Consider the following 72089-nt stretch of genomic DNA (forward strand, 5'->3'; position numbering starts at 1 on the left):
GGGACATACAGACGTTATTTTATAGGATAACTGTTGACATGTTGTTAAAGTTTGACGTAAATTTGTAGCAGCATGATTACTGTAAGTATTGTGGTAGATTGACTTTGATTATCAGTTTTTGATGACTAATGGAATTATTTTGTTATTTCCAAACCTGAAAAGAAAATGACACCAACCTCAATGTCTCACAACTAAATGATACGATGTAGAACAATTTGCAATAATTATGCAATGAGTACATTACCATATTAATGCTATCTACACTTACCAGCAACTGTTGCATAGTTCTCAGATTCTGTTGATGTCTTGCTGTCTTCAGTGACGGTGGGACCTTCAGAGAAATCACAGTGGACATGCTGTCCATTGGAAAATCAATTAATGGAACAGCGGGATTCAACAAGGATAAGAAAGGAAGTTGAACATGTTTAAACAGTGCTATACATGGGAGAAAACATACGTTTACATTGCCAACGCAAGTGTCAAAGCATAATAAAAACAATTTAAGAAAGTATACAGTTGGAGGGGGTACAAATACGCTTCTCTTGTCTCTGAATACAATGTGTGAGCTGTAGTAAGGCAGTAGATTGCTGCTGGCCCTAGTGGCACATAGTGGAAAATCCCAGAATTGATGATTGACTTGCGTGATTTGTGGGACAGGCCAAATGAATTATGCCGATCTTAGTAGAAACTAACTGTACTTTGGCATGCAAAGATCTAGTAACTGGGACCACAGGGCCTATGTGACCACCCCCTAAAGGTGGCCTATCCAGTGACCCAATCCAACTTGGGAGACCCCCGTCAGCCTAACACACAGCCATGCACCACATGGAGGTTTTGGAACAAGCAGTACCAGAGGCCGAGTCTCCTCGCTAATCCTACCCACCTATGAGCACTCATCCTGGGCATAGGAAAGACCAAAAAAAGCAGATCTACAAACACACCACGTGTGGCTCATAATATGGTCGCATATGAATTCATGTATTAAGTAACTGTGGAATAACATTCTTAACCAATGATAAATTATTTTGGTTAAATCATAGTTACTTTAACATTAATTGATGATGAAGACTGCTCTTTCATCCTCCTTTCCATTGCTTCCATTTCTTCTTTATGTTTTCTTTTCAGGTCCTCCATCTCTCTCTTCATGGCATTGTCCTTCTCCTTTAAAAACGTATCCGTTTGTTTTTCAATGTCTGTTTCAGCCTCCTGGAACATCTCTGCATTGTAGCACCCCACTCCATTCTCCTTCACCATCTTCTGAACCTTCACCAATAGATCACTGACTTGTTTACGGTTGTCTTTTTCACAGTTGTTGAAGACGTGGTACCTTCCTCCATAGTCAGCAATCAGCTCTTTAAATGAATCATCACTCTTTTCGATGTAGTCCTCAATGGACTGTTCATCGTGCTCTAATGAGTCTCCTCTTGTGAAAAGAATGATTGTGTAATTCTTGGAATTTATTCCAAAGGCTTTCTGGATCAGCTTCAATGAAACTTTATCCTCTGATGTGAGTCGGCCGATTCGTACCACCAACAGGAACACATGAGGCCCCGGGGCCAACATACTGATGCATTTTGACATCTCCTCATAAACCTCTTCCTGGATGATACTTGTATTTAACAAACCAGCAGGTGTGTCGACTACAATAACAGGACGGCCATCAACCTCACCATATGTAGTTGTATTCAACGCATGTTCAGGAGTAGAGACCTCCCTCTGCTCAACCTCTGCTCAACTTGATAAGGCAATCACCTTACCAAGTTCAGCCGTGCTGCTTATCTCTCAGCCAATCTCCGCTGCCACCAAAGTATAAATACACCTGCGTCTGCAGCACCTACCTGTTTGTGTTTCACTGCTAGTTGTTCCAATCCTTCCAGATAGAACTTATCAGTAGTCATTCAAAACAACGCGCGTCTCCACCGTGAGTCTTCGCATCATATCAGCTAAACTCCCTGTGCAGACCCGTCTAAAGCATTTAGCCAGTTCAGCATTTAAAAAAGAAAAAGAAAAAGAAAACTTAATCCAAGCGTTCACAGCAGGTAAGCAGGTAAGCCAGGTAGCGTAGCATAGTTTGTGTTTAGGTTTCGGGCCGCCGTCCGTCATGGACGAGCTGCAAATCAACGCGTCTGACGAGGAGCTCTTCTCCGAGTACTCCCACGTCTCCGACAGCGGCCGCTCCAGCCGCTCCGTCCACCGCAGCACGGCAAACCAACGCTCGCTTCCCCCGGCCCAGCAGCGCCGAGAAGAGCAGGACAGCGGACCCGATCCTCCTCTCAGCCAGACACCCACCACCTCTCGCCACGGAGCCTCTCGCCACGGAGCCTCTCGCCACGGAGCCTCTCGCCTCTCGCCACAGAGCCTCTCGCCTCTCGCCTCTAGCCACGGAGCCTCTCGCCTCGAGCCTCCTGCAACCGGTGGCCGTCCGCAGAGGCAAGCCCCGCCCACCTCCCTGCCTCTGCAATCAATTCACGATTGGACGGTCATCGGCTTGCAGGGGGTTCTCACGGCGAGGGGCGTCCCATTTCAATAAAATTGCCGCAAAAACGAATTGTTCGCAGCCTACCTGGCCTACCTCCACACACAGCGCACTGCGCCCCCCTCCCCCGCAGCAGGATCGACCCCGCCCACTCGGGGCGCTCGCTCCAGCTCCGCTGCCCGCACTTCATCCTCAGCCACTTCTCCCGCTGCTCCCTACCCTCCCTCCCAACGTAAGGTGAGCGCTCGGCCCTCCTCCTCCCCCCCCCCCCCCTCCCTCACCCTCACGCCGGCCGACGCAAGCCTCCTACGTTCCTCCAGCTCACAGGCAGGTACCGGCCACTGCGGCCAGTGCCTCGCCTTCTCCCCACCACCCTCCCTCCTCCCTTCCCCCGCCTTCCTCCCCCGCAGGGCTCACGCCTCGCAGGCAAGTGTTTCTCCGCACCTCGCCATTCTCCCCCGCACGGCGGCCATTGCGGCGCATTTCGCCATCTCCCCACCTCCCTCCCTCCTCTCCCTCACCAGCACGCCGGCGGGTGGTGCAGCAGCACACCCCGCCCACCTCCAACCCCCCCCCTCCCTCCCATTCCCGCTCCCCCGCACGGCGGCCATCGCGGCGCATTTCGCCATCTCCCCACCTCCCTCCCTCCTCTCCCTCACCAGCACGCCGGCGGGTGGTGCAGCAGCACACCCCGCCCACCTCCAACCCCCCCCCTCCCTCCCATTCCCACCCCCGCTCCGCCGGAAGGCAGCAGCCTCGGCGCACCGCGCCCTCTCCCCACGCCTCCGTTCAACCAGTCCCAACTTCACCCCCAGCGCAGCATCGGCGCCCGGCACTCAGCCACACACCGGCCGTCTCCCGTGCTCCTCCCCACGCCGCACGGCGTCTCGCACCCCAGCCACTCCAGTCTCCTCCCCCCGCTAGACGCCCCCGGACAGCACGCCTCCAGGCTCAGCCAGCCCCCCCGCCAGTCGTTCAGGCGGCACCTCCCCTGCCGCTCTACGACCTTTTCGTTCAGGCGGCACTTCCCCTTCCCCAAGCCCCGCCCCTCGCTCAGGCGGCACTTCCCCCGCCTCAAGCCCTGCCCCTCGCTCAGGCGGCACCTCCCCCGCCTCAAGCCCTGCCCCTCGCTCAGGGCGCACTGCCGCCCACCTACTCCCTCCCGCTTCCACTGCTGCAGCCGGCACCGTCCACTCAGGCCTCGCCATTACCTGACCCAGCTCAGCTGTTTTCTTTTCTATCATCGATGTACGCCCAGGTCTCCCACGCACCTCCCAACCCCAGTTCAGCTCCATTCTCAGGAGCCCTCTTGCCCACAGCATTCAACCCGTTCCCGGTACCAGCCCCATCACACACCCTCGCCACTGCTACTCCAGCCGCAGCTCCTCAACAGGACGCAAACCGGCCCTCCCTAGTCCCCGCTGCCCTCCGCCAACAGATCATCTCCGGTACGTACGTTGATCTGGCCCAATTACTCCAACCCTCCATCACTGACCCGCTACGGAACCGAGAGTTCACCACCCCTTTCGGCTTCCTAGCGCAGCTACGGCAGTCCCTCCCTACCCGGTCCCGGGACCTCAGCCCCGTTGAGTTTGCTTACGCCTTCTCCCTTTACAGAGACGTCCTGTGCTCCGCCTACCCTGACCGCCGGACCGAAATGGACCGGTACCTTACCAACGTACTGGAGCTGGCCATTCGGTTCGGCGGTATAGGTTTTTATAACTACCACATATTATTTTCCACGCTAGCATCAGCCCGCCTGCAGCAATTCAACCAATGCACATACTGGGGAACTCAGGATCAGGAACTCTATTGCAGAGTGTTCGCAACCAGGGTTGCGCTGGCCTGCGACATTTGCGGAGCACCATCCCACCCGGCCGAAGCGTGCTCCACAGCCGTCGAGAAGCCCCGCCCCAAATCCTTCCCTTCCACTACCACCAACGCATCTCAGTCGCAACCCCGAATGCGTTCCGCAGGCCCTCCGCCCCCCCTCATTCCCAGGCCCGCCCCCTCCGCAGCCGTCACTAACCCCGCCCGGAACTCCGGCGGGACTGACAAATTGGGGAGGCCTATCCTCCTCCAGGGAGGCCGACCGTGTGCAACAATTTTAATAATCGTGGTTGCCACTCATCGTCCTGCCGGTACCTCCACATCTGCTCCTTCTGTGGAGGCGCCCATACACGCAACGCCTGCCCTCACAACCCAACAGCATGACTAAGCCACTTCCTTAGCACTCCCGTCAACATCCCAGCCCTTGCCACCGCACTCCGCAACCACCCCGACCGGCCCTTCGTCACCTTCATCGTCAACGGCTTCACCTATGGCTTTCACCCCGGGTTAGTAGTCACCCCCACCACTTCCCACACCTGTCATAACCTCCAGTCCGCCACCCAAGACCCCCAAGCGGTCGACACATTACTGGCCAAGGAGGTCGAGGAGAGGTTCATGATGGGGCCCTTCGACGAGCCTCCCTTCCCCGTTTACCGTATCAACCCGATCGGGGTGGCGACCCGAAAATACTCGGGGAAGAAGCGCCTCATCATGGACCTCTCCTCCCCCCACAACACCCCGGTCCCCAGTATCAACAGTCTCATTCCCAGCCAAGACTATTCCATGCATTATTCCTCCGTCAACCACGCCATCAGTTTCATTCACCTTGCCGGCCACGGGGCCCTCCTATCTAAGGCAGACATTACCAACGCCTTCAAGAAATTTCGTCGTCTCGCCCCGGACGCCGACCTCTACCCAACTCCGGTCCCTCAGTTTTCCACGACTGTCTTCACCTAAACCCCCAGCTCCAACACCTCATCACCCAGGCCCGTCATCACATCATTAACAGCTTCGCACCCAGGACCCTATCCAGCTACCTCACGGCGTGGAACGCCTTCAAGCGGTTCCACACCCTCACCGGCACCCCGTTTCCGTCATCAGACGTCACCATCATCGCCGCTTTCCTCACCTACAGCCACACTCAACTACACCTCCGCACCTCAACCCTCCACGTCTACCTCAGTGGAGTCCGGTTCTTCTTCCGGCTGATGGACGGAACGCAGAGCCCGGACACTTCGCACCCCCACATCACCATGCTGCTCCGCGGCCTCCAGCGCAGCGAAGTCCGGACTCCACCCAGACGCCACCCTCTAACCTCCGACCTACTACTCCACTGCCTCCGCACACTCCGTGCCGGCTACCTCACGCCCCTGGTCTCCTTAACCCTGGAATGCATGTTCCTGTTGGCGTTCTTCGGCTTCCTGCGGTGCTCCGAGATGACGTCCTCCTCCTCCCGGTACGACCCGTCACACCACGCCAGCATAGCAGACATCGCCTTCCACTCCAGCGAATCCCTCACCTTCACACTGAAGCGCAGCAAATCCGACCAGGGGCACGCATCCATCATCCATCTCTTTAAGCTGGACTCGCCCCTCAGCCCTTACGAGCCCATCCTCCGCTACATCGCCACCAGACGATCCCTCAACGCCACTCCTCATGACCCTCTATTCATCACCGAGACCGGTTCCATCGTCACCCGCTTCTGGTTCCACCATCACCTCCGCCAAATCCTCGCCCTCTCCGGCCTTCCACCGCAGCTCTACTCCGGCCACTCCTTTCGAATCGGCGCCGCCTCCACCGCATCCAGACACGGCCTGTCAGACCACCTCGTCCGCATCCTTGGCCGATGGTCCTCAGAAGCCTACCACTCCTACATAAGGACGAACGTCCACGACCTACGCAACGCCCATCTCCACCTAGGCCGACCGTAACCGACGCTGGTTTCCTAGCCTGTCCGCCCCGGAAGGGGGTCCCCTCCTTCGCGATCCTTCCCGAGGTTTCTTCCTCCTCCATCCTCCCCGGAGGGAGTTTTTCCTCGCCCGACCGAGGGTCCAAGGACAGGAGGAATCACACGACAGTCGCCGCCTAGACGCCACCGGCTCTCCGGGTCCCGGCCGAGGTACGCCCCACTGCCCAGCATCCCGTCCACGGACCGGCCGAAGCCCCGGGCCAGGATGGACCGGACTCGGCCTTTCCCCGGAGGTTACATGGTACATTCCATAGTCTCTTCCAGATTTCGGAGCTGAACCCGAAACCAGGGGGTTCTGCCACCGAACCGCCAATGCACGACGGACGCCATACTCCTCCGCCTTCCGGCCTTGCCAGGATGGACCGGACTCGGCCTTCGCCCGGAGGTTACATGGTACATGCCATAGTTTCTTCCAGATTTCGGAGCCGAACCCGAAACCAGGGAGTTCTACCACTGAACCACCAATGCACGACGGATGCCATCCTCCTCCGCCTTCCGGCTTTGCCACTTCCAAGCCAGCCTTTTGGGGGCAGTGTCGGAGCGAAGGCGACAGACCGCTCCCGAGCAGACAGACTGCTCCCGAGCAGAGCAACGCGGCGGTCGCCTGGCTCCCGAGACTATACCCCCACCCTGAGTCTCGCCCCACCTTGGGCTCCCCAGCTATACACATATATTTCATTGTACTGTGTTCAATAAATGCTGTTTAACCTGAGCAGAAGGTGTGGTCTCTTACTAGTGAAATGTAGTTGTATTCAACGCATGTTCAGGAGTAGAGACCTCCCTCTGCTCAACCTCTGCTCAACTTGATAAGGCAATCACCTTACCAAGTTCAGCCGTGCTGCTTATCTCTCAGCCAATCTCCGCTGCCATCACCAAAGTATAAATACACCTGCGTCTGCAGCACCTACCTGTTTGTGTTTCACTGCTAGTTGTTCCAATCCCCTCCTCCTCCCCAACCACCTCCTTTCTCACCATTTTGCCCTTCTAACGTTATTTCTTCTCCTTCCTCCAGGAGCCCCAGGGCGGGGCAGTGTCGGAGCGAAGGCGACAGACCGCTCCCGAGCAGACAGACTGCTCCCGAGCAGAGCAACGCGGCGGTCGCCTGGCTCCCGAGACTATACCCCCACCCTGAGTCTCGCCCCACCTTGGGCTCCCCAGCTATACACATATATTTCATTGTACTGTGTTCAATAAATGCTGTTTAACCTGAGCAGAAGGTGTGGTCTCTTACTAGTGAAGTGCCTTTTGGCAACACTTGGTGACAGACCTTTGACTGGATTTGGATAGAAATCTATCCTGACCAAGAATAGTGTTTCCTAAGGAACTTTTTCCTTCGCCTGTCTTCCCTACCAGCACCATCCTGAGGCAATATCTGCTCTGATTGTCACCATCACCTGAAATATCAAGATGTATTGAATTAGAATTGTAATCTTTAATTAGTAAAACAAAACAAAAAAGGTTATTCCCCAACAGAACAACCCTCAGCTCAGACATTGAAATGAAAACACTCCATTAGAACATTATTACAGGTTTAAACTAAATAATTATTCTTAATATATTATGAAGCCTTAATGTAGCAATGTTCCCTGTAGGAATAATGATTGTGTATGTGTGTGTGTGGGGGGGTCTAGTTCAGGTATGCAGTTAGATCAGGAAAGGTGGTTGGTGGGGGAAAAAAAAGCCAGCGAGTGAAAGCAAGGAAGCAGGAGACACTATTATTAGTGTGTTGCCAAGTCTACTTATTTACCGCATCGTTTTTCCCCAGAGGTTTGGGGAGGACTGTGATTCTCATTGAGTGACAGAGCCCCTGGCTCAAGTATGTGTGTAATGTTATAATAAATAACTATAACATAAATTATTATAGACTTACATAGTTAGTAATTATAATGATATACGCATCTAATATTTTTTTATTAGGAATATATGGCCATATTATTGGGCTTATTTTTGGCTTGTTTTTCGAGGTGAGATTTGGCTTATTTCTCTCGCAACATTTGGTTTGTTTTTGGCTTGTTTTTCTCATGAACGTTGGCAACTCTGATGTTACACAGTGTTTGAAGAGACACAGCCTAGACAGACAGAACAGTCTCTTTGTTTTTGTTTTTCAGCATCCTCCCAACCCAGTTCTAGTCTGTATTAAAAGGGCAAATGTTAAAATCATTGTTTCCTCCTTTTATTTCATAAGTTAGTTGGTCAGTTTTGAGGACCTGCAAACGCTACAATACAGTATATCTCAAGGACAAGCTGTGGCTTTTAACAGGATGGTTGGAAGTGTGTAACAATGTTTGGAGTTTTGACAGAAAAATGTGCTCCTCGGAGCACAGGTCTCCGGCCGGCCAGGTACCTTATTGTGCGCCAGCAAAGTTTGGAATCCAGTTATAGGCAGAAATGGGCTTGGTTTATTTGGGGAGTTGCGTAATGATCAAAGAAATCCAAAGGAAACCTTTTTTGATTGTATGACCCACGGTTCAAGAGTTATATCAAAGTTTCATGGCAATCAGATAGAATTTGCGGCTTGAAAGCCAATCTTACCAAATCAGGATGGAATATGAAAATGGGACAGATCCGTCTTGATCACATGACTATAAAAATAATGTGTACCGATTTGTGTGATGTTTGGACAACGCTGTCTCACAAAAAAAAAATTTGAGCAAACGTCCGTGCCTTGAAGGGGGGGCAAAAAAGTTTCAACATGACAATTCTGTGCCTATCGTGGCATAACTCAGCACTGAGTCGGCTCAAAGCGGACAACACTCGGCCCGGCGACTTGCTCGCTTTAGCTCGCTCGGCGGTGCCTCCCGTCGCTCAAGTTCACTTGAGACGGCGCACCTACGACAATTTAACTGTTTTTTAAAACCGTTTTTTTTTACGGATCGTCAAAAATGCTGAAAACTGGAGTTCCGCGTTGCTAAATACGGAAGTCCCGAAAAGTCAACATGTGCCTTATTCCCCCCTTCAAGTCACATGTTGACGTTTGGTCACTAAGTCACAATATGCCTTTTGGGGAGTGAGACAGTGTTTATTTGGACAAAATCTGTAGAAGTAATATCAAAAACATAAAAAAGTTCATGTGCATTGACTGTTTGAATGTTCCGTATAATCAACACAGTCTTCTGACTGTGTTCTTATACAAACTAATCTGAAGGAATCTTGCAATTTCAGCCCCCTGCCATTGTCTTGTTTTTGGGTCATTTAGGACCACAGGATTTCATGATTTCAATTTGAGACAACATAAGATGTGATGTTATGATTATTATGAGTATAGCTTTACAAGCTCACAACTATGTTTTGTGAGATCAAGTGCTCAACTGTATCAGATTACATTATTAATGGGCTGATTGGTAACCTCAAATATCCCTGTACTGTAGATGTTGCAAGCATGTCAAATCTTTACAAATAAAACATCAAAACAGTGCTGATTCAGTTCAGTTTTACTCACTGTGAGGAGGCAAGACCATGCTCCAGGAACTGTACAAAAAGCGGTGCGTGGTCAAAGCCAAGCGCATCATCAAGGACAAGCACCACCCAAGTCATAGACTGTTCAACCCCCTACAACGACCGCGACCGGGCAAGGGGCTCTACCGCAGTATCAAGAGTTCCACCACCAGATTTTGGTGTAGTTTCAATCCAGCCGCTGTCAGAATGCTGAATGGGGCATAAGCCTGGATGAGTTCAGCAGCCTGACAGCAGGCGGCGCAGACTTTTCTGGCTCTTCCTGAACACACCTGTGGATTATACCAGGGACAATGACTTGGACTTTAGCCCCCCCCCCTCGGACACACCTGTGGACTACACCAGGTACAAATGACTTTTTGTTGCACTCCCTCATGGAGCTACATGCGGATTATACTAGGGTCAGTCCACTCTAGGTGGACACGCACTGACCTTTTGCACCTTAATCCCTTGTATAACGCACTGACTTTTTTTGGGTCTTTTTATTGTGCTCCTTAAGCACCTTAACGTCCTTTGTCTATCATGCACAGTATAAGTATAACATGCACAGTACAATACATTGCTGCTATGCTCAGGCACCTTAGTTTAGTTTTTTTAGTTTTTATTTATTATCTCAGGTAATTTGTAAATATGTAGATAACTTGTCTGGCCTTCTGTTGCTCTCTTGTTTTTGATCTCCTTCCCACCTGCCCCCCACCCTCTTCTTCTCCCCCCCCCCTCTTCTTTCTATGGAAACTAACGTTGCGATGGGAACGATGTACAAAAAAGAATTTCACCCACTTTTTTACCTTGTAAACCTGTGATGTGACAATAAAACTGATTCTGATTCTGATTCTGATTCTGCTGCTGGTGCTGGACCGTTTCATGGGTTTCACAGCAGCCTGGCCCTCTGCAACAATATAGAAATAAGAAAAATACAGTTCAATCAATATTCAAAATCAGATCCCATGTAATGACCTTTGCCCTGCATTTTTCACATCTGCCTTTTAGAGCGCCACCAGGAGGCTGACTTTTGTAAAACAAATGTTTTCTTCTTGCTCCTTCAGATTCTGTCCAAAAAACACGCAAATCGGTACACAGTAAGTATCTCTATAGTCATGTGATCAAGATGGATGTGTCCGATATTTCATATTCCATCCTACTTGCCTAACATTGGCTTACAAAGTTTGCAGGACAGGTCCGTTTTGAACAAAATTCCTCAAATCATGAACGCAGTGTGCGATTTCCATGAAAATGTGTACGCACATTCACACTAGGCCGAGGAAGAAATGCCCCCCTTTTCACATTGGCCTGTTATAGCGCCACCAGCAGGTCTAATTTAGCAAACCACATGTAACAAAATCCTGAATGCAGTGTCTGATTGCTGTGAAAAGCCTAAGAAGAAATGGAACCCTTTTCACATTGGCCACCAGGAGGCCATAATAACCTACCTGACCTGGCGGAGACTTGTGTTCCGAGGAGCACTTTTTCTAGTTTGTGTTGTTTCTCATAAGCGTACATCTGTTGTCCGTCAACACAGCCAGGCTCTCTCCCCACCCACACCCCCGCCCTCTTGCCTTCAACTCCCTAGGAAAACGCTGTTCGCTGTTCAAACTGCTGCTTAGGACTGGTCCATCGCGTTTAGGAGTTCTCCTAACGCTATGGGCCAAAGCTTTTTATCTACCACGATCAATGACTAAAGCCTATGTACTGGGGGTCCCTGATTGATCTCTCTCTCAGCTAAGGTCCTTGACCTGAAAAACGTGAATGAGCAGCACGAAGCAGCTTGACTGAAGCCGGTTGGAAGCCAGTTCCGCGCAGTGCGCACTGTACGTTACTTTGCGGGAGGGGAAAGGGAGAGTGTTGAGAGTGTCAATTCCTTGATCAAATATGGTTTTATTCAAAAGAAATCAAAGGCTACAGCTTATGGAGCCAATGTCGGTATATAGTGTCCAAACGGCTCAGAAAGAGTTTTCATCGCAACATAATTCCATTGCTCAGGATATACATAATATGTCAATCAAATATGGTTTTATTGAAAGGCAATCAAAGGCTAGATCGAGCTTAGAAAGCAAACATCGAGTAATGTCCAGGCGCCTCAGTGCGGCTGCAGAGCTCAACTCTTAGCAACAAAGTTTATTGTCTCCGCCAGGCCGAAAGGCATGGCGAGAGAGTATGTTTTACCCCCTGTCCGTCCGTCCGTGTGTGTGTGTGTGTGTGTGTGTCCTGTCCGTGTGTTACCAGCTAATCTCCGGCACCGTTGGCCCGGTCGCTGCCAAACTGTGCACACACACTCCCTGGATGCCAAATCAGAACCTCTGCCTCAAATTTTTCACATGTGCCTGTTATAGCGCCACCTGGAGGCCGATTTGTGCAAAACCCATTTTTTTATATTACTCCTACAGATTTAATCCAAACATCATGCAAATCGGTACACAGTATCTCTATAGTCACGTGATCAACCCGTATCTGTCCGATTTCCCATATTCCATCCTCATTGGCTAAGGTTGGCTTCCAAAATTTGCAGGATTGGTCCGCTTTGAACAAAATGCCTCAAATCATGAACGCAGCTTGCGATTTCCGTGAAATTTCACAAACACATTCCCACTACGCCGAGGAACAAATGGCACTTGACATTTTTCAAATCAGCCTCATGGTGGCGCTATAAAAGGCTGATTTGTGTTTTTAACTATAACTGCACCGATCTGCATGAAACTTTTCACGCACACTCCCTAGAGGCCAAGGAAAAACATCTTTTCTGCATTTTTCACATTTGCCTTTTATAGCGCCACCAGGAGGCCCACTTATGTAAAACACATTTTTGGATATTAAGCCTTCAGATTTTATCCACATTTCACACAAATCGGTACACATGGGCCCTCATTTATCAACGCGGTGCAGCCCAAATAATGGGCGTAGGGCGAGATCACCGCACCTTTCGGCATTTATCAATATATCCTGACGTCGGCTTCATCCTACCATACGCTGAGATCTCACGTCTGGTCGAGACCAGTTGTTGACGTTGGCTGCGCCCGTTTATTCCATTCTAGACCTGCGGAGCAGCATTGTCTGACTGTCTGACAGGCATCTGGACACATAATCCACTCCTAAATGTATATCTACACACTAATAATTAATCCCTGTGAAAATATAACATTTTATAAAGTAATTTAAACAAACTGCTTTAACAGTCATTCAGTTGCATTGGCTATTTTAAAATAGCAGATCTGCAAGCTCAAAAACGGGTCGCATCGCGACACGTTGTGAGCTTGTAGATCTGCTATTTTCAAAATATACGAGCGCTTTTGCGTCGGGACTCGGGAGTCCCGCGGTCGGGACTGCCGACGATCTTTTCATGGACAGTGAGGTGTACAAACTTACAGTAGCTTGTCCTATGTTATGGAGTTATGTCATAGAGACTTTTGAAGACTACAACCTGACTGGGTTAAGGATATAAACCCGACGCTCCAATCTCTTATTAACGGGACGGACCGAAACCACTGCCGTCTCACGGGGAATATCCTACATGACTGCTTGTGCACTGCTCGGTATGGGTTAAATAAATTAATATACAAACGTATTCCATTCATGGCGATGTGATTGGTATCATAATATGTCATTCATGTAGGCTACAAGCCTACGTGACAAAGATTGTACCGCTACGGTAGGGATTACAATACATGAAAAACACAGCTGGGCGGGCGTGTGTGTGTGTGTGTGTGTGTGTGTGTGTGAGAGAGAGAGAGAGAGAGAGAGAGAGACAGGGGGGCATGTGCGTGTGCGTGTGTGGCGAGGCAGGCGGGGGAAACTCTTTCTCATTGGCTTTTGATGTCTTTGGTCGTATTCTGGTCCTTCTTCATGTCGTAAAATCGGGGCGTTTTGAGAATATTTAAGGGCGTGTTATTTAAATGACGCTAGGTTTCAGCCGTGACATTTATCAAGCCTGGGACCAAATGTAGGCTCGGATCAGCTGTGTAGGATTCGTTGATAAATGTGACTTCGACGTTGGTGTACGGCCGAATATATGGAAAAATATAAGCCGGTTTATAAGCTGCGTTGATAAATGAGGGCCATGATCTCTATAGTCATGTGATCAAGATGGAACTGTTTGATTTTTCATATTTCATCTTGATTGGCTAATATTGACATCTAAAGTTTGCCAAACAAAATGCCAAAAATCATGAACGCAGCGTCCGATTGAGGTGACACTTTGCACGCACATTCGCACTATGTTGAAGAACAAATGCCACCCTTTAACATTGCCCTATTATAGCGCCACCGGGAGGCCGATTTTTTCAACACTTTTCTTTTTTGTATTACTCCTACAAATGTTGTCCAATCATCATGCAAATCGGTACCCATTATCTCTATAGTCAAGTGATCAAGATGGTTCTGTCCGATTTTTCATATTCCATCCTGATTGGCGAATTCCGAACATTGTTGGCCCACAATAACCTACCTGACCTGGCGGAGACCTGTGCTCCGAGGAGCACTTTTTCTAGTTTTCATATAGGCCTATAAGCCTATCCTATAATACATTGCAGATAAGTCCCGTCTTCCGTCATCATTCACTCATTCACTCATTCACTTCCGTTATCATTGTTTCCCTTCCATTAACACAACCACAACATATCACATGTCACTAACCACACACGCCACAACGTGCGCGATTAATTGACAGGTGGCGTAGGCTACTTTTCATTGCTCATCACACATTTGCCTCCTCGGAACATAATTAATTGCGACCAGCACAAACTGACAACATTACGCGTACACCATTTTGTTCCCTTTAGCGTGAGCACCGACCACCGCCGAGTGAAACCAACACGACGAAGCCGCCATTGAAATCTCCCCACAACAACAACACACGCGACCACTTCACTTCAACCCGCGCCGTTGCTTTCACTTTAGTCATGTCTCTATCACACCACACTCACGGTAATATGTCCGTCATTCACGTGTCATGTACATCCCAAAGATTATCAACAACGCTAGAGTATTCACGGAGAAACAACGTTGCGCGGAAATAAGCAATCCGGTCTGTGAATTTTCCTCCATTTGCCTCCATTCCTCCTCGCTCAAAGTCACTTACAAGTCGCTTACAATTAATGGACACGGCAACATTGTCCACTCTCTCAATACAAACTGATGCTCACTCGACCATGCTCCCTCCACACAGAGAGAGAGAGAGAGAGAGAGAGAGAGAGAGAGAGACAGAGAGACCGCTATTGCTATGAATGTGTACATTATACTAATGTATAATAGGGGGGCTACAATATCTACTTTGTAGATTTTGATTATTATTTCAACACATATACTGTATTAACCACTTCAGCCCTATATACTTTTCAGCCATTTGAAAATAGCAGATCTACAAGCCCACAATGCGTCGCAATATATTACTGTCGAGTTGCCTGCGCCTCTCTCTCAATACAAACAGATGGTCACTCGAACTACATGCTCTCTGTGCTTCTGCAGTGCATTGAGGCCTCACTACATGACTTCCCCCCTTCATTACACTACATTTAGGGCTCGACAGAGCACATTTCTTTACATTTAGGTTAGACTTTTTGGATATACAGCAGGGCTTCTCTCTTCGCCTCTGCAAACCCTGTTTGGGGGGGGTTAGGGCCGCGTTTATATATCTTCTAGATATATATGTTATATATTATTATACATATATATATATATATATATATATATATATATATATATATATATATATATATATATATATATATACATATATATATATATATATATATATATTTATATATCAATTACATATTAAAATCATTATGGCAATAAAATGTTATATATCATAATATTCTACCTTATAACATCTATCGATCTTATAATGTCATATGCTGTATTATAGTACATAATAACACATACTTCACATATAAATTATATCTACAATACAAACACACATACTATTATGACATATCAATACATACATATTTATATCTATTTCTACGTATCTATAATATACACCTGAGCCATAAATGAGCCAGTATTCACAACGCCTCTTTGAAAGGAACAGAACCCCACGATCCGCCTCCCTTCAAAGAGACATAAACCCCATCTCTACTGGCCACTCTGTGCTGCAGCGACACGGACACAGAGAGAGGGACACGGAGGGACCAACAAACACAAAGCCCCGCGCAGCGGATGGGTTCGAGGGGCGCTTTGCGCCCCGAGAATCTAGTATATTACATTTCAATAATACAAGTAAATAGAAAAACAACATTTCTGGATCTAATTAGTCTATTTTTGTAATAGAGAGGAATGGTCACAGCTGGTCAGGTTTCATGAATAGACAATATTTTGGACCAATTAAATAAATAAATATATGCAGTAGACCACATTTCCCAAGCCCACCTCAGGGGCTGCCGGACTAATAGGCCAGTCAGTCACAGGCCTGTATTGTTGGTCAACTACTCACTGATATTATATGAGGGAATATAGTTGGGACAAATGTGTATTTGGTGTATAGGCCAGTATATACACACACATATTTGCTATATACACACACATATATCCAGATCCACATTCCGTCACACCACTTGGTTAAGGATTTGAATATGCTAATTTCATACACCTTCCCTGACCTGCATAATGGATGTATCAACAAACACAATCTTCTCAAAGGCACTGTATACACTCCGCTGAACAACGATATCCAGGAAATCAACAACAGGTGCATGGCTGAGTTCCTTGGAGAAGACAGAGTGTACTTTTCAGCTGACTCAATTAAGGAGGAGAACCACAAGAACTCTGTGCCTAAATCCTAAATTCACTGACACCCTCTGGAGTCCATGACCATAATCTAAAGCTAAAAATAGGAGCCCCAGTCATGCTGCTTAGAAACCTGTAAGCAGGTCCCGAACGCACTCTCAGAAACGGCACCAGAATGGTGGTGGTGCAGATGATGGACAAAGTCATTGGCCCTCATTTATCAACGGAGCGTATAAACCGGCTTATATTTTTCCATATATTCGGCCGTACACCAACGTCGAAGTCACATTTATCAACGAATCCTACACAGCCAATCCTGCTGTATATATATATATATATATATATATATATATATATATATATATATATATATATATATATATCTCAGAACATTATTTATATCTTACTATTATAATTGAAATGACCTCCAAAAGTTTGTCCGGGGTTGCTCATTACAGGATCACTCGATTTGCCTCAAAACTTGCCACAGACTGTTGATCAGTGCTCTGGCTAATACTTAGGCTTCTTTCCTCGCCTTCAACGTACTTACATATTGTACAATTAATATAAACTACATTTTAACAATTTAGCCAGAGCATCTTTCCTTCTTTTTGGCCGCAGCAACGTTCCTTCTCATGTCACCATGATCAGTCATAACCATATAAGGACTTTCCGATGCAGCTACCACTGCCAAATATGGACTATGAATACTGTGTGTCATCATGGCATCAGGCCCTAATAAATCAGTCGTCATATATGGCCATACACGTTACACAACGACTCCACTACACTACACAGTACAGAGGAGAGAACACTACAGGTATTATTCAGGAATTTACTAATGGGAAGTAGGCTAGCCAACTACAAGGACATGCCACAATCAAGACCGCTAACTCAGCAAGAAAAGCTAACACAAGTTTTCAGATCTGAACAATTCAACAAAACAGAGCAGGAACAAATTGTACAGTTGCTTAGTCCTCAACTAAATGTGGAACAAATGGAACTCTGTGAAGCTGTCTATCAGGCAGTCCATGCACCAAAGGAGGACCCTATTACGAGACAGTTAATTCTGAATTCACCTGCAGGACATGGAAAAACCTTTACTTTTAAGGTAATTGCAGCTACGATTAGAGCAAAGAATGGCATTGTGCTATGTCGGCAGCACAGGCTTAGCTGCTCAAAACCTTGAGGGTGGTAGTACAGCACATTCAAGATTTAAGATACCCATCTTTGAAGACTCAAAGTCTGTGATATCAAAGCCCAGTGCTAAACTAATCAAAGAGAGCAACTTAATCATCTGGGACGAGATCTTCAGCGTTAACCGCTTTAATGTTGAGTGTGTGGAAAGAACACTGAGAGACCTGATGCAGTCAGAACAGCCTTGTGGCAAAACTATCCTACTGAGTGGGGACCCTAGGCAGACACTCCCTGTTATCAAGAGAGCAAGCAGGGCCCAAATAGTTAGAGCTTGCATCCAAATGTCACCACTCTATCCTGACATGAAGGACCACAGGCATCAACACAAGGACAGATATAGCTGAGAAGGACTTCTCTAACTATCTCCTTGAATTAGGGGAAGACAAACTCACACCAGATCCACATTCCGTCACACCACTTGGTTAAGGATTTGAATATGCTAATTGCATACACCTTCCCTGACCTGCAGAATGGATGTATCAACAAACACAATCTTCTCAAAGGCACTGTATACACTCCGCTGAACAACGATATCCAGGAAATCAACAACAGGTGCATGGCTGAGTTCCTTGGAGAAGACAGAGTGTACTTTTCAGCTGACTCAATTAAGGAGGAGAACCACAAGAACTCTGTGCCTATGGAATTCCTAAATTCACTGACACCCTCTGGAGTCCCTGACCATAATCTAAAGCTAAAAATAGGAGCCCCAGTCATGCTGCTTAGAAACCTGTAAGCAGGTCCCGAACGCACTCTTAGAAACGGCACCAGAATGGTGGTGGTGCAGATGATGGACAAAGTCAATGGCCCTCATTTATCAACCGGCTTATATTTTTCCATATATTCGGCCGTACACCAACGTCGAAGTCACATTTATCAACGAATCCTACACAGCCAATCCTGGCGTACATCAGGTCGGAGCTTTGATAAATCTCACGTCTGAAAACGAGCGTCATTTAAATAACACGCCCTTAAATATTCTCAAAACGCCCCGATTTTACGACATGAAGAAGAACCAGAATACGACCAAAGACATCAAAAGCCAATAAGAAAGAGTTTCCCCCGATCGCCTCGCCTCGCTGCCTGTCAAGTCCACAGTCTATGGTCAAGACACACACACACACACACACACACACACACACACACACACGCACACGCACACGCCTCTCTCTCTCTCTCTCACTCACTCACTCACTCACACACACACACACACACACACACACACACACACGCCCAACTGTGTCTTTCATGTAATCCGTAGCTGTACAATCTTTGTCACGTAGGCTTGTAGCCTACATGAATGACATATTATGATACCAATCACATCGCCATGAATGGAATACGTTTGTATATTAATTTATTTAACCCATACCGAGCAGTGCACAAGCAGTCATGTAGGACTATTGATCGAGAGATCAGTGCTCTGGCTAATACTTAGGCTTCTTTCCCCGCCTTCAATGTAGCCTACTTACAATATGGTACGGTTAATATAAAACTACATTTTAACCACAGCAGCTTTCCTTCTTTGTGGCCGCAGCCTCTTTTTGGCCGTGGCCGCTAGGACCCCACCCTACTGCGCATCTTCATATTATTTTGCATATTATTGTATATTATTGTTTTGTCTTTAAATGTCTCAATGAATTGAATACACAGGACGTCAATGGAACCTAGAAAAAGTGCTCCTTGGAGCATACAGTAGGTCTCCGCCAGGTCAGGTAAGTTGTTATGGGCCAGCAATGTTCGGAATTCGGCAATCAGGATGGAATATGAAAAATTGAAGCGAAGGACGTGCTTCTGTTGTTGTTGTGGCGCTTGGTTTTATGCTTTATCCAACATGACAGCCATGTAAACAAACAACCAATGTAATGTACAACTAAACGTTGCTCAAGAATGTTTTTGAAAACATTTGAAGTGAGAAATAGACGATGCAATGACCGAAAAGTGATTCTATTTGATCCACTGCACTTTCTTGTTCATCTTCGCCTCGGAAAACAAATGAGAAAATGAAAAAAAAAGTTGCCCCAAAACACAGTCGCCCTCCATTGTATATACTGCCAATTTGCCTGTAATACCGGCGGATTTGCCCCGGGGCGACTGTGTTTTTCATTTTGTCATTTGTTTTCCGAGGCAAACTTGTCCGCCCAGCCCAATACTCATGGAATACGTTCATTGCCGTAAGCAAGGAAATACTTCGTTTTGTTGTTACTTTTGGGTACATTTATTTATGTATTGATTAAGTAGCCGTGTAATAAGCAGGAAAATGGTGGTTAATCGCCCTGAAGAGCTTTAAGTTGCAATAATGACTACGTCCGCATGCATTATCCCTTGCATACTTTTGCGAGCGAAGACCGCTGATTTCAATGGCCGCCGCTTCGTGTTGTTTCGGCTGTGGCCGTCAGCGTTCGGTTGTGCTGACGGTAAACGGTGCGAAGGTGTTTCCCCGTCCGGTGTGGTCGTAATGTGGTGAGTAGAATTAATTATGTTGCGAGGTGGAAAATGTGTAGTGAGCAATGAGAAGCACCCTACGCCACCCGTAAATTCAGCGCGCACGTTGTGGCTGGTGTTGTGGTGACATTATGTAGTTGTTGTGTTTAGTCGAAATCAATGCTGTGGGTATGGCGTCAGCGGCGAGAGGTCCAAATGCATGGAGTGGGTGTGGCGTCAGCGGCGGAAGTAGCTTTCTCCATTATATAGAGGATTGTAATTGTCTTTGTCCGTTATTGTCTCCGCCAGGCCGAAGGCATGGCGAGAGAGTATGTTTTACCCCCCGTCCGTCCGTCCGTCCGTCCGTCCATCCGTCCGTGTGTGTTTGTGTGTGTGTGTGTGTCCGTCTGTCCGCAGCTAATCTCTGGCACCGTTGGCTTGATCGCAGCAAAACTGTGCAAACACACTCCCTGGATGCCAATTCAGAACCTCTAACCCAACATTTTCACATGGGCCTGTTATAGCGCCACCAGGAGGCCGATTTGTGCAAAACCCATTTTTTATATTACTCCTACAGATTGTGTCCAAACGTCATACAAATCGGTACACAGTGGCCCTCATTTATCAACGCGGTGCAGCCCAAATAATGGGCGTATGGCGAGATCACCGCACCTTTCGGCATTTATCAATATATCCTGACATGGGCTTCATCCTACCATACGCTGAGATCTCACGTCTGGTCGAGACCAGTTGTTGACTTTGGCTGCGCCCGTTTATTCCATCTAGACCTGCGGAGCAGCATTGTCTGACTGTCTGACAGGCATCTGGACACATAATCCACTCCTAAATGTATATCTACACTAATAAATAATCCCTGTGAAAATATAACATTTTATAAAGTAATTTAAACAAACTGCTTTAACAGTCATTCAGTTGCATTGGCTATTTTAAAATAGCAGATCTGCAAGCTCAAAAACGGGTCGCATCGCGACGTGTTGTGAGCTTGTAGATCTGCTATTTTCAAAATATACAGCGCTTCTGCGAGCGCATTTTCAGGACTCCCGACGATCTTTTCATGGACAGTGAGGTGTACAAACTTACAGTAGCTTGTCCTATGTTATGGAGTTATGTCATAGAGAGTTTTGAAGACTACAACCTGGCTGGGTTAAGGATATAAACCCGACGCTCCAATCTCTTATTAACGTGGCGGGACAGAATCACTGCCGCCCGTCCGAGTCTCACGGGGAATATCCTACATGACTGCTTGTGTCATAGACGCCGGAGGCTGGGTCACACGGTCCTCTGTGTCCCCCCACTTTTCAGCTATCGACTTCTTTTTTTTAATATATATATATATATTTTTTTTTTAAAACGGCGCTATAGCAGTAGCTCCGCAGCCTCCGCCCACCCCACCGTTCCTATTAGTCCATGAGCCAGAGCCCCAAAATTGAGCAATGATTATCGAAAGAGTGGGCAAAACCAAACCTATATTACATTGTTCATAGGGTCAATACGAGTAAATAAATATATGATAACCTTTCCACAGGAGCAGCTTTTTCATAGTTATCACACATTTTGTTATTTTCCCCATACGTACATGACAGGTGAAAAAATTACAACATTTAAAAAAGAGTTATCATAATGAAACTTCCTGAGTTTATTACTTGCATGAAGACAATGATTTATCGTATTACAAGTTTTCTGAAATAGTATATTTAAATATGCAAATTAGGCATTTAGTCCATGAGCCAGAGCCCCAAAATTGAGCCAGATATTGAATATTCCCTCGTTAAAAACCTGACTCCAACATCTTAACAAAATGAAATAAGAATGTTCACTCTGGCTTTGTCCAATGTTCCAATGTTGATTCTGGAAAGTTATACAAATTCGGGCATATTTTCGTAATGCCTAATTTGCATATTATTAATTTGCGTTTGTATATTAATTTATTTAACCCATACCGAGTCGGTATGGGTTAAATAAATTAATATACAAACGTATTCCATTCATGGCGATGTGATTGGTATCATAATATGTCATTCATGTAGGCTACAAGCCTACGTGACAAAGATTGTACCGCTACGGATTACATGAAAGACACAGTTGGGCGTGTGTTTGTGTGTGAGAGAGAGAGAGAGAGAGAGAGAGAGAGGCGTGTGCGTGTGCGTGTGCGTGTGTGTGACTTGACAGGCAGCGAGGCGAGGCGAGCCGGCGTTTGCGGCAAAACTCTTTCTTTTCGGTTCTTCATGTCGTAAAATCGGGGTGTTTCCAGAATATTTAAGGGCGTGTTATTTAAATGACGCTCGTTTTCAGACGTGAGATTTATCAAAGCTCCGACCTGATGTACGCCAGGGTTGGCTGTGTAGGATTCGTTGATAAATGTGACTTCGACGTTGGTGTACGGCCGTCGGCCGAATATATGGAAAAATATAAGCCGGTTTATACGCTCCGTTGATAAATGAGGGCCAGTATCTCTATAGACATGTGATCAACCCGGATCTGTTCGATTTCCCAGATTCCATCCGCGTTGGCTAAGGTTGGCCTCCAAAGTTTGCAGGATTGGTCCGTTTTGAACAAAATGCCTCAAATCATGAACGCAGCTTGCAATTTCCGTGAAATTTCACACGCACATTCACATTAGGCCGAGGAAGAAATGCCACTTAAAATGTTTCAAATCTGCCTCATGGTGGCGCTATAACAGGCCGATTCGTGTTTTTACCTATAACTGCACGGATCTGTGTAAAACTTTGTTTGCACACTCTCTAGAGGCCAAGGAAAAACCTTTGCCCTGCATTTTTCACATTTGTAAAATACATTTTTTGATATTAAGCCTTCAGATTTTATCCAAATTTCATGCAAATCGGTACACATGATCTCTATAGTCATGTGATCAAGACGGGATCTCTTTGATTCCTCATATTCCATCCTGATTGGCTAAGATTGACATCTAAACTTTGCAGGAGTGGTGCGTTTTGAACAAAATGCGCAAATCATGAACCCAGCGTCCGATTGCGGTGAAACTTTGCACACACATTCGCACTTCGTTGAGGAACAAATGCCACCCTTTTAACATTGCCCTATTTTAGCGCCACCAGGAGGCAGATTTTTGCAAAACTTTTCTTTTTTATATTACTCCGACACATTTTGTCCAAACATCATGCAAATTGGTACACATTATCTCTGTCAGAATCAGAATCAGAATCAGAATCAGTTTTATTGTCACATCACAGGTTTACAAGGTAAAAAAGTGGGTGAAATTCTTTTTTGTACATCGTTCCCATCGCAACGTTAGTTTCCATAGAAAGAAGAGGGGGGGGGGGAGAAGAAGAGGGTGGTGGGCAGGTGGGAAGGAGATCAAAAACAAGAGAGCAACAGAAGGCCAGACAAGTTATCTACATATTTACAAATTACCTGAGATAATAAAAAATCAAAAAAACTAAACTAAGGTGCCTGAGCATAGCAGCAATGTATTGTATACTGTGCATGTTATACTTATACTGTGCATGATAGACAAAGGACGTTAAGGTGCTTAGAGGAAAAGGAGCACAATAAAAAGACCCAAAAAAGTCAGTGCGTTATACAAGGGATTAAGGTGCAAAAGGTCAGTGCGTGTCCACCTAGAGTGGACTGACCCTAGTATAATCCGCATGTAGCTCCATGAGGGAGTGCAACAAAAGTCATTTGTACCTGGTGTAGTCCCCAGGTGTGTCCGAGGGGGGGGCTAAAGTCCAAGTAATTGTCCCTGGTATAATCCACAGGTGTGTTCAGGAAGAGCCAGAAAAGTCTGCGCCGCCTGCTGTCAGGCTGCTGAACTCATCCAGGCTTATGCCCCATTCAGCATTCTGACAGCAGTTGGATTGAAACTACACCAAAATCTGGTGGTGGAACTCTTGATACTGCGGTAGAGCCCCTTGCCCGGTCGCGGTCGTTGTAGGGGGTTGAACAGTCTGTGACTTGGGTGGTGCTTGTCCTTGATGATGCGCTTGGCTTTGACCACGCACCGCTTTTTGTACAGTTCCTGGAGCGCTGGGAGCTCGATTCCCATTATCCGCTCTGCCGATCGCACTACTCGTTGTAGGCTGACCTTTTCTCGGGCAGTGCAGTTCCCGTACCAGGCCGTGACACAGCCTGTTAGGATGCCTTCAACAGAACTGTTGTAGTACAGCCTGAGGATGCGACGTCCTACTCCGAGCTTCTTCAGGCGGCGGAGCCAGTACAGTCGCTGCTGAGCCTTTTTCCTCACGTGTGTGGAGTGCGTCTCCCATTTGAGGTCCTCCTCGATGTGTACTCCGAGGAACTTGAACTCGCTGACCCTTTCCACTGCAGCACCGTCGATGAGGATGGGCGCATGGTCTCTCCGCGGCCTCCTGAAGTCCACGATCAGTTCTTTGGTCTTGTCGACGTTAAGAGAGAGGTTGTTCTCACGACACCAGTGTGCCAGTGATTTGATCTCCTCTCTGTAGTCAGACTCGTCGTTGTTGACGATTCGGCCTATCACTGTCGTGTCGTCCGCGTACTTTATGATGGTGTTGGAGACGTGTGTGGCTATGCAGTCATACGTGTACAGGGAGTAGAGGAGAGGGCTCAGCACGCATCCCTGGGGTGCTCCGGTGTTGAGGGTCAGGGGGTCGGATGTGATGCTGCCCATTCTCACCACCTGATGTCGGTTGGACAAGAAGTCCTGTATCCAGTCGCACATGCTTGGGTGTAGCCCTAGGTGTCTGAGCTTTTTGTCAAGTATTGCTGGGACAATGGTGTTGAATGCTGAGCTGTAGTCCACGAACAGCATACGTACATATTTGTCCTTCAGCAGCTTGTTGTCCATGTGCGAGAGGACGGTGTGGAGAGCCATGGCAATAGCGTCGTCTCTGTAGTCAAGTGATCAAGATGGTTCCATCCTGATTGGCGAATTCCGCACATTGCTGGCCCACAACAACCTACCTGACCTGGCGGAGACCTGTGCTCCGAGGAGCACTTTTTCTAGTTACTTACTTACTCATTATGAGTTGCTACAATGATAAAACCTGCCTACTGATAATGTCACTGGTAGGCAGGTTTCTGGACCACAGCCCCTCCTCTGAGTGAGCAGACGGAAATGATGCCATCTTATAGTTATGTTCTACCATTTAACATAGCTTTCTGCACACACACACACACACACACACACACACACACACACACACACACACACACACACACACACACACACACACACACACACACACACACACACACACACATCAACGGAGCGTATAAACCGGCTTATATTTTTCCATATATTCGGCCGTACACCAGTCGAAGTCACATTTATCAACGAATCCTACACAGCCAATCCTGGCGTACATCAGGTCGGAGCTTTGATATCAGGTCTGAAAACGAGCGTCATTTAAATAACACGCCCTTAAATATTCTGGAAACACCCCGATTTTACGACATGAAGAACCGAAAAGAAAGAGTATCGCCGCCTCGCCTCGCTGCCAGTCAAGTCACACACATGCACACGCCCCTCTCTCTCTCTCTCTCTCTCTCTCTCTCTCTCTCTCTCTCACACACACGCACACACACACACACACACACACACGCCCCCAACTGTGTCTTTCATGTAATCCGTAGCGGTACAATCTTTGTCAGGTAGGCTTGTAGCCTACATGAATTACATATTATGATACCAATCACATCGCCATGAATGGGGTTTGTATATTAATGTATTTAACCCATACCGAGCAGTGCACAAGCAGTCATGTAGGATATTCCCCGTGAGACTCGGACGTGCGGCAGTGATCCCGTGCTGCGTCGTTAATAAGAGATTCGATCGTCAGTTTTATATCCTTAACCCAGCCAGGTTGTAGCCTATATAACTCTCTATCACATAACTCCATACCATAGGACAAGCTACTGTAAGTTTGTAGACCTGTCCATGAAAAGATGGTCGGGAGTCCCGACCGCAGGACTCCCGACGCAAAAGCGCTCGTATATTTTGAAAATAGCAGATCTACAAGCTCACAACGCGTCGCGATGCGACCCGTTGTGTGCTTGCAGATCTGCTATTTTAAAATAGCCATGCAGCCAGATCTGCAAGCTTAACCGAATGACTGTTAAAGCAGTTTGTTTAAATTACTTTATAAAATGTTATATTTTCACAGGGATTATTTATTAGTGTACATATACATTTAGGAGTGGATTATGTGTCCAGATGACAGTCAGACAATGCTACTCCACAGGTCTACAATGGAATAGACGGGCGCAGCCAACGTCAACAACTGCTCTCTACCAGACGTGAGATCTCAGCGTACCGTAGGATGAAGCCCACGTCAGGATATATTGATAAATGCCGAAAGGTGCGGTGATCTCGCCGTACGCCCATTATTTGGGCTGCCCCGCGTTGATAAATGAGGGTCATTGAACTGCACTCAAGGTATTTTTTGTTTGTCATGTCTTATGTTTGATTATTATGTTTAACTTGATTATTATGTTTAACTACTTGTTTATTATTTTTAGGTGAGAACCTTTATAAGCCCTGTATGAGTTTCCTTTTCTCACCTGCACTTATTTTTGTGTCGTTTTAATGATGTTACCTTTGTTCTGTTTTTATTGTGCGAATAAATAAATCAAATCAAAAAAAGCATTAGAGAGGAACAATTATATGAAGGTTAATCTCTCAAATCTGTCTGCGCTACTGCTTTAAACATGTGATGTTGTTGTTGTTGTTGTTGTTGTTGTTAATAATAATAATAATAATAATAATAAATGTAATAATAATAATAATAATAATAATAATAATAATAATAAGTGTTGATGGTTTACGTTTAACCATGTTCTCCGTGTGAATCACATTTTGCAGATCCTTGCAGCAGAGGTACTGGAATCACGGTACCAGAAATGTACAGAAACCAGGCTGATGAAATGTGTTCTTGTTGCCAGTAGATGTCACTATAACACTGCAGTTCTGTTCTATATGGCTGCCTGCAGCCTGCACTAACTCAGAGGCAGGGCATTTAAATATGTAAAGCACCTGTTATTTTAAAACCCAATAAGTCACACCAGAAGACTTACATAGTAAGGAAATTATCAATCACTTTAACAGGCAGAACCCCTGCTCACTTTGCTAGGGTCAGATGGCCGGATGGGCCTGGTCTACTAGATACACCACAACATTAAGATATCCATGTACCTGTCATAGCACTTCAAAAACGTAAATGAAGTCCACAATCACAACACCAGAGGTACGTAGCTCCACTGATCACGTCCAACCCAGATTTGGCACAAACAATTAAGGGGTTGAATTCAATCTCCTGCTATACCACAAACATGTGGAATGCTCTAGCCGTGAAGGAGTGTAAAACCCTACTCTCCTTCAAAACCGCCCTATACGAGTAGGCTACCTATTAGGTGGCTGCAATTCGAAACTGGCCTCTGCTTAATGCTTCATTTTTGTTTTATTTTCTGCACTGAAGAAAATAAAACAAAATGAACGATGACAGGACTCGCTTAATGCTTCATTTTGTTTTATCTTCTAGCAGGCTACACAATTTGACACTTTGAGGTGTTTGAAGTTGCTGTGTGCATGAGTCCTACTTCTACTGCAAATCAATGGTTCTCAAACTTTTTCACGCAAAGACCCCAAAATGTATATGTATTTGCCACGGACCCCCATCTGAAAATATTTTGTGGCAGGGACCCCCATAGAGGATTTGTGTTGTTAAATGTAAAAAAAAATATCCCAACTGTTTCCTACACAAACCACTGCTGTAAACATTATCCATATGTATCCATCCCTACATTCATTCATTCAACAGAAAATGCCATTGATCAAATCTGTGTTGAGTTAATCAAAGTTTCTCCATTTGGTGGGATATATCTAATTTCATCTGGTGGGATATATGTTATTTCATGGCGATAAAAAGCTAAAGTTGGGGGTTGTGAGAGTCTCCCCACCATAGGTAATTAAATACTGTAGGCTTTATTTTTTAACAAAGCTTAGACATTGGTAGACATCGAAAACCAGGTCAATGAGGAAATGAGTTTAACATTTAAATAGTTTATAGTTTAATTACTGTTTGCCTGTTGATTTGTTCGCATGAAGACCATGGAGTTATGTTTGAACTATAGGAACAAAAAGCAGAGAGGACCTCACACACAGAAATAGGACCAATGGGTCTCATTCACGAACCGTTCTTAAGAGGAAATTTCTTCTTAGAACCACTTAGGAAGTTTTTAAGAAGATTTTGGCATACACCAATGTTTTCTTAGCTGTGATCTGTTCTTAGGTAAGAACAGAATCTAAGCACACTGAAGAGCACTCTTAGGGTGGCCTTTGAGTTATTTGTGAAAATTAACTGTTTCTTCTGTTTTCTCAATTCTACAGTTGTATAATATAGGATTAAATTACAATAATATTTTTATCATATCTTAGGAGCAGTGGTTCTCAAAGTGTGGTCTCGGGACCCCCATGAGGTCCTTGAGGGAGTTCCAGGGGGTCCACAGCAAACGAGGAAAAGTTTAATCACTTTAACCATATTTTATACTTTGTTTGAAAATAGCCGATCTACAAGCTCACAACGCGTCCCATTACTGGCCATTTTGAGCTTGTAGATCAGCTATTTTTGAAACATTTGGATAAATCTTGATTTTTTTTTCCCTGGCAGAAGATATTTTCAGGTGGGGGTCTGCAGCCAAATAAATGTCAATTTGGGGGTCCTTGACATGAAAATGTTTGAGAACAACTGCTTTAGAGTTTTCAACAGGTCTGAAATTACAATCTAACCCAAACAGACCCGGGTGAGTTGAAGCCTAAGCCCCATACCCACCCCATAACCCCCCACCCAACCGACCCTCATCGCCCCCCCATACCCATACCCCCACCCCCATATCCCCGACATTCGCCACACACCCATTTGCCCGTCCCCTTCCTTCCTGAAAGCCCCCCTATACCCACCCGTCATACCCATCCCCATACCCCCCACACAGCCCACTACACCCCTCCTTGCACCACCATATCACCCACCACACCCCTATTTCCACCCCATTACATACCAAGCAGCTACCTTAAAGACCCTCCATATCCACCCACCTGCTTTCAGTAATAAAATGTTTTATATCCACTACTAACGCTACTCCTGAACATGAAATATGGATAACATGCTAATTTCAGCAAATTTACATTGATGTCTAGTGGTGATAATGTTGATTAATGTGAGAGAAATAATAAAATACATTCATTAACTAAATAAAATAATTTGCTGTTCACTTCAGAAGTGCCTCCACAGAACTATTGATTTATTTTTATGTTTGGAGTCTGGTGTTCAACCATCTTTAGACTTTAGTTTAGGTATTCTTTACTTCATTCTCTCAACTTTATTTCTGTGTGTGATTTCCCGTGATTTCTGTGTGCAGCAATCACACACAGGTGTGACTGCAGGCAGAGCCATGCAGTCATGCCTTATAGGGGGATTGGTGGGGCGGCTCCCTATGGTAATTACGATTAACTGGCACACCCCTTCAAGTTACGAGGATTGGGATTCATCATCATCAAGAACATAGTTACGAACAATTCTGCCTTTTAAGAACGTTTCATGAATCTGACTCGACTTCTCTTAGGAATTCACTTAGGAAGAAATGTAAGAGGAAACATTAGGAACTTATTGCTGCATGAGGCCCATTGTTATTGGTGAATGAGGCCCAATGTTAGGACCTGCTTAGAGGTCACTAGTGTAACATAAACCAGTGGTTCTTAAACTGTGTCATGTCAAGGACTCCCAAATTAATATGCATTTGGCCGCAGACCCCCATTTGAAATATATACAATGGGCCTCATTCAGCAACGGTACTTAAGAGTAAATTTCTTCTTAAACCCACTTAAGAAGTTTTTGATAAGATTTTGGTATTCTCCAATGTTTTCTTAGCTGTGATCTGTTCTTAGGTAAGAACAGAATCTACGCAGACTTTCTTAAGAGGATTTTTTTTCTTAGACCCATTTAAGAGGTTTTTAAGAAGATTTTGGTATACTCCAATGTTTTCTTAGCTATGATCTGTTCTCAGGTAGGAACAGAATCTACACACACTGATGAGCACTCTTAGGCTGGCCTTTGAGTTCTTAAGTGTGACATATTTGTGCAAAAATAAGTAATTCTCGAAGTTTCTTCAATTCTACAGTTGTATAATATAGGATTTAAATTACAATAATATTTTTATCATATCTTTAGAGCAGTGGTTCTCAAAGTGTGGTCTGGGGACCCCCAGGGGTCCTTCAGGGAGTTTCAGCGGGTCCACAGCAAACAAAGAACAGTTTAATCACTTTAACCCTATTTTATACTTTGTTTGAAAATAGACGATCTACAAGCTCACAACACGTCCCATTACTGGCCATTTTGAGCTTGTAGATCGGCTATTTTCGAGACATTTTGATAAATCTTGAAACATTTTCCCTGGCAGAAAATATTTTCAGGTGGGGGTCTGCAGTCAAATGCATGTCAATTTGGGGGTCCTTGACATGAAAATGTTTGAGATGGGTCTGAAATTACAATCTAACCCAAACGGACCCGGTTGAGTTGAAGCCCAAGCCCCATACCTACCCCATAACCCCCCACCCAACCCACCCTCATCACCCCCCATACCCCCACCCCCATATCCCCGACATTCGCCACACCCCCATTTTCCAGTCCCCTTCCTACCTGAAAGCCCCTACCCACCCGTCATACCCATCCCCATACCCCCCACATAGCCCCCTACACCCCTCCTTGCACCACCATATCACCCACCACACCCCTATTTCCACCCCATTACATACCAAGCAGCTGCTACCTTAAAGACCCTCCATATCCACCCACCAGCTTTCAGTAATAAAATGTTTTATATCCACTACTAACGCTACGTCTGAACATGAAATATGGATAACATTTTTAACAGCTAATTTCAGCAAGTTTTCAGCTAATTTTCAGACATTGATGTCTAGTGGTGATATGTTGATTAATGTGAGAGAAATAATAAAATACATTAATTAATTAAATACAATAATTTGCTGTTCACTTCAGAAGTACCTCCACAGAACTATTAATTAATAATTTTTTATGCTTGGAGTCTGGTGTTCCACCATCTGTAGACTTATAGTTTAGGTATTCTTTACTTCATTCTCTCAATTTTATTTCTGTGTGTGATTTCCTGTGATTGCTGTGTGCAGCAATCACACACAGGTGTGACTGCAGGCAGAGCCATGCAGTCATGCCTTATATGGGGATTGGTGGGGCGGTTCCCTATGGTAATTAGGATGAACTGGCACACCCCTTCAAGTTACGAGGATTGTGATTCATCATCATCAAGAACATAGTTACGAACAATTCTGCCTTTTAAGAACGTTTCATGAATCTGACTCAACTTCTCTTAGGAATTCACTTAGGAAGAAATGTAAGAGGAAACATTAGGAACTTATTGCTGCATGAGGCCCAATATCTGCCGCATGTGTGTTGTTAAAGTGTTTCAAAAGTATTCCACATTTTTCACATTATTTTTTCTCCAAGATTTTCATTGAAAATAGCAGATCTACAGTACAAGCTCAAAAAGTGTCGCATCTCAGCTTGTAGATCGGTTATTTTCAAATAGCCGATGTATATAGTTGAAGTGGTTAAACGGATTTTGATTCTGTATTAACAAATGTTGTTGGGGACCCCCTCAAGGACCCCTGGGGGTCCCCGGACCACACTTTGAGAACAACTGACATAAAGAATGTACCCCCTCCTTCCCCGTACCAAACACAGCCAGTCCACACCAGTTTAAAACCGAAAAGCCAAGAATTTATTTTATATTTGCAGAAAAAAGAACAGCAGGGGGATATATAAACTCCTTAATACATAAACCAAAATCCTATTCTTACCGAAACAAAAAGGAAAAAGAAAATACAAGTATATTACCTAGTATAATCTAACAAAAGCGGAGAACAAACTGGTAACAAAGAAAGATGTCACCAACCCCTACACTCAACATAGGCTATGTTAATAATCAATAATACATACAAAGACATAGGCTATGTTAATAATCAATAATACATAGATAAGAAAGGACATAGACTATGTCCTTTCTTATCTATGTATTATTGATTATTAACATAGCCTATGTTAATAATCAATAATACATAGATAAGAAAGGACATAGACTATGTTAATAATCAATAATACATAGATAATAAAGGACATAGACTATGTTAATAATCAATAATACATAGATAAGCAAGGACATAGACTATGTTAATAATCAATAATACATAGATAAGAAAGGACATAGACTATGTTAATAATCAATAAAACCTAGATAAAAAAGGACATAGACTATGTTAATAATCAATAATACATAGATAAGAAAGGACATAGGCTATGTTAATAATCAATAATACATAGATAAGAAAGGACATAGTCTATGTTAATAATCAATAATACATAGATAAGAAAGGACATAGACTATGTTAATAATCAATAATACATAGATAAGAAAGGACATAGACTATGTTAATAATCAATAATACATAGATAAGAAAGGACATAGACTACGTTAATAATCAATAATACATAGATAAGAAAGGACATAGACTATGTTAATAATCAGTAAAACCTAGATAAAAAAGGACATAGACTATGTTAATAATCAATAATACATAGATAAGAAAGGACATAGACTATGTTAATAATCAATAATACATAGATAAGAAAGGACATAGACTATGTTAATAATCAATAATACATAGATGAGAAAGGACATAGACTATGTTAATAATCAATAATACATAGATAAGAAAGGACATAGACTATGTTAATAATCAATAATACATAGATAAGAAAGGACATAGGTTATGTTATGTTAATAATCAATAAATATGTCAAAGTCAGGAGGAGAGATGGGTGAGGACTGGTGACAGCCAGCTTCATGGTCAACAGCCTGGTCACTGGAGACGATCAACAGCTGAGTCATCTAGTTAAATAGCAGATCTGCAAGTCGTTGTGAGCTTCACATAATCAATACAACATTTTACTAATTAAACACATAGTTTTACATAAAAAATTACTAATTAATCAGAGTGCTTCCATATCTGATTTCATTTGTCTTAAGAAGAAATCTTAAACTTTATTTCACAATCAAACCATGTTGATTGACTGATGAGTATATTATAATCAGTTACACAGCATGTTTTTTAAATGTGTATTCTACATAATGATCTCAGCAGATGGAGCACATCTTTGGAGTTCCGTATCTTTCGTCCAGTTCCTTCTTGTATTCTTTTTTTAATTCATTGAATTGCTGTTCCGCTTGTTTTCTGGCCTCATCTTCATATTCTTTTTTCTGTTTTTCATATTCTTTCTGACATCTCAGTCGTTCCTTTTCTTCTTCTTCTTGTCTGCGCTGATCCTCTTCCCTTCTTTTCTTTTCATGTTTTTCCTTTTCCTTTTCAAGCTCTTTCTCAAGCTTTTTTATTTTCTTCTCGTCTCCTTCTTTTCTCTCTTTATCTTCCTTGGTTCTTTTCTTCTGCAATTCTTTTCGTTCCTTCTCCCAAGCCTTTTGTTGTTTTCTCATTTCTTCGGCCCCTGATTTTTTCTCTTTCTCTAATTTCTCAATTTTTTCTTCCCAGTTCCTTCGTTCAGTTTCCTCTTCTTTCTTCTCTTTTCTCTCCTCCTCTTCCAATTTTTCCTGTTCTTTCTTTCTCTCCTCCTGCTCTTTCTTAATAGAATCCTCCTTTTCTTTAAGTTGTGCCGCTCTTTTCTTTCTCTCTTTTTCAATCTCAGCTTCCATCTTTTTATTCAATGCTTGCATTTGTTCTTCATGTTTTGTTTTCAGGGCCATCATCTCATCTTCCTTCTTCTTCAGAATATTCTCCATTTGTTTTTTAATGGCTGCTTCAGCTTCCTGGAACATCTCAGTGGTGTAGCACCCCTCTCCATTCTTCTTCACCATCTCCTGAACCTTCATCAGCAGATCACTGACTTGCTTACGGTTGTCTTTATCATAGTTGTTGAAGACGTGGTACCTTCCTCCACAGTCTGCAATCAGCTTCTTAAATGAATCATCACACTCCTCTTCGATGTAGTCCTCAATGGACTGACCATCTTGCTTTAATGTGTCTCCTCCTGTGAAAAGAATGATTGTGAAATTCTTGGAATTGTTTCCAAAGGCTTCCTGGATCAGCTTCAATGTATCTTCATCCTCTGTTGTGAGTCGGCCGATTTGAACCGCCAACAGGAACACATGAGGCCCCGGTGACAGCATACTGATGCATTTTGTCATCTCCTGATAAACCTCTTCCTGAGACAGATTTGTATCAAGCAAACCAGGTGTATCGACTACAACAACAGGACGGCCATCTACCTCGCCATGTGCTTCATCACAACTCTTGGTGACAGACTTTTGACCGGATGTGGATGGAAATCTATTCTTCTGACCCAGAATAGTGTTTCCTGAGGCACTTTTTCCATTGCCTGTCTTCCCTACCAGCACCATCCTGAGACAGTCTCTGCTCTGATGGTCATCACCTGAAATATCAAGAGATATTGATTTACTAGTACAATTGTTACATAGCCAAGGTGATTCTAAAATAATGATACTCTGCAGCTCATTGTATGTTCAAGCTGCACAGACAGAGAAAGCAGTTTTGACCTATAGTGTACCGAGTGTACTTGAGATAATTTCCAGAGTGGTACTTCAGTACTACTATAGTAGTTGCTGGAAAATCAGAAGGCTAGAGAGGGAAGGTATTTGCAAAACAATGCCTAGTAAATAATGTGCATTTTTATCCTAGAGATTTTGATGAAGTGCAGTGGTGAATCTGAATCTTTTTAAAAGTAAAAATAAGAAATCTATTTACGTTTTTTCAACAGATTATCAATATGCACAAGAGATGAATTATGACACACAAAAGCCAACAAACTAAATACTCACTAGTGCTGTTTTTTTTCAACTTTTTAAGCTCTGCCTGTAGCTCGGTGATGAGTTTGTCTTGTTGAATGTGTTTTTCTATCTGGGCCTTGAGCAACATGTCTCTTGTGAAGCAGGGTGGTCTACCGTCCTTTTCTACAACTTTCAACAACTTAGGAACTTGTTTGCTGTCCTTAATGTTGAAGACAATGGATTGGATTCCACACGTCTGGATGTCTGTGTCTTCATCTGCTGGAGTGGTTGAATCAGACTCTACAGTACGCAGAACCATGGTGAAGTCATTGACCTCTGAGCTGAATACATCCTGGATGCTCTGTAACTCTCTCTTGTCTTCATCGGTGAGAGGACCCAGAGGAACGGCCATCAGGAAGGCATGGATGCCTTCAGGATCACAGAGAGAGACACATCTCCATGAATTTTTCATAAATGTCTCCTTAGATGTTTCACACAAGGAAGGCAGATCCACCAGGGTCACCCAGCACCCACAGACCTCCTCCTGCACCCCCTCCTGTATCGGCACACACCCTGTAGAGTCTTTGGCTTGACCCAGAATGGCGTTGGCTGCAGAAGTCTTCTCAGCCCCTCGTCTGCCACACAGCACCAGGTTCACTGGGACAAATTGTATGAAAATCATAGATTCAGGGAGCTACTCCAGATTGGTCTGAACAAGCTCTGGTCCATAGCGTTAGAAGAAGTTCTCCTTAACGCCATGTGACTTTTCGGGCATTACCCGCATACGCCCGGTAGCACAGCCTCTCGACTGTAAAAATTTAAAAATATACATTCGCTGCTCACCAAAAAAAAGACGGTTTTAATATGTTGAAAGCCTACACTCCTTGATGGGAACACTCTGAGCCCCCCACCTCATGTCTAAACTTTTTGGCATTTTTTTCTCTCTCTCTCTCGCTGCACGAACGTTCCGTTGAATAGATCCAAATTTTACATTCAATCAAATGTTTACATGTTGACATTATTGAACTGCAACTGTGTACACTCTAAAACATTGTTGTCCAGACTACTACAGACTGTAAGTCGGTAGATCAGTCAGTTATAAGGTGTGAAAAAGCACATGCAACTCTCTATGGGGCGAGTGTGGAGTTCTCTTCATGTTTGAGTAAAATGGTGACGCCACCCTTGGCTTTGGTGTAGCGAAATTAAAATACCATGTCGATGTTATTTCTCATGAGTGCGCTACTGCGTCCTAAGCCAAGGGGGCGTCACCATCTTACTCAAACGCGAAGAGAACTCCACACTCGCCTCTGTGTGCTTAAATCCTTTGAGAAATCATATCAATACAGATGACCACACAGCAGGGGGCTTACAGGACATACAGTAGGCACAAGGGTATACTTAAAATAAACTCTATTTAGACTATTTTGGTTTCTCATATCGGTCTTATTTAATGTTAATACATACTGTAAACAGGGCGTGCTTGCAGTGTGGTGCACACACAGCCATCATGGCATTTTGTTCTAATGAGCAATTTATTATGAATGGCCTTGGGCATGTAATGAGTGTTGGCCTCTGCGAAGTAATCCAACTTCATATCTCTTTTCAAGTGATAACAGTCTAGGATAGCAGTCTATCCTGTCGAACGGTTGTGCCATGATTCAGTTTGCCTTCTCCTTAGACAAAAGCTTCTCCAAGAGAAAATCTCACAGCTGGTGTTTGAATGAGATGAGCCACACATTCGCACGCACAGTCACTCACTTTACTGGGTCTGCATTTTGAGCACTGTATCCAGACAAAATAACCCCCCCCCCCCCCCACTGCCCCTCCTAGCAAGGCTAAACAGCCAACCAGAGCCCAACAAGAGCCTGACGTTAGTCTATAGTAGTCAGGACAAGGCAGTTTGGTGGGTTTAGGGGCCTTAAATCCTACAAACAAATCTGAAGGAATCGTGCAATCTCAGCTCCCCGCCATTGTCTTGTCCTTAGGTCAATTAGGACAACAGGATTTTCTGAAAGACATCTTGACAGTTTTACAATTGTCTCCACCAGGCCAAAAGGCATGGCGAGAGAGTATGTTTTACCCTCCGTCCGTGTGTGTGTCTGTGTGTGTGTCCTGTCCGTGTGTTACCAGCTAATCTCAGGCACCGTTGGCCCGGTCGCTGCGAAACTGTGCACACACACTCCCTGGATGCCAATTCAGAACCTCTGCCTCAATTCTTTCACATGGGCCTGTTATAGTGCCACCTGGAGGCCGATTTGTGCAAAACCCATTTTTTTACATTACTCCTACAGATTGTATCCAAACGTCATGCAAATCGGTACACAGTATCTCTATAGACGAATCCACAGACGCGCTGCCTGTAGCTGCCTGTAGGCGGCCATTGCTGCGGTGTCGCGTCCGCGGAGCGTTGACACCGCAGCAATGGCTGCGCGCAGGGCAGCGCTCCGTGGATTCGTGTATAGTCATGTGATCAACACGGATCTGTCCGATTTCCCATATTCCATCCTCATTGGCTAAGGTTCGCTTCCAAAATTTGCAGGATTGGTGCGTTTGGAAGAAAATGCCTCAAATCATGAACGCAGCTTGCGATTTCCGTGAAATTTCACAAACACATTCCCACTAGGCCAAGGAAGAAATGCCACCCTTTTTCACATTGGCCTGTTATAGCGCCACCAGCAGGTCTAATTTAGCAAAACACATTTTTGGAACAAAATGCCTCAGATCATGAATGCAGTGTCCGATTGCCGTGAACGACCTAAGAATAAATGCCACCCTTTTCACATTGGCCTATTATAGCGCCACCAGGAGGCCACAATAACGTACCTGACCTGGTGGAGACCTGTGCTCCGAGGAGCACTTTTTCTAGTTACATCCTGTATTCTGAGCAAAGCTTTACAAATGAGTATTTAGTATTGCCTTACAGTAGTAGACAATCTATTCATAACTGTAAAATCATCAAACAGAACTGGATTATATTACACAGTGATCCAACTATGAAACAACTGTTCCCTGAACTTCCCACTTGTGTCACTAGAGGGGGCCCTACCCTACAGGATAAACTAGTGCACAGCCATTTACCATCAGACTTCTTGGCTTCACTAACCTGTTGGTAACTTTCCTCGCTGTCACTGTTGTCATTGTAGCAGTGTTTACAAAACAAATAGCTAGACTCACTGATGTGTTTACCAATACAATTCTAAGATTAATAATTTTGCTAAACTTCAACACTTCTTTTGTAGCATATTGCCTTGAATATAATATACGTTGTTGCTTCTATGTGGGAGAAAAAAGGACAACTGAAGACTGACACAGTGAGCACAATCCTACCGTTCACACAAACAACCAAATTATCCTATGAAGTCATAATGACATAAGAGGCAGTGACAGATTTTATTTTTTATGTCATATTCAAACAGTGTATATATAGGTACGCGCACGCTCAGTCCGGGCGCACATGCACACGCGCGTGTGCCCACCCGCAACTCCCTAGGCCCAGCCTCGGCTAGCGTTCTGGCTACGTCACGGCAGTCAGACCATCCCCTACGCAGCCTGAGTTCAGATCAAATTGACCGTTTTTTCCTGCTATTCCATTGGCCACTGTCTCCCCTCTGCGCTCCAGACGAGCTGACACCTTCTCCCCGCACAGCGGGGCACAGCGGGGGTACCATTGTCTTTTAAATATCGATTAACATTTCAATCCCACTCAGCTCACATGTTGGCTATAGTGACTATACCTTTCATTAGACTACAGGCAGAAAAATAATAATATAGGCTAACTGGGAACGTGAATGTGTAACTTGGAACGGTAACGGCAGATCCTGTATATAAAATCTTTATGACAAAAACGGATAAAAGAGTGCGATCGCTGTAGCGGTACATTACACTCTTGAGTGAAAAATGGATAGCCTATATTAATGATTATAGATTAATGATTATAATGGATAGTCTATATGAACGATTATAGCCTAAAAATGATTCACTGGTAGCGACAAAGTAAACAATATTTACTTAAGTTACACAGATTAACTTTTCAAAGTTAAATGTATGCCTGCTGTCAGTCTGAAGCCCTGTGCCCAGACGAGAATCAAATGGCTTGGTCGCTGAAGTGAAAGATACACGGTTCATACATTTATAGATTAAGTCCATGACGCATCACCGCCAGACCTTCTACACAGGTCAAAACGGCTGTTCCGCCTACGTCACAGACAATTTCTTGGATTCAAGAACACTGAACATTTTGCTCTACTGCCTACTGTCAGTGTTGCCAGATTGCGAGAGAAATAAGCAGCCAGGTCTATGAACATTTTACTGCATGCGAAAGCAAGCGAGTTGTTGTCCGCACAAGTTTATACAATGGATGGAGAGCAATGTTTTTATCTTTTGAGTTCACAGAAAAACAAGCCCAAAGTCGCTTATAATAAGCAGACATGGCAACACTGTGAGAGAAAGACGTTCTAACCACGCACAATTCATCCATTGCGCAGGGAATAAACAACCAATTACAATAATTTCACATTCTCTAACATGTTGGTGATACATGTTGGTGATCAAATATAGCAAATACGCCAGGTTCCTAGCTGACAGTGAAATGCAAATGATCCGTTAACTAGAACAATGACGGTATCCAGGTGGTCTGGAGGGGTGAAGCCTCTCTGGCCGGAGGAGAAAGGGTGAGAGCGGTCAACATAGCCGTTAAATAACGTCAGGGATGGTATGAGTATGGCTAATTTCATATTTAGAAAACTTTTCAGATGAAAAAAAACGGATGATTTGAATCGAATATTTAGGAAAAGTCATGGAAGGGGAACCTTCTGAGACCTTCATGAGAAAAGATAATCCACTTCAAAGTCTCAAAACCGGTTAGATTGACCATTTTAGACACGCAAGTGTTAAAAGCCAGGACTGAATGATGACGTGTATTGTTTTTTCCGTTTCTCTAATGTCCTTAATCCCTATAGATCTAGTTGTTAACCACACTGTTAGACCTTGATGAAGACCTAAAGAGTTGCTTTGCTCAAAACAAACTAATGTTTTGTTCACCTGAAGACTGATTCTTTCCTGGATAGACTGCACTACTGTAGGACAAGCACTGCTTCTTGGATTTGTGTTTCATACAGTATACCTCCCGTTCCACTAAAGATCTCATGAACCTCTTCAGACTCCTATAGTTTGTGTCAATGTACAGATTTGTTGTTTTAATATATTATATTGTTTAGACTGATGATAGATTCTTGGTTTACCTATGATCCTAGATTACTATTTATATGCATTTGAAGTATTACCTCGTATTTAGCTGCTTACTGTAAATCGCTCTGGATTAAGAGAGTCTGATAAACCTAAATTGTAAATTGTATTGTAAATTGAACCCAGAAAGTGCTTCCTTCCTTGGTGTTAAACATAACTTTACAAATTCACTTCATCATGTGAGACCAAGTGTGTTCAGCTGTATCAGAATAAATGATTAAAACTATAGGCTGAGTGGAACTTCAAATATTCCTGTATAGGTGTTGCAAAAATATCAAATATTTACAAATAAAACAATTCTTATTCAGTTCAGCTTTACTCACTTCTAGGAGGCAAGTCCATGCTGGACCATTTCACAAGAGCCCGACCCTCTGTAACAATATAAAAGTAAGAAAAATACAGTTCAATCAATATTCAAAATCATGTCTCTTTTCAATACATTCTGAATATTTTAAACCCTTTCAATCTCAATTCCTGCACCAGCAGAGCAAATGATTTCACAGATTTATCTGGTTTCCAGGCTACTGTATAACACCAGCAGCTCTTTCTTGACCATGTGTTGTAGTTTGCAGGTTTTGCCATGGTGCTAAAAATAGATATTTTGGTGCCATGGTTTGATCCGGTTTGGCCCGGTCGTTGTGAAACTGTGTACACACACTCCCTGGATGCCAGATCAGAACCTCTGCCCAAAATCTTTCACATGGGCCTGTTATAGCGCCACCAGGAGGCCGATTTGTGCAAAACACATTTTTGGATATTACTCCTACTGATTTTATCCAAACATCACGCAAATCGGTACACAGTATCTCTATAGTCATGTGATCAAGACGGATCTGTCCGATATTTCATATTCCATCCTGATTGGCTAAGGTTGGCTTCCAAAATTTGCAGGATTGGTCCGTTTTGAACAAAATGTCTCAAATCATGAAAGCAGCGTGCGATTTCCGTGAAAATTTGCACACACATTCCCACTAGGCCGAGGAAGAAATGCCACCCTTTTCACATTGGCCTATTATAGCGCCACCAGGAGGCCAAAATAACCTACGTGACCTGGCGGAGACCTGTGCTCCGAGGAGCACTTTTTCAAGTTTATTTTTGGATTTGGTTTTAACTTTGAACAATACCCAACCTCTAGGTCAGTGGTTCTCAAAGTGGGGTCCGCAGACCCCCAGGGGTCCATGAGGGGGTTCCAGGGGTTCCCCAGCAAAATTAGTTAACCCGTTAAAACCGGGAAAGCATCTGTGTCATTTTAGATTTTAGCTATTATATACAGCAACATACGTTTTGTTCTGAAAACTTTTAGGATTTTAGAAGAGTGGTTTAGAACAGTGGTTCTCAAAAATAGCAGATATGCAACAACATTTTTAGATGGGGGTCCGCGGCCAAATATATATATATCAATTTGGGGGTCCTTGGCACGTGATGGTTTGAGAACCACTTTAACCCTATACACATAGGCTATTTGAAAATCTAACAAACTGTGAACTTTTTCATTGCACATTCCGTTCAATGTTGAAAGCAATATAGAAGCTATTTCATAGTTTACTGTTGAGGAAAGAAAAACAATATTAATATATATATATATAACTGGACTCACCATGTTTCACCAACTGGGGTTTTTGTTCAAGTTGCAAGTATGTTGAGTCAGCCATGATGTCACACTGATGGACTCACAGGAACCATGAATTAAACTGTTGGGAAAAAATAAGACATAATATTTGATAACACTACATAAACACTGTTCTGCACAAAGACCACAAAGGAAACAAGTCCCCAGGACTTTTTTGTGTTATCCTTATAGCTTTAATGTTACCATGTGATGTTTACATTTCTGACTAATAAAGTATTCAATCAATCAATCAGTCAGAAGGGCCCCATGGGATGTTATGCTCAAGGCCTCAACAGTATCAACAATAGCCTCTGCTCACAAAATGATAAATATGTAGTTTTTCCATGTCTAGAACGGGTATCTGCAAAACCTTTTGGGTATGAGATCTATTATCAGTTTTTTTAGACAGGTGAGATCTACCTTCACCAGACAGGGACAATAACACCGCTTTTACATCTTATTTTCTGCTAATTCAAATAATGAAAAGAGAATAAGTCAATATGAAAAAAAGGCCAGATAAATTATGAAAAAGGTGTATTTAGTTTTTTGTTACCCCTTTTTCTCCCCAATTTAGTCGTTATGCCAATTGATTCCTCCCCACACACATTTCTGTGTCTTGTCACTGCTGTAACCTACTGACTCGCCTGCCAGCTGATTGAGGAGCCCCCACCGGGAGGACGTAGAACCCACAACCTCCGGGATGGTGTCAGGCTCTTTACCACTGCTCCACCTGTTCCTGCTGATGAGACAAATACATTCTTAAAATACTGCAAACTGCGCATTATAGTTGTGTACATCACGTTTCATTTCAGCATCAATTCATTCATTAACAGGCAGAGGTCAACATGTCCGTACACGGACAAACGTGTCTGTGCCTGTGGCACATTTTTTATTTAGAAAAAAACCCCAAAAAATCCCAAATAACCCCATAAATCTAAATATAGCCTATATATTTTCTTCATTATAATGTAAAAAAATATAAACATAATGTTTGAATAGGCTAACTTTGGTGACTCATAAAGTAACATGCTCATTAATATGTGCAGGAGATTTGTATAGGGTACCTGTACACACAATTGCATCAGGTGAAGCCAACAAGACAGCTAGAAGAAATGATTGCTAATAGCTGCCTCAATTCTGTGAAAATAATAACAAAATGTGCTTTCAATCCTTTGTTGGAGAAAAACTCCAACAATAATTGACTTTAATTATGAAATAATTAAAGTCAACGGCATGCGAGGGACCAAAGTGACAAAAATGGTGCGGGAAAAGAGCAAAAACTGAAAGCATGTCATATGTTCAGAAGGAGCTAAATTCAAAAATGTTATATCCATGTAACTTGATGTATGCTTTTGTATGTGATGCTGTTGTTGACTGGATTTATTTTTTGCCTATAATGGCATGCACTAAAATTGGGATGTCAGGTTTATAGATATTGACTTGTCAAAGGACAGTGTTACTTGCAGGGACAGGAGGAGATGAAGTTCTACCAGCGATGCAATTTTTTTGTTCTACACGGTACCTTCAATAATTGTGGTTTCCATTCAGGTGAACAGGTTTCAATGTTGATGAGAAAGTCTAAGGTATATATGCCCCACATACCAGTACATGATGAGTGATTAATGAAGGGCATGACAGGACTTTTATTGAATGCAGTGTGGAAATCAACAAACTCCGGGCAAACATCCAACACATTTCTAGAACACAATCTAGGGGACCCACAGTGTAAATAAGTCTATGACACACATACTGTTTTTTTTTTAAATCCTTGATTGTCTTTTTAACCTTGTTTGTTGGTTGCAATCAAATCAAATCACCACTGACATTACAAAAGAGTTTGCTTCCCACGCCCTACTTTACCCACAGATAGCTGAAGACTTGTAAGATGGCATTTAAATAAAACTGATCTGTTTTGTATAAATATGTGTGTATTTGTAAACATATCATTTGTAAATCTGCAACCTTGCGTGTGAAGTGTTGATTGTGCATTTGTTAGAAACTATCTGTCACTCTCTGTTGACTGGAAGATAAGTTATTAAACTACCCGCCATTAAATCCTGCCATCACCCGTCAACTATGTGTTTGTTTTCAATGTCAAGTTCCTTTATCTATTGTTCTCATTTTATGCATTATGTTGTTGTTGTTATTTTGTACCCCTTTTTCTCCCCAATGTAGTCGTTATGCCAATTGATTCCTCTCCACACACATCTCTGTGTCTTGTCACTGCTGTAACCTACTGACTCGCCTGCCAGCTGAGGAGCCCCCACCGGGAGAACGTAGAACCCACAACCTCCGGGATGGTGGCAGGCACTTTACCACTGCTCCTCCTGTTCCTGCTGATGAGACAAATACATTCTTAAAATACTCCATACTGCACATCATACTGTAGTTGTGCACGTCATGTTTCATTTCAGCATCAATTCATTCATTAACAGGGTTAACAGACTCCTCTCTGCATCATTGTGCACACAGCTTCTCTCCAGTGGTGGAAAAAGTACTCAAATGTTTAACTTAAGTAAAAGTATCAATACTGCAATATAGAATACTACTAGTCCGGAATTCAAAATGTAGTATTTATTAAAAGTACAAAAGTATTGGCATCAAAATGTACTTAAAGTACAAAAAGTAGAAAGTACTCATTATGCAGAATGTCCCATTTCAGGTTTTCAAATGTATTCTTTGAAAATAGCAGATCGGCGTGTAGATCGGCTATTTTCAAAGGGTCGAAATGTACATAGGGCTGAAGTGGTATATGTTTTGTAATAATAATCAAAATCTACAAAGTAACTAGTAACTAAAGTTTTTAACAAGTGTTACTTAAAAAGATAAAATAAAACATCTGTGTGTGTGTGTGTGTGTGTGTGTGTGTGTGTGCGTGCGTGCGTGCGTGCGTGCGTGCGTTTGAGAGAGTTGTTTATGTGGGTATTTTGGGTGATGTTATGCCATTATACCATTCCCTGCTGCTATCGGACAGACAAGCTTTCTGCATTCACCTATGCTAAGACTGTGTTTTTGTTCTGAAGGCTTTTTAACTCTGGAGAGGGGAGAAGGTAACAGCCCAGGCCCAAGTGGTGACGATAAGTGGTGATTTTTTTTTTCATTTCACTGGTACACATTGGCTGCCAAAGACGCATATCTGCGTTCTAATTAATTTCTCGCCTGGCTGCCAAAGACGCAGATCTGCGTTCTGCGTTTTTTGACCCAAAGACCAAGGAGATATGATTTATCGAAGATTTAAACTCCTATCCACTTCCTTGTTAACTTAAAACTTAAAAAATCTGTATCTCGGCTCCTGAGTACTTTTTTTTTCAATGAAAAATCTCTGGCAGTCTACAGCAAAAAATCTGAAATAATTCTGGCAGATTAGGTGTTAAAAAGATATTAAATTGTAACTTTATAAATGTGCAGATACCCTGTATACACTTATACTGTATGTTGGTTTGTTTACTGTTGAGTGAGAATACAATGTTGCACATTAAGATAATCATCTGGGGACCCCCCACAATAATTTGGGGACCCACCTGGGGGCCCCAACCACCAGTTTGTGAACCCTTAACCTATAGCACATGTTGTCAGTGCTGCGTGTTTGGAATGTTCTGAATCTAGTGAAGCATCAGGATATTATCTCTCCTACCAGCTTTAAAGTTAGCGACATTATGCTGTCTAGTCTGCAAGCATGAATTCATTGCCTGTATACATTTATTTTACCACCATCTAGTTTATTCTGAAATGAAGCATCTGCCCCCCCCCTCTCTCTCTCTCTCTACCTCTACCCCACAAACAACACTCACTCTCACGCTTGCTCGCACAAATGCACACACAGTTTATACGTTGCATCATAAAACCTTAAAATATGTTATAACTTGACATATTATGTCATGTTATAACATATACAAATCTAAAATGGAGGTAGAAATGTATTTCTAAATAATAGGAAGAAGTGAAAAAACTTTACTGTTGAGACAAATAGTTAAGAATATCAATAAAAGATTAATTAGAACTACAAATAATATTCCCAATTTTCTCCTTGGATGATTACTATTATTGATCAAACATGTATATCTATTAAAAGGTTTGTTTCTAGTCTTTACTTACCAACGGATTGTTCCTGCGCCACTGAAGGATGCAAGACAAGTGTACGGTATGTGAGACACCAGCCCTGTATTTACTGTAGACAGGGAGTGGTCTAATAGATCTGTCTCTGTCACGTATTTGCAGTGGTGGCAAAAGTACTCACATGTTTTACTTAAGTAAAAGTATCAATGCAATGTAGAAATACTCCGATACAAGTAAAAGTCCAGAATTCAAAATTTACTTGAGTAAAAGTACAAAAACATTGGTATCAAAATGTACATAAAGTACCAAAAGTAAAAGTACTCATTATGCAGAATGTCCCAAGTTTTAAAATGTTTAAAATGTATAAAAACATTTTGAAAATAGCAGATCTACAAGCTCACAATGAGAAACACATTAAGAAAGAAAGAAAGAAAGAAAGAAAGAAAGAAAGAAAGAAAAAAAGAAAGAAAGAAAGAAAGAAAGGAAAAATACCATTACAGCATCAAAAGTAATCAACAAACTATTCAATAAAACCGGTCAAACATTGGCCAAATTTGGTAACGCTCCTCTATGACGCGGCCCAGGCTTCTGCACTGACTGTTGAGCCTCTCTCTGTCTATCTCCCACTGTTTCTCCATGGTGAGGTGCCTACCTGTCAGGCGGTCTCCTAGCGAGACTCCACATATCCCCCCTTAAGCCCGCCGCTTGGTCCGGGGGCTTCCATTTCCTCCGCTTCGTACATTCTGGAGAGGGCGTCTGCGTGGGGGATGTCCTTTCCAGGCCGTTGTTCTACTTTGAAGTGGTAGTCTTGTAGCTCTAGGAACCAGCGCGTCACCCTGGCGTTTCGGTCCTTGTTGGTGGCCATCCACTTCAGAGGTGCGTGATCTGTGATGAGGGTAAAGGTACGGCCCTATAATAACGGAGGTGGTGTATGGCCCACTTCACCGCCAGACATTCTTTTTCCACCGTGGCGTAATTCTTTTCGTGGTCTAACAGTTTTCTGCTCACATACGTGATCGGGTGCTCCTCGCCATCAAAGACCTGGGCGAGGACTTCCCCCAGCCCCCAGCCCCAGCCCCACAAATTTTTGATAATATGACATTAGTCCTAGGAATGACTTTACTTGCTTTTTTGTGACCGGGCGTTTAGCTTTCTAAAGTCATTGCAGAACCGCAGGGATCCGATACGGGCGTTGACGCACCACTTTGCCAGGGTCGGTGCGTATATCGTGGCGTATGATGGTGGTCCGGCCGGGGACCTCGGAGAAGATGTCCCGGTTCCGCCCCAGCAGGTCCTTCATCTCCTGAGTCTGGGCGGGGGATAGGTCGTCTCCGATGGGGACCGGGGGTAGCGTCTGCGGGGGGGCGGTGGCCAACAAGGCCGGCACGGGTAGTGGTTGCGCCGCGGTCCATATTTTTAGAATGTTCACATGGTATATCTGGTGGCCTTTCCGCCGGCCGGGCTGGCTCACTCTGTAGTCCACGGGCCCCATCTTTTCCACCTCTTCGTATGGTCCTTGCCACTTCGCCATGAACTTGCACTCGCTGCTGGGGACTAGCACCAGCACTTTCTCCCCCACCTGGAACTCGCGCAGCGGATGTAGGTGCGGGCCTGGTCTCGTTGGGCTTTCTCCATGTGTTCGCGCACCAGAAGGGGTGTGCTGAGATATCGTCCCGTGATATATCGGGGTGCGTGGCGCTGTTCCGACGCCCCGTGGGTCCGACAGCCGGAATCTGGGCTCAAAACGGCTGGAAAAAGAGCAGATCCACAAGCCTGTAAAAGGCTGTTGTCTTGGGGCGCAATACCGCCGGCGTCCACAAGGCGGCGCCGTCCCCGGTCCCTGGTCCCCATCGGGGGTCCATGGACCACCTCCTACCCAGGGACGGTGGCTCCCGGGGCGGGTAGATTGGGCGAGTGTGCACCCGGCACTGTGCCGTGAGGCACTGGGCTCCCTGGCCCTTGCCCTGTGTGAAGGAGAGAGCCAGGGAGAAGGGCCGACTGGTGCCATCTCGTAGGTAGGCACCATGCCCATGAAGAGGCCTCCTCCTGCGGCAGCGATGGGCCACGGACCGCCCAAAATCCTGGTTCTCAAAAAAAAAACGAAAATGTTTCTAAGTCCAGGGCTCCCTCGAGGAGGTGGGCCTCTGCCTTCCTGCCTCAAGGAATTTCTTGCAGGTGCCTGGAAGGCCGACCTCTGCCATCGGGTAGTTATGCCCAGGACAGAGACACTTCCCTGGGGCAGCGATGGGCCACGTGGGCCAAGTGTCTGCATGGGCTCCAGAGGTCCCCAGGGACCCCCTGGAGGACCCCCGGCCGAAAATCTCAATTTTTTTCGGGCTTGTCGATCTGCGCTTTTTCGGGCCAAAACGGCCGGTACCGACCGGGCCGTGGGTCGCCCGGGGCCGGCGGAGGGCTCGTTGGATCCGGGGCAGGGGTGCGCACGCGTTGGTGCCCCCCCCCGGGTCCCATGGATGCCGCCCGGGGCAACTGCGGACAAAAAACCCGGGAAAAAGTGTGAAAATCGCACTGTGTTTGCAGGCCCCGTGAGGTCTGGGGCTCTGGCCTCTCCCCTGCGTGAAATTTCGCGTGGGGGGAAAGTGGCCACTGGTGCCAGCGGGTAGCTATGGACCATGCCCGGAACCGGGGCACGGTCCTGGGGCAGTGTCGGCGCCGCGAGAGGCCCCAAATCCTGGAGGATTCGAAAAAAAGCCAGGATTTCTTCAGAGTCCAGAGCTCCCAGGAAGCTCTGGGCTCACGGCCTCCCCCCTGCGTGAAATTTCGCGTGGGGGGAAAGTGGCCACTGGTGCCAGCGGGTAGCTATGGACCATGCCCGGAACCGGGGCATGGTACTGGGGCAGTGTCGGCGCCGCGAGGGGTCCCTTGTCCTGGATCTCCGCGTCGTACCTCCCTGTCACCTGCCCGTAGCCCAGGAGGCGTCTGGCTCGTGCCTGCCTCCCTCCTTTGAAAAAGTCTCCCGGGAGAGACGCCGACTCGCTCCAGACCGTACCTATGGAGCTTGGCCGTCGCGATGCCCAGCGCGAGGCTCCGTCTCGGGTGGCGGCGCGGGCCCCCTCCTCCTGGATCTCCGCGTCATACCACCCTGTCCCTCTCCCTGCCGTGGGTCTCTCTCCCCCCTCCCCGCGAGGGGGGAGAGAACCATGAAATTGGAGGCCTCTTCCCAGCGGGCTTATGGGAAGAGAGAGGCCTCCGGTCGGGCACGGCCGGGCGGACGGGCGCCCTGGAGGTCCTCGTGGAGCCCACGAGGATCTGGGCTCTGCCCTGGCCCCCTCATTTGAAATTCTCTCCCGGGAGTCTCGCCAACTTTTCCCAGCCCGGATATAAGGACCAGTGTGCGGACGCTGGGGACACTGCCGGCAGGCCTGCCCGAATGCAGGGCCCGCCGTCGGCCACGGTGGCCACTCTAGTCTTGCACTGTGATCCACGGGAACCATGCCGCCCGCAAGGCCTGTGGAACCCGCTACTTTTCCCTGACCGATAGGCACTCGTAGCCCGCCTCTTGCAAGGGCCCCGCCGGCACCTCGTGTGCTTCGGAGGACGCTGCTTGCAGCCTGCGGGCCCGACCAGGCGTGGAGGGACCACGTGCGGAGAGGCCTCGGTGGCCTGTCCTCCGCACTCGTCCGCGGCTGACCCCGGCCAAGCGAGACCGAGACACACCGTCTACCCTAGTTGCCTTGCCACGGACCGCCTGAGGGCCCCCGCTGCCGGCCTCGCCTCGAGCCCCATCACGGGGCTCGGCGAGGAGATCCGTACACCGCGGGGGCGCAAAGGCGCGCTCCGGAGACTCCGTTTCTCAAACCCTGCTTGCGTCGCGTACTCCGGCGACCGACCAAACAGCTGCGTAACGGGCCACGGGCGCCAATCCCCTGTAACATACTTTCGTCCGGCTAAGGGGCAAAGGAAGAAGTGGTGACCGACGCAGTGCGCGCCTCTGGGAGACACCGCCGCTCTCCTCACGGGGGGCCTCGGCGGCCTCCTCGGACCGGCAACCCCACGGCGCGCGCCTCAGCTGGGCGCGACGTCCGCGGCGGACCAGGAGGCCTACCTGGTTGATCCTGCCAGTAGCATATGCTTGTCTTAAAGGGCGCAGCAGACTTGTGTGAGTTGGGCGTGCAGGCACTGCCAAGTGCCCACGCCGGGAGAGTACCTTATATGGGTGCAGACCACATAGATGGGGCACGCAGGAGTTGAGTAAACCAGTTGAGTCCCCGACCCGCGAGTCAAGTTACCTCGATGGGGTCGGTGGTGGGCGAACTTGACATGAACCTGCGAGCAGCTACGTATCTATGCTGGTCGTGCTGCCCTGCGGCCCGGTTGTCCCGTAACTCAGCAGTGGCTGCGCCCGGGTTAATCGAACGAGATGCCCCAGGGGCCCCCGCGGCCGGCCTCGCCTCGAGCCCCATCACGGGGCTCGGCGAGGAGATCCGTACGCCGTGGGGGCGCCCGAGTTAATCGAACGAGATTCCCATTGTCTTGCAACGGACCGCTCGAGGGCCCCCGCGGCCGGCCTCGCCTCGAGCCCCATCACGGGGCTCGGCGAGGAGATCCGTACACCGTGGGGGCGCCCGAGTTAATCGAACGAGATTCCCACTGTCCCCTACCCAGCGAAACCATAGCCAAGAGAAATGACATCGGCTCAGGCCGTAGGGTGAAGAAGACAGTGTTCAGCGAGGAAATAAGACCCTGCTAATGGCCATGAAAACTTTTGCGGCAGCGCATGTACCACCAGGTACCTGCGGTCCGTAGGCCGCGGGACCCCCCGACTTATCGCCCGTCGAGGGGTGCTTAAGGGTGGGTCTGCGGGACTGGCCGGTGAGCCGGGTCCAACGCGCTAAGTCCATAATAGTCCCATGGGCGCTCGTCGCCGTTTGTACCACCAGGTCCACGCGGTGCTTTGGCCGCGGCCTGCCACTTCTCTTAACGCCCGCCGAGGGGTGCTTAAGAGTGGGTCCACGGGACCGCCTGGAGAGCCGGGTGACCCCCGGAGGCGTGGGTCCCCCGGACTGGAGCGAGTACCCAGCTTTGAGGCTCCCTGGGCCGGGTCGAGGCCTCCCCGGGGGTCCCTGGGGGTCCCTGGCCGAAAAGGCCCGAGCCGACCGGCCGAGTGGCCAGGCTCGAGCCTCTGGAGCCAGGGACCCCCGGTCCACCTCCGCGCCCAGGGACGGCTGTCGGAGCTGCGAGGCGTCGGAACAGCGCCACGCACCCATTACGGGGCCAGAGCTCAGGCACTGAGCTGGGCTCCGTTTTAAGATTCGCATTATTTTTCTTCTCCTTCTTTTGCCACTTTTTGCAGTTCTGGCTGAACCGTGCTGTCGCTTTTTATTAAACTTGGCCATATGGTAGATGGTCATGAAAAACGATATAATTCTCACAATCTTTCGTCAAAAGGTGGCGCTATAGCACTCAATTGAAAATGCTAACTTTGAACAGGTACAACTCATGCCCTGTTTGACCTACAGCCATAAAACTTCAATACACACATGCGTCTACTCATGATGAACAACTTTCACACTCTGACTTTTGACCTCTGACCTTTAGATCTCCCACCATTTTGAATTATATGAAAAACATTCATTTGTTTCGTGCAGATTGCTCAAAAATCCAAGGAGGAGATAGGTTTCAACTATTGCAGTTTTATGACAATTATTTATCTGCCCCTAACACATACATGCAGACTCACATTTGTTTGAAACTTTGCAGTAATGTAGAGGGTCATTCGAAATATCACTGAAACCAATCTTATTCCAATTGGTAAAAGGGGGGCGCTATAGCAATTTTTTGAAAATGCTAACTTTAAACAAGCAAAAGTCATGCCTCGTTTGGCCCAAAGTCGTTAAACTTGCTTACACTTGTGCTTTGACTCATGAGGAACACATCTATCGTTTTGACCAGTAAGCTACGCCCTTAGATTGTCTGCAATTTTGAGCAGTTTGAAAAACACTTAAACCCAGGATTTGTGAGCAATTCGCGTGAAACTGTATCAACTGTTTGAGCTCCTTTTTCACTAGTTCTGGTCTGTTGATCCAATGGCTCCTCTCTATATCATCTGCTTCACAACCACAAGGTTGCCGGTTCAAGCCTCACTTCATGCAGACTTCTTTTAAAGAGCATTGCAAACATCATGACTGTATCAATGAATACATGTGCAATTGATAAAGATAACATGAAATGCTTATAGTCTCCGCCAGGCCGAAAGGCATGGCGAGAGAGTATGTTTTGCCCCCTGTCCGTCCGTCCGTGTGTTTGTCCGTGTGTCCGTCCGTGTGTCCGTCATTCTGTCATTTTGTGTACAGCTAATCTTCGGCACCGTTGGCTTGATCGCAGCGAAACTGTGCACACACACTCCCTGGATGCCAGAGCAGAACCTCTGCCCCAAATTTTTCAAATTAGCCTTTTATAGCGCCACCAGGAGGCCGCTTTTTGCAAAACACATTTCTTGACAGTACTCCTACAGATTTTATCCGAACATCACGCAAATCAGTACACAGTATCTCTATAGTCATGTGATCAACAAGGATTGTCAAATTTTCCATATTTCATCCTGATTGGCTAAGGTTGGCTTCCAAAGTTTGCAGGATTGCTCCGCTTTCAACAAAATGCCTCAAATCATGAACGCAGCTTGCGATTTCCGTGAGATTTCACACGCACATTCCCACTAGGCCGAGGAAGAAATGCCACTTGAAAATGTTCAAATCAGCCTCGTGGTGGCGCTATAAATGGACGATTTGTGTTTTTAACTATAACTGCACCGATCTGCATGAAACTTTGCACGCACAATCCCTAGAGGCCAAGGAAAAACAACTGACCTGCATTTTTCACATTTGCCTTTCATAGCGCCACCAGGAGGCCGACTTATGTAAAACACATTTTTTGATATTAAGCCTTCAGAATTCATCCAAATTTCACGCACATCGGTACACTTGATCTCTATAGTCATGTGATCACGATGGATCTTTTAAATTTTTCATATTCCATCCTGATTGGCTAACATTGACATCTAAAGTTTGCAGGAGTGGCCCGTTTTGAACAAAATGCCCCACAATAACCTACCTGACCTGGCGACCCATTGTGAGCTTGTAGATCTGCTATTTTCTAAAGATTGCTCAGATTATTTGAAAACTTGTGATACAGGATATTCTGTGCAACTAGTACTTTCTACATTTGGTACTTCAAGTATATTTTGATACCAATACTTTTGTACTTTTACTCAAGTTTTGAATTTCTGACTTTTACTTGTAACTGAATATGTCTACATTGCAGTGTTGATACTTTTACTCAAGTAAAAGATGTGAGTACTTTTTCCACCACTGGGCTTAGGCAACCACATTATCGTTCTTGCTCCTATTTATTATTATAGAGTCACTGTAAAAGTTTGCCGTGCTTCTAAACTCCTCCCACAGTTTTTGCAGCAAAACACACGACCAGATCCACTGGGAATCCACTCATATTCATATATCTAAGCGATATGTTTTATAGTTTAATTCAGTGGTGCCTTGGAGCAGCCCCTTTATACATCTGACGAAAGCTGGGACCACCCCATGTGTACTCATTCTCTCTCTCTGTCACACACACACACACACACACACACACACACACACACACACACACACACACACACACACACACACACACACACACACACACACACACACACACGCGCGCGCGCGCGCGCGCGCGCACACACACACACACACACACACACACACACACACACACACACACACACACACACACACACACAAACACACACCAAATAGCAACTCATCACGTTGAGAGCTTGTAGATCTGCTTCTTTCACTATTTGAAAAACTTTTTGTAAGATTACAATATATAAGTGTGAACTAACACAGGAATGACCCTGGTACAGTAGCATATCAATGGTCCAGTGTGTTACTTGCTAGTTGTACTACTAATTTTCATCCACAGCTAATAGTTTGTAAGTAGCCTAACTATCAACTATCTGTAAGGCATAGTTATAACTCCTTAACACATATTTAACAAGACATGACGTGAGATCTGAGCGGGCAGTACGCTCAAGTCAAAGTCACGATGGATTGATAAATGCCGACAATAGCGGTGATCTCGCCGTACGCCCATTTTTTGGTCTACACCACTTTGATAAATGAGGGCCGCTGTGAGCATTGAGCAATGTAGGTGAAATGTATTATCAGGTCATAAAGGAATCTCAGGTAGAGGTGTTCTGACTTGTTCAACTGAAACAGTGTACCAGGACATGCTGGAGTGTGTGGATGTGTGCCAGGTACGGAGAATGAGACAAACAATGCAAATGTTGAAATCAGTCACTTCAAACCCACCTATTTTCCACATCACTTAAATAAACATTGAAGATGGAGGCTTATTTTTACATTTAAGGCCTAATTTCAACTATTACTATAAAACTTGTGGATGTCATTATGGCATAGACATTAAGTTGAAGGGTACATTTTGCAGGTTCAAATCATGCATACTTTACATTATTTCATAGAATTTTCCAAAGCATTATTAAAAATTAATAAAAAAAAATTTTATTATTAATTATTTTTTTAATTATGTGTGTGTGTGTGTGTGTGTGTGTGTGTGTGTGTGTGTGTGTGTGTGTGTGTGTGTGTGTGTGTGTGTGTGTGTGTGTGTATATATATATATTTATATATATATTTTTTTACAGATTTCATAGATTTGTATATGCATTTCAGGGTTTTGGGCTGCGCGGGCGTAATAAGTGTCCCTTATTTCATTTTCTGAAAGGTGGCAACCCTAAACTTGAGGAATAATCCTGACTAGTCCTGAGACAACCATTCAACCTCCACACTGTAAGTAACCTACTATATCAAGATTTCATAGATTTGTATATGCATTTCAGGGTTTTGGGCTGCGCGGGCGTAATAAGTGTCCCTTATTTCATTTTCTGAAAGGTGGCAACCCTAAACTTGAGGAATAATCCTGACTAGTCCTGAGACAACCATTCAACCTCCACACTGTAAGTAACCTACTATATCACTGCAAATGTATGTAAACATAGGCTTATACTGTAGGCAACCACATTATTGTTCCAGCTCCTATTTATTATTATAGTCACTGTAAAAGTTTGCCGTGCTTCTAAACTCCTCCCACAGTTTTTGCAGCAAACACACGACCAGATCCACTGGGAATCGTGGCCTTGTATTTATATAACTAAGCGATATGTTTTATAGTTTTATTCAGTGGACCACCCTCTTTATAGGCTACATCTGACGAAAGCTGAGACCACCCCATGTGCCATCATGATCTCTCTCTCTCTCTCTCTCTCTCTCACACACACACAAACACACACACACACACACACACACACACACACACACACACACACACACACACACACACACACACACACGTTAAGAAAGTGTGTGTGTGTGTGAGAGAGAGAGAGAGGGAGAGGGAGAACACGTGTGTGTGTGTGCGTGCGTGCGTGTTTGCATCTTATAATAACCAAATTATTATAATGAATTATAATTATAATAACATTGGTTATTATAATTGCGTCTTATAATAACCTTGGTTATTATAACAAGAACTAACAAAATAACGAAAACCAGATGTGAAAAAAACAAAATGTGTGGCTAAAAGATAAACTAAAAGAAAGTAAAATCTTGGAGAAAATGCATGTGTTTAATTTTACAATATTTTATTTCATACATGTAAGCCCATCTATTTTCAACTTTTTTACTGTGACAGTTTTAACTGTGAATACATTTTTACTGGTAGGCTATATGTGATATTTACACAATACTTTTCCTGACCTTTATTCATCTCACCCCTGATAAAAATAGCCAATACTACAATAACAATCTAACATCTAAATAGTTTTTTTATTGGCTAATAAATTGGGTAAATATAACTTCACAAAGATCACAATTTTATCAGGCCTACTATTATTTAAACAAATCTGTAATACATTTTTGTATTGTTATGCATTATCATTATACAAAATAATGAATGTGTTTGTATTGAAAAGCATGCATGAGCAGTAACCATGATTTTAGTTTCTGTAGTTTCAGCAAAAATACGACATAGTGTCTGTTCAATAACAGAAGTCTTTCCAATGTTTCAAAACAAAAATATAAATTTCAATATTTTTGTTAAGGGCTTAAAAAAGGGCTTAATTTGTTAATCTTTTTTTTTATATACTTAATGGGTGGTGTGTGTGTGTGTGTGTGTGTGTGTGTGTGTGTGTGTGTGTGTGTGTGTGTGTGTGTGTGTGTGTGTGTGTGTGTGTGTGTGTGTGTGTGTGTGTGTGTGTGTGTGTGTGTGTGTGTGTCTGCGTGTGTCTGTCTGTGTCTCTCTCTATACAGTTCCATGTATGGTACACAAATACATGTGGCTGAGATTTCAGTTCCTTTTTCTCAGTTCTCTGGAAATGTCTAGTCAGATGATGTATGGTTTGTCAGAATGAAAGTGTCTTTCCAAGTTCCCTTTCTTCACTTACTGCAGGGTTCATTTGGGGAGAAAGTCTCAGACGGTCTGAGACTTTCTCACCAACATGGAATACTTGTTCACCTTAACGGAAACCACAACTCTTGAAACTAACAAATGGGGCAGTGTGAATGAACACAGGATTGAGCCTAGCAGCATATCAATGGTACACGTGTGTTACCTGATTATTAAGATACTACTATTTTTCAACCACATCGAATAAGTAGGGCTTTCAAAGTTAACTTGATTAATCGCAATTAACTCACCGCTATGTTAATCACGATTAATTATTTTAATCGCGATTAATCGCATATTTATTGGTAGTTTAGGACACAGTTCTCTATGTCTGTGAGCATGCTCCTTTCCAGTACCTTTACTGTTGTTACCCCGCACCCACAAGTCATTAGACACAATTACATTATTTCTTCAGCTACTTTCAATAGGGAACTAAATGCTACTAGTATATTGGAATGTAACAGGGAGGCTACAATCCTGTGCTAAATTTATGTTTGTTTTATTTTGTAGAATCCTGTATAAGGTCCATTATTTAGTGTTAATGTATAAAATCTGCTGCAGCCTATGTTTATGCTAATGCAGTGCCATTTGATGGTTTCTTTTGGCTTTTTAAAGTATTTCCAATAATAAATGAACATACTTTTGCATAGCAAATATATTTTCCACTCCCATGTTGATAGGGGTATAAAATACTTGAAAAATATACCTCTAAGATACATTGTGAACAGATGAAAAAATACTTCTTTGCGATTAATCGCGCGATTAGCTATGACAAAGCATGCAATTAATCGTGATTAAATATTTTAATCGTTTGACAGCACTACTAATGAGACAAGACATCAGTTGAATGAGTTTGGGAACAGACGTCATGAGACAAAATACATAGTATACACATTATACACATTATATTTGATGGGAAAATGAATTGCAACAACTATACAGTAAGTGAAGAAAGGGAACATGGAAAGACACTTTCATTGTGACAAACCATCCATCATGTGACTAGACCTTTCCAGCAGACAGAGAACTGAGAAAAAGGAACTGAAATCTCAGCCATATGTACCATACATGGAACTGGATAGAGTTCTCTCATCATTATTCTACTGTATGCCGCAACTTTTAGTTTATTTCAGTCAAGTTTGTGGTAACATTACAGTAATAGGTAATACAAAAAAAGCAAACAAGTTAATCAAGAAAAGCAAACCACATTTCTGACCAAAAAGGTATAGGCTGAAGCATTGCTTATTACGCCTACCCTTTTACAAAACAAAGAAGTCAAAATCGAGAATATATATATTATTTGCTGTACTGTTCAAGTATATGTATTATGCTATAATAAATAAAATCATACAGAAGGCTCATGCTTTTTATGTTTTTTTAATAATTATCTATCATCTTATTTTTAAGTAATCTTTTGAATATTTGTAATGACCTACACAATTTCAGATCTCTATCAAGGCTGTTCCACAGAGTTACTCCTGCGAATGTGAACTGCACGTGATGGTATAGAAACTTGGAAAATTGTCATTTCCAGGACGTCATCACCAGGACATCATATGGCCTTTTTTGTTTGACAGTCATTTTGGGTGATGAGAAAGCCGTTTAGATGACGTTCCACTCAACACGCCATCATGACGTCTTTCACTGACGACTTTCATCTTTTGCGGCCAGTGTGGGTGATGAAAAAGCTGTTTAGATGTCGTCCCGCTCAACACGTCAAAATCATCCCCATATGGGCTGTGATCTGGCCTAGTCCAGAACGTCACCAAAGGACTTCATCATGACGTCTTTCAGTGACGTTCACGACTAGGTCAGATCACGGCCCATGCAGGGATGATTTGGACGTCATCACCAGGACATCTTATGGACGGCTTTGTTGTGACCTCAAACAGCCGCTTATTAGCCTACGGCCAGTGTGGGTGATGAAAAAGCCGTTTAGATGACGTCCTAGAAATTACGTCAAAATCATCCAATATCGGCTGTGATCTGGCCTTGTCCTGAACGTCATGATGACGTTGTTCGGTGACGTTCAGGACAAGGCCAGATCATGACCGATATGGGAATGATTTGAACGTTACCATCAGGACATCGTATGGACAGCTTTTTAGTGACCTAAAACAGACATCCAGTTTGGGTGATTAAAAAGTCGCTTAAATTACTTCCTGTAAATTACGTCATTTAAGCAACACCATATCGCCTATTTCTGAACGTCACTGTAAGACGTCACCACAATGTTACCTGGCTTTGTGTCAAGTCGTCAAGTTCATTTATACAAGACACTGGCTGATATTGATTTGATTGCATGCAGCATAGTGTCGAAGAGCAATGTATATAGGCCTGAAGAAGGGTTCCCTATAAAAGCCATGACAACTCTCTATTGGATCAACCAACTCCAACATTCCCATACCAACACATACTATACATAAATGCGAAAAGGGGAGAGGGACTGACTAAACGAACAGACATTTGAACTTATGGTTTTACTAACAAATTTACATATAAAAACATAAATCACCAAATAACACCACAACAAAACACTAAACACAATGACCCATAACATAACCCAAATATTCATTCCCATATTCAAATAATTACACAAATAAAAACAATACAGTCCTTGGTGCCCCAGTGCATGCTGGGAAATGGACTTCCTCTAGCCACCATTATAGGTCACTGACAAGCCGTCCATATGATGTCCTGGTGATGACTTCAAGATCATCCCCATATCGGCTGTGATCTGGCCTAGTACTGAACGTCACCGGAGGACGTCATCATTGAGTCATCATTGAGTCATCATGGCGTCATCATGACGTCTTGATTTTGACGTAATTTCCAAGACGTCATCTAAACAACTTTATAATCACCCAAACTGGCCGTATATCAGGCTGTTTTAGGTCACTAAAAAGCCGTCCATACTATGTCCTAGTGATGACGTCAAGATCATCTCCATATCGGCCATGATTTGGCCTAGTTCTGAACATCACTGAAAGACATTGTAAACAACATTTTGATCACCCAAAATGCCGTAAAAAGGCGTCATACATTGATTGTCATGGTGACGATTGGAACCTCATTGGAACCTCATTTAGTCTAAATCTCAACCACTGTGCATAGTGGTATAACTACTGACACTTTCTCTTTGGTCTGGCTTAACTGCACAGTTGTGGCACTGTAAACACATCTGTTTGCAATTCTTGCAATGGGTAGAAATGACGGTGCACTATCTGTCTGTGTGCCTTGTAAATCCCATATCTCTACAGGCTTCCCAAAGAAATATCTGTCTGGATGAGGATGTAGCCACTTTACCTTTGCAACAACATGCTGATGAGTAGAAGCCTGTGACTTAACATTGACTATCAGAAACCTTTTCACAATCCCAGGGCGCAACTCAGCAGTTGGGTCCAACAGTGGTACCTCAAACCTTGAGTTGCTAGAACACCACTTGGCAGAAATGCATGCAGACCTGTCAGCCCTGCTATTAACAGAAAAGGCTTCTAACTCTAGTGCACATCTGTACCAAACTACCTACATGTGAGACTAAACTGTGACTCTCTCTCTCTCTCTCTCTCTTTAAACAATCTAAATCTACAAAGTCATTTAACTATGGTCTTTTGAAAAGATCACATTGCAACGCTTAGTGAGCTAAAAAACTAAAGTTTTCAATTGATTGCAATGTAGTAAAAAGTGAATAAGAACATTTCCCATATCTGTTCACATCAAACACATTTCTAAATGCCAAAGCTATTCGCTGCCTGCTTGTTCAGGGGATACATTGAATCTTGGCCATCAGGTCAGAATTTGGGTCAGATCCTATCTAGGTGAGACATGACCTTTGACACGATCCAAATGTCTCAATAGAAGAGCAGGGAGACAACATTCAACCACCCCAATGGTATAAGTTATATTGTATGAACATACTCTACCATACAGATTGGACCTTACATTAAAAAAAAGTGACATGTGCCGCTTTAAGTCAAAGCATATCTGTATACTCCTGGTCAAATCCACACTAAATCTGTGGCAAAAATAGCCAGTGTTCAAGATCACAATTAACGCATTGCATTGCAAAACGTTCTTATACAGCTGCTATTTGTGCAAAAGTTTCACCCATAGGGTTCATGTGGTTATTGTGTGTGGATAACATGTGTGGTTATATACATTTTAGGAGGGAAGCCGCCTTTGCCTGTGTGTCACGCTTGGGCCCTGGGCCAGACTTTGGACATGTCTGCTTTACTGTATGTGCTGCTGCGGGTATTTTACCTACTGTACACTGTTACGACCTGGCTCGTAGGCCATAACAAAAAGGAGGAAGACACACGGCTGGTTTAAAAGTGTATACAATAATATTATATATTTAACTTGAATATAACAAAGAATTGCATGGAGAGTGTTAGTCTGTAGAATCAGTAAGTGAGTGGATGTGTGTAAACCAAAGACTAAACTGAAGAAGACCAAATTAGTTGTTGCTATATCGCTGTTGTCGGAAAGAAACCTCTTATCTCCATATTCGAAATTATGTTTTTTATTAGATAAACGCCCTACTTCTTCATACTACAGCGTCACACAAAAGCATCAAATGCTACTTTTGTTATTTTTTAAATAGAATCCTGAAAACTAACTGTTTTGGACACAAGTTTTTCAGAAAAACCCAATGCCCAGCCTGCAGGACCTGTGGGAAGACACTCAAAGACAGACAGGGGAGTAGGCTAAGCGAGCTTGCTTGAGGTGTGAAGGGGGATGGTGTGTGTGTGTGTGTGTGTGTGTGTGTGTGTGTGTGTGTGTGTGCGTGTGTGTGTGCGTGTGTGTGCGTGTGTGTGTGTGACAGAGAGAGAGACGGGTGATCATTTAGAAAGTCGAATATTTACAGCAGCACAGGTTATGTTGATAAAGGCTGGTGATGTTTGCTTTTATGCATTATTACACACTTAACTTAAGACAGGCAAGCCCATTGTATTTAGTATTCAGTTAGTATTTTATTGTTATTTATTTATCGTTTATTTGGTCAGGCATTTCTCAGGACACCTAAAGGTCCTTATTTGGGCCCTTCCAGGACCCCTCTAGCCAAATTCCATTCCCCAAAGTTCGGTCACTCGCTCACTCTCCTCGCTTCCTCCACTCGCGCCTAAGCCCCGCCCCTGCAAGGAGCCGAGGATAATTTGTGAGGACGGAGTGGTCGAGCGGTTGCCGTCAAAGGATCGGACTGCACCTAGCGTCATTTCAAAGCGACGGCAAATTCCGCGATCACTTATGACGTCTCAAACAGCTGGACCAGAGCCGTGGATGAAAATATACATGCATAGAATAATATGCAGGTAAAGAATAATACAGAATAGAATAGACAATTCATCAATGTGGATGGCATTGTTATCTTTATAGTTAACATTTTGTGCAAAGCCATTTATTCCTGAAATAGTGAACGAAGCGCCAGGATGAGCAAACTTACATTTATGAATTAAATCCTGACCCGTCCCTCTTTTTGCTCGTACAGTCCCCAGACCCCCCACCCCCCGCAGCAGTCCCGCACGGCACTGCTGTGTATAACAGCCACCGTATATTACAGAGTATGTCTGACTCTGAATTACATCATTCATGCAGGGTGGCCATACGTCCTCTTTTACCCGGACATATATTCTTTTGGGGGGCTGTCTGGGGGGGGTTTATAAAATCCTTCAAATGTCCGGGGTTTTGAGAGTTTGGGTGATATCCTCCCCACTTCTGGGACGAAGAAAAAAGAAAAAAACTCAGACGATTTTGTGATTTTGCTTGATATTGTTTGATAGCGAAATAAATCATGACTGATAGACATGAAAGAAGACCCTTCACAGCAAATACAGGATTTAAAAATGTAAGAATCGGTTCAGAATTGAATGAGTACGGCTATAGTTAAATAGCGTAAAGTGTCCTCTTTTTGGGGAATTCAGAATATAGTCACCCTATTTTCAGTCTATATATAAATACACAGAGGTGGACGAAGTACTCAACCCCAGTACTTGAGTAAGAGTACAGATACTCCTGGTCAAATTTACTCCACTACAAGTAAAAGTAGCTCAGTCAAAATGTTACTCAAGTAAGAGTAAAAAAGTAATTGCTTTTAAATATACTTAAGTATTCAAAAGTACATGCTTTTAAAAATACTTAAGTAAAAGTAAAAGTCCTTTGAAGTCCTCGACTACCTCAAGCACTGTCCCGTTGGCAGTGGCAATGATGTCCTCTGTGTTAAATACCCATACTTTGGTTTTCTTGGCATTTTTATATTTTAGAGCACATGTTCACACAACCTTAGTTGACCAAAGTGCTGCACAGGTAAAAGCAAAGCAATACATCAAATCAAAGAACAAAAACACATAACATGTATAAAATACATAACATGTATGCATATAGGAGACACAGACACAGAACGAGATTGTATTTACACCTATGTACACATAAGGTAGGAAACGTTAGATAGGAGTTAAAATAGGAATTTTTAGGAGTGGATGTTGTTAAAAACCAGAGAGAAAAGGTGAGTTTTTAGTAAGGACTTAAAAATCTTGATGGACTTGGCAGATCTGTTGTGGGGGGAGATTGTTCCACAGTTCTGGGGCCGCCACCACAAAAGCGCGGTCAGCTTAGTCTTCCTGGGGACCAGCGTGAACCCCAGTGCCTCAAAAGATTATTATTTTCTAATGAGGAAATAACAGGAGTCACACATGAGTGACGCATCGCTGACAAAGCTGCACTCAGATCACATTCATTATATTCAAGTTCTTAATGTACTTTGGTGGTAAAGACAATCTATTTGGTACAAATTCTCAGATCCAGGGCCATCAACTGTGACCTTTTTGTCAAGATACAATAATATTCAGCTTCAACGATTAGGACATGGAGCTAACTTTAATCTGAGACGTCTGTTCTAAAAAATAAAAAATAAATAATAAGTGCATAGAGTAACTGTCATGAAGGGCGTTTTGATTACAGTGATTACACATATTTTTTCACCAGCTCATAAGTAAAGAGGATGTGGTCACAAAGAGGAAGCTGTTGTCTGCATTTTCAATATGTACCCACACGCACAACCGTTAACTTCACCCTGTCAAAACAAGATGGCACAGAGACAATACTTAAAGTAAAAGTAGAAGTACATTTCTTAATTTTTATATCAATGAATTGCTGTAATGTTTTCACAATGAATTTATAGGACCTTGTAACTCTTGTTTCAGATAAGTAACTCTCTGAAACCACCTGCACTGCATTCATAAAAAACGAAAATAGAAATGACTAAGGAACCAGAACTTTTACTCCTATACACCCATACAAGATGTAACAAAGAGAAGAGCGGAGGGGGAAGCCAGAAACACAGATAGTGTGAGAGCAAGTGTGACCAATTGCATTTTAGGGAAGAAAAACGAAACAGCCAACCTAAAATGACTCTGTACTTTACAGCCTTCCTCTTTGTGGTCACAAAGAGGAAGCTGTTGACTGCATTTTCATATGTATACCCACACGCACAACCGTTAACTTCACCAAAACAAGATGACGTCGACATGCACAGCGGCGAACTTCACCCTGTCAAAACAAGATGGCACAGAGACAAGTCGACTTGCTTGGTCTCCATACAACCTTTGATTTCCTATACTAACACATCTGGTCAAAATTCATGTCAGATCCTGTGTGAGACATAACCTTTGACACGATCTAAATGTCTCAATAAAGAGGCGAGCGGAGGGGGAAGCCAGAAACACGGCTAGTGTGAGAGCAGAAGTGTGGCCAATTGCATTTTAGGGAATAAAAAAGAAACTGCCAACCTAAAAGTACTCAGTACTTTCCAGCCTTTCTAGAAATGTACTCGAGTAAAAGTAAAATATTTTTCTTGGAAATGTACTCAAGTAAGAGTAATAAGTATTAAAAAAATCTAATACTCAAGTAAAGTACATATCCTCAGAATATGTACTTAAGTACAGTACTCAAGTACATTTACTCCGTTACTGTCCACCACTGTGCATGACTGCTGTTCCCTAGAGTAGTAGTACAACTGGATATGGAATAAGGCTGTGAGGTGGGACGGGGTGATGGGGGGGGCGACATATGGAAGTGTGCGGGAGATGGGAAGCCTGGCCCCTATGGGGCGAGGCTTCCCCCTACTGGGCGGGGCTTCTTTAGCTCTACATTAGAAGAGTTGGGAACGGTGGGCATTGTCACATTCTAATACAGCACGAATGCACTATTTCAACACCGGCCTCAGTGGCTTGCATTAGACCCCCATCCCACATCTCCTGGGATTCTGGGATCGACTCCCGCTTTTGATACTACTTTTTCAAACAACCGCAGACTACTTTTTTTCGCAGATAAAGTATAGTTTTGGACCGCGACGGAGGGGCGCAGTCTCAATCGAACTTGAGCCACGAGAGGCACCACAGAGCGTGCCAAAGCGCGCGAGTTGCCGTGCCCAACGTTACGAAGTTCGCTTGTGCCCGCTTGTGTTCGTTTGCCCCAACTGCCACTCAAAATTACTACTGGCCAATCACAGCGCGTCCTTGCCGGGACTTCCCCAACTCTCAACTCCAGTCCCCAACTCCAGTGCATTCACATAGCTCGCATGGGGGGGTGGGAAGTTCAGTCCTGTTTATTGAAAATAAAAAAATGTGTTGGATACCCCTAATAGTGGAACTAAAGGAACTACCAGCCCTTACCATCATTTAAGACTTATAAATGGACACATCTATTGCCACTTGCGATGTCAAGACATGATTGGCAACAACATTTTTCTTTATTTTTATTTGAAATGAAATGTAGACCACAGACATGCAGATAATGTCTAAATGTCACTCAGTTTACACATATTTTTTCACATAATTCATTCTGCAGAACCCACGCAATAAAATCTTCAGTGCTAATTTATCAATTTGTAATTCAGAGAGTGTACAAATGCAACCAATACATCCTTATGGGTTTTCGTACACTCCCTGAGCTAAATTTACATGTGTCTGTGCAAATCAGAGTGCGTAGATGCAATATGTTATATTGTTGGTGTGGATTTGCGTGCGTGCGTGCAAATAAAGTGACCCTGCATTTCCTTCCTTCAGGGGCATGCCATCCCTTGGTCACATTGTTAATGCGAGGATGAACCGTAAATTAATTCCCTCCATTCTACCCATAGTGACTACACATCATTATCTATAAGCCTACTTGTTCATATAGTTAAACAGCATTCATTTTAATGCTGCCATGCACTTCATTAACCAATCACTCATCATGTGTCTGTTTTGACTCTCAAGTTTATTTCTCCATTGTTCCATTTAACCTTACAGTACACCCAACTATGCATGGAATCTGCTAGATGTTTCAACATAGAATACCTGTTCGCTATCGTAATTGAGACTTTCTCACCACAGCTGCATATTTGTTGTACGGGGAACCACATCATCTGCAAGATCCCAGGTTAACATTTGTACTGAGAGGATCAACATCCCCTCGGTACGGGAGGCTGCGTTATTGTACGTCAGGTACGTTATTGTGGCCTCCTGGTGGCGCTTTAATAGGCCAATGTGAAAAGGGTGCCATTTATTCTTAGGTCGTTCACGGCAATCGGACACTGCATTCATGATTTGAGGCATTTTGTTCCAAAAATGTGTTTTGCTAAATTAGACCTGCTGGTGGCGCTATAACAGGCCAATGTGAAAAAGGGTGGCATTTCTTCCTTGCCTAGTGGGAATGTGTCAAATTTCACGGAAATCGCAAGCTGCGTTCATGATTTGAGGCATTTTGTTCAAAACGGACCAATCCTGCAAATTTTGGAAGCGAACCTTAGCCAATGAAGATGGAATATGGTAAATCAGACAGATCCGTGTTGATCACATGACTATAGAGATACTGTGTACCGATTTGCATGACGTTTGGATAAAATCTGTAGGAGTAATGTAAAACTACGTTTTTGGACACACCGACTTATTTGTGTATCCCAAAGGTCAAATTAGCCTTCGTGATTTTGGAGGATAAACAATTACCTCAAGAACAGATGTACAATTAGTGTAATATCACTTGTATGCCGATATCTCATTTGGCTGACCAGTTGAATCACTTTTAAACCAAATTTTCAGTGATTTTTTTTCCCTAGTTACTGAACTTTGGCTTGGCAGGGCAGATATTAAATATGTAAATGTGGAGAGATGGTTTCTTCACTCAGAGAACAATGGTTACAATGTATCCGAACATTCGCCATATGCAGGGGTGAAAATACCTTCAGGAGGCTGCAATTCCAAACTGGCCCCAGTCAAAGTCTTCAAAGTATTCAATCAATCAATCAATCAATCAATCAGGTGCATGCGGCCCCGAATGGGGTCCACTGCGGCGCCCAACATGATTTTCTGAAAAATGTAATGAAACCACCACACGCAACCTTTAATCTGAGGTGGTGTATGTGTGCGTGCGAGCGTGTGAAGATCTGTTATTTTTGCTCGCAACGTGTTGATATCTTGTAGATCTTTTTTCGCATTTGACTTTCCTCCTATGGAGTATAAATGATATGCTTAATATTGTCTAACTCGATCAAAAACAAATCCTTTTCATTCTAACTTTGTCTCTCAAAGTTACTTAATAACTGTGTAATATAATTAAGTTTTGGGAAATTATAAGTTACACTGCTAGTTACTGGGGAAAGTAATAATATTACATTAATACAGTATATTGCTTAGTAAATAGTTACTGTGCAACACTGCTTGGGACAGACCTGTTGTAGGTGTGGATATCTATTATTACCAAATTGCCCCCAATAATAGACCGATGTGATAAGTGCATCAACTCGAGTCAAAGTTACTTGAATGCTTCTTCAATACTGAAAATTCCATGATACACACGGATGTTGTTTTTCTTATTTGCCATAACAATATGGGCCAAAAACTCATTAACATTGGCCTTCTAGATGTCTTATAGTCTTAAAAATAATCAGTGAAATATAGATAGATATAGACTAGATAGACAACTTGTGTATATGTATTTAGTTACAAGATGAATATGAGCATTATTAGAGCTGTTTAAAGTAGCCTAATACCAGACTGGGATAAACTAGAAATCCACTGAACATGGTGTGGCTGTTTGAATCATCATAGGTTATAATCCTGCACCACGTAAACACATGTAAACTATGTCAATTCATATCTTTGAACACTTGATACTATGCCCCCCTCCTCCAGCTCTACGGCGATTCCATTACATACGTTGTCATGCCATCCACCCTTATTATTGTATGCTCTGCTATCAAAGAGTTGCTCCTTGTTTTTATACATTGCATTATACAATGATAAACAATGGCTCTGATCATGACACATGGAATACTACTGAATAAACATTGAATAACATGTTGAATAAACCATCTAACCATATTGTGGAAAAGACGACTGTGGTTTCAAACAAAAGCTCATTATTTCATAATGGTAACACTTTTAAAACACAACAATTAAAACCAATGTCATTAAAGTAATCTCATCCCATTTTACCTGTTGATGGTTATATGAAACATGAATAATATATTTATATGAATTACGCTTGATCAACCTACATTATGTGACCTCTTGGGACAGACCTGTGGATACAGTATGTATTATTACCCATGACCCTCCAGCCCACCTGGGTCTGTTGCGTGTGTGGTAAATTGATACACATTTATGGACTTATAGAGCCCAATTTGAACACACACACACACACAGAGACATGAGGCTGATACTGAGTGGTCTACAGTGCACATTCCAGAGTGGTTGCTTTAACACTAGATGTCCAGTTCAAAGGATGCTTCCCAGAGGGCATCTGACCTTAGCTGACCTCTAGGATCTTGGGGTGTTGTTCTTCTGCACAATGGACACACACACACACACACACACACACACACACACACACACACACACACACACACACACACACACACACACACACACACACACACACACACACACACACACACACACACACACACACACACAAGAGATGTAGCACACACACCTAGCTACGTGCACATCCAATGTATGCAAGTACATACACACACATGTGAAGTCTGCCTATAAATACTGTGAGGACAAAGAAACCGTCCCTTTTTCCCCTTCTTGTCCTTGCCCCTTCTTCTGTTCTGTTCTGTTCCGGCCACAGACCATCTTCCTACACAGATGCAGACCCACCAGAGGAGCAGGCTATGGAAAATTGACAAGAGCTGATTTTCAACAGATCCACAAAAAGGGAACCTCACAGCACCAACCCTGTGATGACACTAGTATTCAACCTCACAGCATCAACCCCTGTGACGAGATGTAAGAAAAAAAGTAAAAAGAGGGTTACAGGAAAACTTCAGAGTAGTATGGACAGAGGACAGCAAGTTGGCTTGCTGGAACAGCACTCAGCACTGAGGGGCACAAATGGCCCCCACCCATTCTTTGCCTATGCCACAGGATCCATCTCTCCTCCGTGTGACTGGACTTTGTGTTTGTGGACGAGATGGAAGGTTTAACATGTTTCAATGTTTGTCTGTCTTTTCAACATGTCATTTGTTGAGGTTATATGTTTGTTGATATTTAGCTGACTAAATTAACATGAGGAGTATTAGAGGAAAGTTGACATGTGGAAGAAAAAGAGTCAATGAGGTATTTGCCACGAATGTGAAGATTGTTTGTTTTTATGGCCTAACCTCTGGCATTTTAACATTTCAATTGAGCGGGTCCGACAGAGGTTCGGAAGCTCTTGGCCTTGGAAAACAGAGATTTAAAGTACAAACAGATGTATTATCTTACGTATCCTAAATTTGAAGATTGGGGAGAGTTTTTACACACAAACCAGCAGATCTATTTTTCTGTAAGTGAGTGAAGACGAAGCTGTATCAACTACTGTTTTGTTGAATGTATGTTGGTTATATGTTTGTGATAATGGTGATTTAAACTGCGGAGTGTTTGGCTGCCGTTTTATTGCAGTGTTGTGAAGGATTTTGTTTTACTCTCTGGTCTCTTGTATTGAATGTGGAGTTTTTTATTTTTGTTGAGTACTAGAGAGGGTAGAAAGTCCCTAGAGAGTACATACTGTATGGACATGGTGACTAGAGAGGATAGAAAGTCCCTAGAGAGCACATGGTTCATTGGAATGTTGTGAATATGTTTAAATTTTTTTCCTAGAGTTTAAGGAACAACAGAGGGTCCTACGCACTGATTGGAAATGCGTTGGCACACAGGGGATTGTGTCTATGTTTATTCTATGCATCTAGAATAACCGCCATACCACGCTCAGTAGTGTTCGGTGTATGAATTGATGTAAATGAATCTCTGTGTCAGCTGTAGAAATGTTTTGATTTGTTATGCAGTCCGACTATTTTTTTTAAATATTTCTTTAAATATAATGTGAATCACCTTATGACAATACTGTGTAATCTTAATGCCTGTTTTATGTTTGTCTGTTTGTGTCCCAGTACTTTGTCTATCAAGGGGGGTCAAGGTGATGTTGATGTTGTGGTGTGATGAATTCTGTCTTTTTGAGGAGTATGTTTTTGAATTATGGTTTTCTTACTTGTGTTTTGATTTTCTTCATTGTACCCTTGTTTACGAAGGACCAATAGGGCCCTCCGTAGGGGGGAATGTGGTAAATTGATACACATTTATGGACTTATAGAGCCCAATTTGAACACACACACACACAGAGACATGAGGCTGATACTGAGTGGTCTACAGTGCACATTCCAGAGTGGTTGCTTTAACACTAGGGGCTCTATTCACAGGCCAAAAATTCCCCGTTAAATCGGGATAATGGACCTGCGCCGCCCCAATAGGTTATTCTAGCACCTGCTCTACCCGTCACCATTATGCCGACGCCGTTATTTGCGCGTGGAGGTGTGTCCGTGGGCGTGTTGTTGCTATATCCCCCACATTGCAATTCTACAGACACACATGGGTACGGCTTGGGGACGGGGGATAGTGGATTCTAGAAGCACCCGCTGGTTTATAAAATCACCCGTCAAGTGCACACAGACACTACAATGGCTTTGTGCGTTGGACCATGAGCCGTGTTGCCAGCCTTGGAGAGAAATAAGCAACCGCAGTCGCAGGTCTATGAAAACAAAAAGAAGCAACTCTAAGGCCACATGAGCACTTCAAACTACTAACTAGAGCTTTCATATCCCCTAAATATTTCAGCCCAGCTCGACTAATAATTGACAAATTAGACCCAGCCCAGCCCATCAGTCATTTTTCTAAAGAAGCCTTATTTCTCATTAAATCTTGGTAATATATGAATGATCTGTGTGTGAAATGCGCTCTTTCTTTATACAAACCCATGCTCGCTCACTCTACCGCAAATGCCTCTCTCTCTTTGTACAACCCCATGCTCACTCTACCGCATATGCGCTCTCTCTCTTCATATAAACCGATGCTCACTCTACCGCATATGCGCTCTCTCTCTTCATATAAACCGATGCTCACTCTACCGCAAATGCGCTATCTCTCTTCATACAAACCCATGGTCACTCTACCACAAACGCCACCACCACTCCCAGCGGGGTCATTTTGATTCTATGACGGCTGCCGTCTAGTTATCATCAGTGCCAGTGTTGTGAGGAAAAACAACTAACAAGCAACCAGGTCTAGGAAAACCAGCCCAAAAGAAGCGAGTCAAGCGACTATGGGCCACATGAGCACTCTAACATATACATCAGCTATTTGAAAATAGCAGATCTACAAGCTCACAACGCCTCCCATGCAAACGCTACGTTCATGACCCCCCAAAATAACCATATTTGAACTGGGGACCCCCCCATTTTGTTTGACTCGGTTCCACAGATAAATATTGTGAAAATAGCAGATCTACAAGCTCGCCAGGCGTTGGGTGCTCCATTGTGGTCTCGACCCACAGGTTGAGAACCACTGCATTAAAAGCTCCAAGCAAGTTACATGTCTAGTAGGCTATGTTGTTGACCACGTAATGTAATGTTTTTGGTTTAGTGATAGGCTACTCCGTGGCGCGCGCGCGCCTCATTGTGCTGTCCAAAATAACAGATCTGTAGCTGTCGACACGACATGATGCAGCGCCGTTGATAGCTTGTATGTCTGTTATTTTGGGTAGGTATAGGCGACGCACATACGCATCGCAGCAATGTGTCTGGATTTGAGAGGCTTTGATTGATGTAAACTTAAAGTTTAGCTCTGTTCGGGATTACTGAACAAAGGTGGATGATGAAAGATAACGGGGACAATATGGATGTAAGTTAACTTTAATTAACTGCGTCACTTCAGAGGAAACTATGGAGCAACTTCAGAGATGTTTACACACCCCTGGAATCCATTAGAACGGTGGAAATAGAACGATAACAGCCAACGTGAGTACATACTGTAGGCTATAGACCTTTCCTAAAACTGTCCAATTTATTATACCCATGTGCTACTGTTTGTCTGTGTACCACGTAGGAGCGTTGTCGCAACATGATGTAATTAATTATTTGGGAGCAGCCAGTGTGTACCAATAGTATACATATTTTAAATGGCTTTCATATACTATTCCGGATCTGACTAATATGACAAGCTTATTGTGAACACAATAGGCTACAAATTAATATAAAAATGTATTTGGATAAAATAAAAAAAAAGAAGGAAAACAAGCCCAATGTGGCTTATAATAATCAGACCAGGCAACAGTGCAGACAGGTAGATAGGCTAGAGCATATATTGGATCGGGATGACGGCTAGCGCAGTCTTCTCTTAAAGGCAATGGCTTCTGGCACGGTGATTGGTTTTATCATTGTAACGCCCAAACCACACCTATGCATAATGTAACGGGTA

The 72089-nt window shown here is 44.0% G+C and overlaps 2 protein-coding genes across 6 annotated transcripts in view; both read right to left on the reverse strand.

The window, feature by feature from the left end:
* LOC308079881 (interferon-induced very large GTPase 1-like) overlaps window positions 1-1552 on the reverse strand; it is a 16337-nt gene extending 14785 nt beyond the window's left edge. For both annotated transcript variants that reach the window (XM_080421502.1, XM_080421501.1), the window contains exons 1-2: window positions 1045-1552; window positions 269-356 (exon numbers count right to left, since the gene is read on the reverse strand). In XM_080421502.1, coding sequence (XP_080277628.1) covers window positions 269-356; window positions 1045-1254 — 298 coding nt within the window. In that variant the 5' untranslated portion in view covers window positions 1255-1552. The remainder of the gene's footprint in view (window positions 1-268; window positions 357-1044) is intronic.
* A 31162-nt stretch (window positions 1553-32714) lies between these two features.
* LOC308079895 (GTPase IMAP family member 8-like) lies at window positions 32715-45902 on the reverse strand. 4 transcript variants are annotated; one of them, XM_080421519.1, is made up of 7 exons: window positions 45874-45902; window positions 44024-44114; window positions 42423-42517; window positions 41767-41860; window positions 40493-40540; window positions 34977-35582; window positions 32715-34570 (listed from the first exon to the last, which is right to left on the reverse strand). In XM_080421519.1, the coding sequence occupies exons 4-7, from the start codon at window positions 41819-41821 to the stop codon at window positions 33264-33266; spliced, it is 2016 nt and encodes a 671-aa protein (XP_080277645.1). In that variant the 5' UTR covers window positions 41822-41860; window positions 42423-42517; window positions 44024-44114; window positions 45874-45902; the 3' UTR covers window positions 32715-33263. The 4 variants fall into 4 exon arrangements, with proteins under 4 accessions (XP_080277645.1, XP_080277648.1, XP_080277647.1 ...); XM_080421522.1 differs by having other exon boundaries at window positions 42415-42517; XM_080421521.1 differs by having other exon boundaries at window positions 44016-44114; window positions 45874-45890.
* Window positions 45903-72089: the final 26187 nt, after the last annotated feature.

This window comes from Gymnoscopelus braueri (genome assembly GCF_963280865.1).
Source record: "Gymnoscopelus braueri genome assembly, chromosome: 3".
In the NCBI taxonomy this organism is placed as follows: Eukaryota; Metazoa; Chordata; class Actinopteri; order Myctophiformes; family Myctophidae; genus Gymnoscopelus; species Gymnoscopelus braueri.

Bases quoted from the DNA above. Each gene is read 5' to 3' on its own strand.
- LOC308079895 (XM_080421519.1), bottom strand. From the start codon at position 41,821: ATGGCTGACTCAACATACTTGCAACTTGAACAAAAACCCCAGTTGGTG. The intron at 40,541-41,766 runs GTGAGTCCAGTT...ATATTGTTACAG, and splicing joins ACCCCAGTTGGTGAAACATG to AGGGTCGGGCTCTTGTGAAA. The intron at 34,571-34,976 runs GTGAGTATTTAG...TTGATATTTCAG, and splicing joins GTTGAAAAAAAACAGCACTA to GTGATGACCATCAGAGCAGA.